Source organism: Lissotriton helveticus, chromosome 11 (genome assembly GCF_964261635.1).
Source record: "Lissotriton helveticus chromosome 11, aLisHel1.1, whole genome shotgun sequence".
Lineage (NCBI taxonomy): Eukaryota > Metazoa > Chordata > Amphibia > Caudata > Salamandridae > Lissotriton > Lissotriton helveticus.
The window spans coordinates 613,582,100-613,654,188 of NC_136072.1; positions in this window are offsets into that span (position 1 = coordinate 613,582,100).

Consider the following 72,089-nt stretch of genomic DNA (forward strand, 5'->3'; position numbering starts at 1 on the left):
TCTGACTGTGATATGTCTACCGTCTGCTTGATCTTTTTCTCTAGCTATTGCGGTTCGAACTGCATGAACAATTTTTTCTTTGTTGCTGAATTTCTGTTCAGCTTCTGTGTACAAGTGTGATTTGAATGCAATTGGTACCTTTTCTCCCTCATTAGAGGTCAGGTATGTGAATCCGCATCTCCCTGGGATGACTCGAATCACAAGATTGCGTGTGTTATCACGTGTTTCTAATTTTGTTTTAATTAGCATGTCTGTTTGTAAGGATCTCAACATTTCTGTGTGTATTTGAGTCCCATTGGATCTTTTAAAATCTGGTTTTATCAGATCATAAAGGGGTTTGACCCTTTCTGCGTAATTTGCAATGTATGTTCTTCCGAAATTTAGGAAGCCTAGAATTGACTGTAGGTTTTTTAGTGTTCTAGGTGCTTGGAGTACGGCACATTTTTCTAGAAAATTGTCAACCAGGCTTTTGCCTTCACTTGATAATTCATATCCTAAGAACAGGACTGTCAGATGGGCAATTCTGGATTTTTTAAAGTTGAATTTGTAACCCTCTGCTGCGAACCCAAGTATTATGGTGTTCACTCTTTTCAAGTGAGTATCCAAGTCATCATCTGTTAAATAAATGTCATCGACATAAGATAATGCTTCATCATCATATATTTGTAGTAATTCTGTTACTCTCGCTGAGAATACTCCCGGGCTGTTCTTGTACCCCTGGGCTAACCGACAGAATTGTTTTTGAGTGCCATTTATCGAGAATGCAGACAAATATCTGCTCTCTGGTGCTATGTTTTGACAAAAGAATCCATTAGAGATGTCTAATGTTGTTTTGTATTTTTTGCGCACTATGTTATTCATTAGTGCAGCACTATGTGAGTTTTGCACTGCAAAAGTTATGCAACATGAGTTAAGGTGTCGGTAATCCAAAACTAGACGGTATGAATTGTCTGGTTTGGAGACCGGAAACAAAGGGTTGTTCATTTGTGAGGTGCAAGTTTCAATCACCCCCTGGTATTCTAGCTGATCTAGGATTTCTTTTACCTGTTTTTTAGCTTCTTGCTTAATTGGGTACTGCCTTTGTGCAGTAGGTTGTGATTTTAACTGGATTTTGTGAGGAGGAGAGTCCTCATCCCATCCCACGTGATTTTTATATAAAGCAGGAGCTAGGGCTACTGCCCACTTTCTGGCAAGTGTGTATTTTTTATGAATTGGGATATGATTTGAGAAGGCAGGCATAATTACTTCTTCGCCATGAGGGCACTCCCTGACAAACTCTGGTGGCCAGTCTTTTTCAGCTAGAAGGATGTCATAGCCCTTGGAGAGATTATCCCAAAATAGTCCCCTTATTTTTCTAGTCTTATCCCCCTCTATACGCAATGTTATTTCGTATATTTTGTGAGGTTTGCTAACTCTGGTGTCCGCAGTTTCCACTTGAAGATATTCATTTGTGTCCACTGTCTCCAGATGATTCATAAGGACTTTGCGAGCTATGCTCACTTCTGCTGCGCTGTCTAGCATTGTCTGAGCCCATTCCCCGTTTTTCAGTTGTGTCCTCAGTATTCTCGGCATTGTTAACTACCTTGATACTGGCTACCTTCTTTTTTGGAAATTGTAATTTCTTTTTTAGATGAGCAGGTTCCTTGTCTTTGGACTTGGCGTGCTCTTCTCTTTGTTCTGATCGTCCTCTTCTTTCCGATTTCTGCGAGGAAGTCTGAAAAGATTGAGAGGGACGTGTATCAAAGTCTTGATATCTATCAGGCTTTTTTATATTATCCCTATTTCTAAGGTTATATCTTTTCCCAGAGGGGTCACTCTGAGGTGACCTGTGTCTTTGGTTCGGAGATTTCTCTCTTCGCCTAGGAGACCTTCCTCTGGGCTGGAATTTCTTTTCTTTAGGATTGGATTGTTTGTTTCCATCCCAGTTCTTTTTCTGTGAATTTGAATTATTATTAAAAAATATTTTTCAGGACTTTCAATCAGTTGTGGTTTTACTGGTATTCCACCTAAACTATCCCTACCTAGTTCCTCATAGGATTTTTCTATGATTCTGGCAATTTCAGCTGGTTGGTCTGCTATATCTGTTTCTTTTAACATCTGGCGGATCGCCACATTTGCTGCTTCACCCTTTATGTTGGCTAACAATATAGCCGAGACCTGCTTGAAGTCTTTTAGTAATTTCATACCAAGAGTTAAAGCGGGTTCTGGACCATATTCGTCTTGAATTTGTTTTAGCACATCTGGTATTACCGAAATGGATGGAACACCGTGCGTTTTTGTGTAGATGGAAGCAAAGACTGTACCCCAAGTGTCACAGTCCTCAATGTGTGGTGCGATTCCCATTGGAAGACAGATAGTCAGAATCCTGTGTTTTTCTAGCGGGGTGGTGTCAGGAAACACCGCCTCTATTTGGGTGATTTTCTGTGCTAGCCAGAATGGTATTTGTTCTCGTTTAACCGGTACTTTACCTAGGCAGGACTGGATGTTCTGTGGTGTAATTTTATTTGTGTTCCCCTGGTGAGGGGTCAGCTGTGGAATTTTAATCGCTGGCTGAATTGTTGAAGTCCGCATCACATACTGGACTAATTGTCTATGTATTTTTATTAATTGTTTTAGCTCTGTTAAAAGCTCTGCTGCAGACATCCCGTCGATGTCTGGATGTGGTGTGTATCCGGCTAGGACCGGCCACGTTGCTCCTGGTCTACCTAAAGGACCGAGCCTGGTGATGTGATTATTATGTTTTAGGGCGCCAGTAACCCCTTCGACGCTCATGACGAGCCCAGCTCGTCATGGAGTTTCCATTGGTTTCAATGGAAATTACATGGGAGTGTTCGGCATGCCTTAGCATCCAAGTGGTTAAATAAGAGCAAATGCTCTAGAAATTTAAGTGGTACTTCCACCTCCTCGAAAGGAGTGTACATTTCAGGAGGTTCCTCTATTTTGTAATAGTGGAAGTACTTTGTTACAGGATTTGCTGCTGGAAAATTTATCCATGAATAGTATACCTCTGTCTGCCGATATTCGTTTGCCTCAATTACGAATATGACTGTGCCACCTCTAGGTGTCAGTCCATTTTCTATAAGTTTTATGGTTATAGATTTCCTTTTGATGACCGGGATGAGTATTATATCCGGGTGAGCGTCTTGCATAGTAGCATCAGCTGCTGCGAGTTCAGTTGCTATTCTAACTGTCTCTCTTTCATCTTCACTGTCCATTTTACCGACAGGAAGGTTATTCTGTTTGTTTGCAGATCAGGTTTCTTATGGAAACAAAGATTAGATGCACAATATTTTGGAACGGTGTATCCTTCAACGTTGACTAAACCAAGAACCATACATAGGAGTTCCCTCCTGCGAGGTTTTGGAGGATATTACCTTTCACCCACTCCAGACGTCTTTGGAGTATAATGGGAAAAAGGGGTCTGAGTGAGAAAGCACGACTGAGTTACTCTAAATGTCTTACGTTAGTTTTATCGCCCTTTCCAAACACGTTGGGCGCCATGTAGTGTAGTTCCTATCATCCCAATAGGCTCTGCGCATTGGAATAATACCTTCAATAGTAAAGGCCTAGACCAGACGTTAACTAGGTCTACTACTGTCGATATTAGACTTAAAGTTTTGGGTTTGCCAGCTTAGCTCAGAGTTCACTAGAAACTTTCTCGAATGTTCAGGAAATAATTAACTCCCCTGATTAGACAAGAAGGGATTTAGTTTCTGACAACCATAGAACATGACAACTTTGCTCTCCCCTAATCAAGAGTATATCTCGAGAGTCGTGTGAACAAAAGGCAATTTATTTTACTCAGTCAGTACGTGCATTCTTAGTCTCATCAGATTGTAGAGAAAAGGAAGAGACGGGCGTGTTCAATAAAAAGGTGTTATTTATTGATCAGTCTCTTTTCTCATACAAGAGAAATGGATCGATATTATTGCAATACTTATAGTTAAGTAAAGTGCATACATTAAAAGCAATAGTATAAAATAATACTGTAAAAACATTGATATGGTTTCTAAGCCATAAGATGTTTTAAAATGATTAAAATATATTACATACACATATACATTTGACTAAACGTACTCAACTGGTGTTTCTAAATACGCCTACCCCGTGTACCTGACCTAAGTCTAATGCGTGGGCGGGAATAGAAAGTTACAGTTTAAGTTAAGTTTGTTTTTGCCAAGTGACTGACTAAAGAATTCTCTGTGAGGGGTTATTCAGTTCTGTACCTGGAAGTTAGGATGAATGAGGGATGGTATCTCTCTCTCTGGTCTCGATATTCCAGGCTGCCTGCGAGGGCTACCCGGAAGCGCCGGTGCTGGATTTCTCGGCAGGAGAAAGCAGCGCGTCTCGCTCTCAGCGCGTCAGGAAGGCGGGGCTGCGCCAGCGGGGTCTGCTCTGCTCTGGGCTTCGGCAAGTATGGCTGCTCCGTCTCGTCACCACCGCGTGTGTTTGCATAGGGCAATATCGGTAATATTTATACCTTTAAGGTGCCGAGATTGACGTAAGGATGGACATAGATACGTCAATAAGGATGTCATACGACTTGCTCGTTAGCACATTCTTTTGCTGAAGTTCTCGGTGAAATCAAAACAATGGCCGCAGGGTTTTGCCCAGGTTGTCATAGGTTTGATTTGTTATGAGAACTCCGTATGCCTTATCAGGGGCTGGAGGAATATCGCTTGTCTAATTAGATCGCAAGCGTTATGACCTAATCAGATAACACGTTCCTGTGCCGTAGTGTGACTGCTTCAGATAACGGTATCTGCATCATGGGGGTTTTCTGCCTCATGGGCTGACTGCTAGTTAACTTGTTGGTTTGTTAACCAGAATAGGGTCAGGAATAGGGGGATCGATTCAGAACCTATAGGAATACATCACACCCTAATTGATTAATTGATACGCCACCACAGTGTGTGTTTGAATGTTATCACCGGCTCCTGCCATTGGTTTGGCTGTCTTTAACTCTTAAGGGTAGTGAAATAAGCAGTACTACCTTCTTTAATATACACAAAATCTCTGAGATTGGCTTGGTGTGGCTTCACCTTTGAGAGCTACTTTCAGGGTTCTGGTGAGCTACCAGTAGCTCCTGATCTACTAATTGGAGACCCCTGGTATATATAGTGAGTGGGGAATTGTAATCCTGAAGCACAAATGTGAAGGTGGTTACACCACTACATGCATAATGCATAGCATTTTGAATCACTCCATTCCCTAAAGCCTGGCTCACTGCATGAGTACATGCTTACTGACTGAATGATTACATTAATATAAGTAAAGACACTGGGTGGATTATAAATTGGTTGACTTTTACTTTAGTGAATGAATTACTACACGGTACTGAAAGAGTCATTTTGAAATTGCAACAGTAGTCACACTGTGTTTGCTGGAGTATATAGATAGTGCCTGGGGAATTGTAGGCCTGAAGCACAAATGTGAAGGTGGTTACACCACTACATGCATAATGCATAGGAGTGTGAAGCATTGTATACCCTAAAGCCTGGCTTACTGCAAGAGTATATGTACTTATGTAACTGCAAACACATCAACCAACCAAAACATTCTCTCTCAATTTTGCCAAATGGACACTGACTCAGTGTGATTCTAGACAAATAACAGCATCCCTTGCAGTGTATAAAGAAAGATTCCAAATATTAGATAAATAAATATATTAAAACTAGGAGTAATGGAATTAAATAAATTAATAGTTGGATATAAATTAGAATACTTAAAGTTTAATAGAGAGTATCTCTGGCACGGGAAGCAGGGACAATAGGGGTTTAGGGTAATGAAGAATAATAAAGAAAGTTTTACAAAAAATGGGAAGTTACAAGAATAATAAGTTAAAAAAAGGGGAATGAATGTTAATACTCGTATTAAAAAAAGTAACCTATAGAAATGCTTTAATAAGAAAAACGAGTTTAAATAAAGCATTTTAAAAATTATACAAAAATTAAAAAGTATGGAAAGAGGCACGTTTACATAAACACGTGACGCACTAAAACAGTGGAAATGAGATCACCTGTCAACTGAAAAACGTGACTTAAAAGTGGGAGAAGCAATAAATTGATCCCATAGACTGTTAAGTAGCCAAAAAGTATATAAACCACACCCATCAATACAGAGAATCAATACGGGCGAACAAACTACGAGCAAGGTATTTATTCGGGGCTGCGGAAGCATCTTGAGAATATCTTTCATTTCCTCAGAGGAAACATATTGTTAATGCATATTTAAAAATACTTTGTGCCTATTTAAATGGAAGACGAGATTGTCGACATTACAAAACTTAGTGGCATATTTAAAAAGACAGTTAAAATTGTCATCTCTTTAACGCCTGCAAAGTACAACAAAAACACCAAAAATGGACTTCAAAATACTTTGTTATCTTACCGAAAGATTTTCTCAACATTGCTGTTTGCTATGCAAGAGTGAGAGCCACCGCCCGGGGCTACAAAACAAATGGTTGTGGGGGGCTCCAAGCCCCCCTGCAAAAAAAGAATTGTGGGGACCTCAATGACCCCCCTCAAGCCCCAGTGACCACCACCCCAGGTATTTGTGTATTGTGGGAAGCAGACTGCGTGGCCCTCAGCCTGGACCCCTCGAAGGCCCTGGAGACCGTCACGCCCCAGGGCCGACTCCTGCAGTGTCCTGGGGTGCCTACCCCGGGACAAAGCTGTTTGCTATGAGAGAGCGGGAGTCTCGCGGCTCCCGCCCTCCCATAGCAAACTTAGTTTGCATTTTGAAAGACAAAACAGTGAAATCTGTTCTCACTTTCAAAATCCTAACCAGATTGCTTTTCCACATGGAAGTTAGAATCTCCCAATGCGGAAAAGCAATGCCGGCTCCCAAAGGATGCGGTGAGCCGGCGGGACCGTGGGGACATTGTGGCTCCCCCCATGGTCCCCAACATTTTTTATAAGACCCGAGGGATAGGGTCCCCGGGAATATTAGAAATTACTGATAGGGGCTATTATTTTTTTATGGTAAAATTAAAAGTCACACACCCTGGTGTGCACGCGCTGGATGCATGACTCATAATCTGTAGGGTGCGCAACTCCAGTGCCTTTGGTGCACAACATCTACGCCTTTGGGAACCGGTAATGCTTTTCCACAAGGAGACCTACTACCACGCAGCTCGCCATGTGGAAGAGCAATCTGATTTACATTTTGAAAGAGAGAACATATTTCCGTGCTATGGGAGGGCAGGACAGACACCCCGGGACACTGCAGGAGCCGGCCCTCCCACAATACACAAAGCCCCAGGGAGTGGTGGTCCCCGTGGTTTTAAGGACCTTGGACCCCTCCCCCCACCATTTTTTTCTTCTTAGCCCCGTGGGATGACGATCCCCGAGGCTGGGAAGCCCCTCTGGACCCCCCATAAAATTTTATAATTTTGCCCCCGGTATTTATCCCCCCAGGGGCTAATTATTAAAAAAACTCTGTTCTATTTCACGGAACAGTCCGCGCACCCTACACGCACCTGCTGGGTTTTCCACACATATTTCACTGACTTCATCAGCCTCGCTCCTACTGAGGCACAAAATGGCTGCCAACAGTTCCTGGTTTCGAATGTTGACAACCACTTGACAGCCAACTAGCATTCAGCACGTGATCGGAAGGGTGCACTTATGGTACGATGACAATCCTCGCACACTCCGCGGATCCACAGCGCCCATAGATATATAAATGACTTTACCTGTAATTTTCTCAGGAACTACTGAACAGATTGACACCACATAAGCAAAAGGCACAAGTCTGAACGGAGGATTACCTCTTTGCCAAATTTGTCGTAATTCCGTTCAGCCGTTCGGGCTGTAGCTGTGGCTAAAGGTCCTATGGGAAATTATACGGGGAAAATACATTTTGGGACCCCCCCTTTTTTCTCGCAAAATTTCGCACAGATCCATCAATCGGTGCCAAAGATTTTGGGAATAGAATGTTGCCGATTTCCTATGCATTCTAGGTCCTAACTATAACTATATATATATATATATATATATATATATATATATATATTCACTGAAAAAACCATAGGTTTCAGGTCATATATAGTTAGGTATTAGCATTTAAAAAAACATTGAAATTCACTCTAAAAACTATAAGTTTTAGTGGTGTTATAGTTAGCTGGACATTTTACTCATACAAAACCATTGAAATTGCTCCTATATAGTTAGTTGGACTAACTATATTTCGCTCACCCGCAATCCACTGCTGATGATGTCACATATTACATCATTCATGACATGGTCAGTGACATCACTGATGACATCACTGATGACATCTCAAATGACATCACTGATGACATCATCCAGTGACTGTGTGTTTCTGTAAAGTTTAAATATGTTTTACATATTGAAGAATGAGTAGATGTATAAGTGTCTGGATGAAGGATTTAGTAGGTGCGTGACTGACTGTATGAGTGAGTGAGTGATTAAATGTGTCTTACTGAATGCATGGGTTAGTGACTAAACTGTCTGAATGTGTGCATCAGTATGTCTGCTGTTGTGTAAGATGCTGTATGTGTTGATCAGTAGCTATATGAGTGGCTATATGGGTCATTGATTGGTTGCCCAAGTATTTGTCTATGAGACTGTGTCTGTGTGTGGGTGACTGGGAGGTGTGGAAACAGCTGTATGGGCGGTTTACTGTGTGCATTGGTGTGTTGGTGAGTGAATGTATATCTCAGTGCTACATGTCCAAGTAAGTACATATGTAAAACACAGTGCATGTGAGAGTTGGTATATATATAAATGCCTATACATGAGAGCCAGTGATTATGCAAGTGGCTGTATGGATCAATGTGTACTTGTATCAGTGATTGTTTAAGAGAGTAAGTATGTGTTAGTATATGTTTGAATAAGTAAGGTGTTGTGTGTATAACTGTATAGATGAGGAAATGGGAGTGTGATTGATTCTTTGCATGACTGACTAGGTATGTGAGAAACTCCATGGATGAGTGAAAGTGTGTGAGTGTCTCTATAGGTGTATAAGTGCATATGATAGTATTGTATTGATGAGTGACTGTATGTATGAGTGATTGTATGGGTGAATGAGTGGATGTGTGTGTAGACCTAGGTTATATTAAGGTTATGTTAGAGTGTGAGGAGGTGCATCGTATTATCACATGAATGATACCATCAGTGATATGATCAGTGATGTCAAATGAGATGTCATCAGTGATGTCATCAGTGATGTCATTTGAGATGTCATCAGTGATGTCATCAGTGAAGTCACTGACCATCATCAGTGATGTCAAATGAGATGTCATCAGTGATGTCATCAGTGATGTCATTTGAGATGTCATCAGTGATGTCATCAGTGATGTCACTGACCATGTCATGAATGATGTAATATGTGACATCATCAGCAGTGGATTGCGGGTGCGTGAAATATAGTTAGTCCAACTAACTATATAGGAGCAATTTCAATGGTTTTGTATGAGTAAACTGTCCAGCTAACTATAACACCACTAAAACTTATAGTTTTTTGAGTGAATTTCAATGGTTTTTTAAATGCTAATACCTAACTATATATGACCTGAAACCTATGGTTTTTTCAGTGAATTTCCAAGGGTTTTTAAATGCTAATACCTAACTATATATGACCTGAAACCTATGTTTTTTTCAGTGAATTTGCAAGGTTTTTTAAATGCTAATTCCTAACTATATATGGCCTGAAACCTATGGTTTTTTCAGTGAATTTCAAAGGTTTTTTAAATGCTAATTCTATTAGCGGATACCGTTTAAATATATTAATATCCTAGTGGGACCACCTGAGCAGCCCTAGGGGGTCAGGGTGTTTCTACCCTGCCCCCTTTTTGTGTTCTACATGTTTGTTTTTCTGCTTTCTTGTGCCTAATTCCTAACTATATAAGGCCTGAAACCTATGTTTTTTTCAGTGAATTTGCAAGGTTTTTTAAATGCTAATTCCTATCTATATAAGGCCTGAAACCTATGGTTTTTTCATTGAATTTGCAAGGTTTTTTAAATGCTAATTCCTAACTATATAAGGCCTGAAACCTATGGTTTTTTCAGTGAAATTGCAAGGTTTTTTTAAATGCTAATTCCTAACTATATATGGCTTGAAACCTATGGTTTTTTCAGTGAATTTCAAAGGTTTTTTAAATGCTAATTCCTAACTATATAAGGCCTGAAACCTATGTTTTTTTCAGTGAATTTCAAGTTTTTTTTTAATGCTAATTCCTAACTATATAAGACCTGAAAGACCACCAGGAATCTCCAGTATGCACCAGGGGACTGCATTGCAGAGAGGTGTAATTAAGCCACGTCCCTTTTTACACCTCTCTGCAACGCAGCCCCCGTGCATGTTTGAAGAGGGGGAACTCATTTCCCCTGCATACTGGGGTCCCCTGGGGGCCAACTAGCCCACCTGGAACCTCCAGTATGCGCCAGGGGGCTGCATTGCAGAGGTGTAATGAGGCTATGCCCCTTGTTACACCTCTCTGCAACACAGCCGCCTGGCACGTTTGCAGAGGGGGAACTAATTCCCCTTGCATAATGGGGGTCCCTGGGGGCCAACTAGCCCACCAGGAGCCTCCAGTATGCGCCAGATGGCTGCATTGCATAGAGGTGTAATGAGGCCACACCCTTTTTTACACCTCTCTGCAACGCAGCCCCAGTGCATGTTTGAAGAGGGAGACCTAATTCCCCTTGCATACTGGGTGTCCCTGGCAGCCATCTTGTGCCTTGTTAGAACCAAGGCACAAGAAAGCAGTGACACAAAGGTGTGAAACTCGCAAAGGGGCCAGAGTAGAAACACCCTGACCCCCTAGGCCTGCTCAGGGGGTCCCACAAGGACCCCCAAGGCAAAAAAAATAATATATATTTTTTTTTAAGTCGCGGGGTACAAAAAAACAATAAAAAAATATAAAACAACATTAAGAATAAAAAACAGTTCTTTTCAGAACTACTTCCAATTTATATAAAAATGCTAAATTTTTAAAAAACTCTGTCTTTCTTTTTTTCTCCAGGGTACGCGTACCAGTACGTGTACCGATATGTGCACCGGGGCGCTCACCCCCTCAAAAAAATAAAAAAAAATAATGAGTGTGTGTGTGTGTGGTGTGTGTGTGTGTGGTGTGTGTGTGTGTGTGTGGGGTGTGTGTGTGGGGGGGTATGTGTGTGGGTTGTGTGTGTGTGGGATGTGTGGGTGTGTGTGGGGTGTGTGTGTGGGTGTGTGGGTGTGTGTGTGTGGGGGGGTGTGTGTGGGTGTGTGTGGGGGTGAGGAATGTGTGTGTGTGTGTGTGTGTGAGGTGTGTGTGTGTGTGTGTGGGGGGGGTGTCAGAGGTGTGTGTGTGTGGGGGGGTAAGGTGTGTGTGGGGGATGTGTGGGGTGTGTCTGTGAGGTGTGTGTGTGTGGGGGGTGAGGTGTGTGTGGGTGGGGGTGTGTGGGGTGTGTGGGCGTAGGTGGGGGTGTGGGAGTGTATGGTGTGTGTGTGGGTGTGGGTGTGTGGGGTGTTTGGGTGTGGGTGGAGGTGTGGGTGTATGAGGTATGGTGGGGGGTGTGTGTGTGGGGTGTGTGTGTGGGGGTATGTGTGTGGGGCACCCCCTCAAAAAAATAAAAAAATAATGAGTGTGTGTGTGTGGGGGTGTGTGTGTGTGGGGGGGTGGGTGTGGGGTGTGTGTGTGGGGGGGTGTGAGTGTGTCTGTGTGAGAGGAGTGTGTGTGTGTGTGTGTGTGTGTGAGGTGTGTGTGGTGTGTGTGTGTGAGGTGTGTGTGGTGTGTGTGTGTGAGGTGTGTGTCAGAGGTGTGTGTGTGTGGGGGAGGGGTGAGGTGTGTGTGGGGGATGTGTGGGGTGTGTCTGTGAGGTGTGTGTGTGTGGGGGGGGAGTGAGGTGTGTGTGGGTAGGGGTGTGTGGGGTGTGTGGGTGTAGGTGGGGGTGTGGGTGTGTAAGGTGTGTGTGTGGGTGTGGGTGTGTGGGGTGTTTGGGTGTGGGTGGAGGTGTGGGTGTGAGAGGTATGTGTGGGAGGGGTGGGTGTGGGGTGTGTGCATGTGGGGGTATGTGTGTGGGGTGTATGTGTGTATGAGTAAAATGTTCAGCTAACTTTAACTGGTGTAAAACCTATGGTTTTCTCAGTGAATTTCAAAGGTTTTTTAAATGCTAATTCCTAACTATATAAGGCCTGAAACCTATGGTTTTTTCAGTGAATTTGCAAGGTTTTTTAAATGCTAATTCCTAACTATATAAGGCCTGAAACCTATGTTTTTTTCAGTGAATTTCAAAGGTTTTTTAAATGCTAATTCCTAACTATATATGGCCTGAAACCTATGGTTTTTTCAGTGAATTTCAAAGGTTTTTTAAATGCTAATTCTATTAGCGGATAACGTTTAAATATATTAATATCCTAGTGGGACCACCTGAGCACCCTAAGGGGTCAGGGTGTTTCTACCCTGCCCCCTTTTTTGTGTTCTACACGTTTGTTTTTCTGCTTTTTTGTGCCTCAGTCTATTAAGACCCAAGATGGATGCCAACACTTCCTGGTTAGAAGTGTTGACAGCCAATGAGCATGCAGCTTTCTCGGAAAGGCATGCTGATTGGCTGTCACTGTCTGTCAACACTAGCACAAGATAGATGCCAACACCTCCTGGTTAGAAGTGTTGACAGCCAATGACCATGCAGCTTTCTCGGGAAGGCATGCTGATTGGCTGCCACTGTCTGTTAACACTCAAAACCAGGAAGTGTTGGGAGCCATCTTGTGCCTTGTTAGAACCAAGGCACAAGAAAGCAGTGAAACAAAGGTGTGAAACTCGCAAAGGGGCCAGAGTAGAATCACCCCGACCCCCTAGGCCTGCTCAGGGGGTCCCACAAAGACCCCAAAGGCACAAAAAAAAAAACAACATTTTTTTTTGTAAATGTCGGGGTGCGCGATTTTTTTTTTGCCTCGGGGGTCCGTGTGGGACCCCCTGAGCAGGTCTAGGGGGTCGGGGTGCTTCTACCCTGCCCCTTTTTTGAGTTCTATACGTTTGTTTTTCTGCTTTCCTGTGCCTCAGTCTACCGAGGCACAAGATGGCTGCCAACAGTTTCTGTTTTGGAGTGTTGACAGACATTGGCAGCCAATCAGAATGCAGCTCGCGCTCTAGAGGTAAGTGTACCGGTAAGCTCACCGGTAAGCTGCTATAGATATATAAAAATTTTTGAACCTAAATTACTCAAAATCCACTGGAGCACATATCTTGAGACATAGCAAAGGCACATCGGGCTACCAGTCCCTACAATTTTGCCAAGTTTGGTGAAAATCCATTCAGCCGTTCGAGCTAAAACTGCGACAGACCGCCCTATGGAAATTAACATGGGGAAAACACGTTTTGGGACCCCCCTTTTATCTCCGCCCCCGCTTGACGGATCCCCCCCAAACTTTCAGGGAAGGACCGGAGCGCCGCGAGGCAAAGTTGCTAAACAATTCAGGCCGATTCCTCAACCGGCGCCAAAGTTATTCCCAATAGAATGTTGCGATTTCCCTATGGAAATCAATCCTAACTATATATACCTACTGGCTATCGCCAGTAGGTAATATATCTTGCTCCTCCGTTCGCCATTAGCGGGGCACTTTGTGGTCGGGTGCAGTTGCGCGGTGGCGGTTCCGCGTTTAATATCTTGCTCAAGTTTCCCCTTGTAGAAAGGAAAAGAATAGCATTCATATCGTTAGTCAAAAATCGGTTTAGTAGCATGTGTAATCGCTGTCATTATATCGGGATACTAAACCGATTTTTGACTAACGATATGAATAGAAATGAAGTATTTACTGTTCAAAGATGGCGGCCATTTAATCCAGGGCCAACCAAGTCCGTTTTCTACCATTACCCTCATGTAACGTGGTTTTCTATATAAAAATGGCTGCCAGTAAAATGTTTTGGTAAAATACGACACTGACGAAGGATATACTCCAAAACACGTCTGTCTGAAATAAACAGCTGCTGAGCCAAAGAAACCTCGAGAGTGCTATTCTTTTCCTTTCTACTGGGGTTTTTCCACAGAGTCTGGCAACAAGATACAGCAAGTACCATAATGCATTGCCACAGCCTATTGGGGCGGGACTCTACATTTCCAATAAAACACGTGCATGAAATTAAGCAGACTCTTTCCCCGTTTGTGCAGCCAGTGATCAAGGGCGCATCGGCGCTCGAAACGCGTATGGCACTAGGAGAGGAGTGTGACAGGCTGTGAAGCTGCTGCCAGTGGCACATGTGCGGAAACCCCTTCGTGTGTGGCATTCCTTCCAGGGCAACCTTCTTTGAATACAATTTGTGGCCAGTCCAGCCACCGGAATGCCCCGCCGCTGCTTCAGGCTGATATCTGCTGCTTATGGACCTCGAGCAGTAAGGAGTACGAGGGGGGCCTGAGCCACTGGGGGATATTGGCAACTCAGCAGCGCTGTGCACTGTTTTCCACCCACTTGGGAAAGACATTTTTCAAACGGAGTACAGAGGCACCCACTGGGGTTTTTGCACGGAGTCTGGCAACAAGATACAGCAAGTACCATAATGCATTGCCACAGCCTATTGGGGCGGGACTCTACATTTCCAATAAAACACGTGCATGAAATTAAGCAGACTCTTTCCCCGTTTGTGCAGCCAGTGATCAAGGGCGCATCGGCGCTCAAAACGCGTATGGCACTAGGAGAGGAGTGTGACAGGCTGTGAAGCTGCTGCCAGTGGCACGTGTGCGGAAAACCCTTCGTGTGTGGCATTCCTTCCAGGGCAACCTTCTTTGAATACAATTTGTGGCCAGTCTAGCCACCGGAATACCCCGCCGCTGCTTCAGGCGGATCTCTGCTGCTTATGGACCTCGAGCAGTAAGGAGTATGAGGGGGGCCTGAGCCACTGGGGTATATTGGCAACTCAGCAGCGCTGTGAACTGTTTTCCACCCACTTGGGAAAGACATTTTACAAACGGAGTACAGAGGCACCCACTGGGGTTTTTGCACGGAGTCTGGCAACAAGATACAGCAAGTACCATAATGCATTGCCACCGCCTATTGGGGCAGAACTCTACATTTCCAATAAAACACGTGCTTGAAATTAAGCAGACTCTTTCCCCGTTTGTGCAGCCAGTGATCAAGGGCGCATCGGCGCTCGAAATGCTTATGGCACTAGGAGAGGAGTGTGACAGGCTGTGAAGCTGCTGCCAGTGGCACGTGTGCGGAAACCCCTTCGTGTGTGGCATTCCTTCCAGGGCAACCTTCTTTGAATACAATTTGTGGCCAGTCCAGCCACCGGAATGCCCCGCCGCTGCTTCAGGCGGATCTCTGCTGCTTATGGACCTCGAGCAGTAAGGAGTACGAGGGGGGCCTGAGCCACTGGGAAATATTGGCAACTCAGAAGCGCTGTGCACTTTTTTCCACCCACTTGGGAAAGACATTTTTCAAATGGAGTACAGAGGCACCCACTGGGGTTTTTGCACGGAGTCTGGCAACAAGATACAGCAAGTACCATAATGCATTGCCACAGCCTATTGGGGCGGGACTCTACATTTCCAATAAAACACGTGCATGAAATTAAGCAGACTCTTTCCCCGTTTGTGCAGCCAGTGATCAAGGGCGCATCGGCGCTCGAAACGCATATGGCACTAGGAGAGGAGTGTGACAGGCTGGGAAGCTGCTGCCAGTGGCACGTGTGCGGAAACCCCTTTGTGTGTGGCATTCCTTCCAGGGCAACCTTCTTTGAATACAATTTGTGGCCAGTCCAGCCACCGGAATGCCCCGCCGCTGCTTCAGGCGGATCTCTGCTGCTTATGGACCTCGAGCAGTAAGGAGTACGAGGGGGGCCTGAGCCACTGGGGGATATTGGCAACTCAGCAGCGCTGTGCACTGTTTTCCACCCACTTGGGAAAGACATTTTTCAAACGGAGTACAGAGGCACCCACTGGGGTTTTTGCACGGAGTCTGGCAACAAGATACAGCAAGTACCATAATGCATTGCCACAGCCTATTGGGGCGGGACTCTACATTTCCAATAAAACACGTGCATGAAATTAAGCAGACTCTTTCCCCGTTTGTGCAGCCAGTGATCAAGGGCGCATCGGCGCTCGAAGCGCGTATGGCACTAGGAGAGGAGTGTGACAGGCTGTGAAGCTGCTGCCAGTGGCACGTGTGCGGAAACCCCTTCGTGTGTGGCATTCCTTCCAGGGCAACCTTCTTTGAATATATATATATATATATATATATATATATATATATATATATATATATATATATATATATATATATATATATATATATATATATATCAACTCCCAAAGTGCCTTTAGCATTCGAGAGGCACACGACAGTCCTCTGCCCTCCGGGCTTTATCTCTCAGCACGCCTTTCCACACTACATTCTTTCAGAATGCCTGACGCGTTTCGGGGAACACCCCCTTCCTCATGGGCTGCAGGAAAAACACTTGTAGTTGCACCAATTTGTTAACTGGACTTTTATTTCATCAGGCCCCTCAGAAGGCGTGTGCTTAGTGCAACGTCAATCACAGGTTATCTGGGACTTGTGGTCCTTTCATTTGGTGCACATTAAATATCTCCTTGTAGTAAGGTCGAGAGTCTTTACTTTTATATTGCTCAATTTTCAATTACCTCCATTAGGCTGTATTGGCAGTTAGGCACGCTGTAATTCACGAAGAGTCCTGTGCTTGAATTCATCCCAACTTGTTTGGAAGCAAGCCTCGTTGTGCTGAAAGTCATCCTTTGCTAGCACACGATGGTGCTCTCTCCACGGCCAGGCCGCCGTGTAGTAAAATCAACTCCCAAAGTTGAAAGCAGGAAGGAGTATTGTGGTAATAGGACTTGCTGCAGTGTTGGGCGCTGAGGAAGGCAAGAAACGCCGAAATGCATTCGCCGCCATTGTAGGAGGAGAAATAAATGCGCTGTGTGACCTGTAATCCCCTTGGCCTCTGCATCCTTCTTTCGGGGGATGGTTGTGGAATATTATCTGTGCCTGCCAGAAGACACAGGACGGATGGCCCTGCTGCGCCAAGAGACACGGAGTTAAATCTGGCACCCGGCTGCTTGCAGCTTACAGACAATATCGAGGGATCGATAATCTTCGGTGTCCGCCAGCAAACACAGAAACAACGTTGGGAGGAGCGAGGTATTTCACCTCGTAGGGGTAATGAGTCCGCATTGACGACCCCGACCCGGCGGTTTGCCTGTGATGCGCTGGCTGCAGCGGTTATGAGGGGACCAGAGACCACAGACATTGACTTTCTCCCCCCTAAGCATTGAACCAGCCACCACCTACCTGTGCGCCAGCAAGGACCTACAGTCTATCTCACTTCCCCATACCATCCACCCGGTTGAGCCAACACAGTGCCTGCTGGGAGTTGGAGTCATGCATTTTACCAAGGACTCTGACAGGATGTGCCGACCGCATTAGGGGGAGGAGAACTAACAGCTGGCACCTATTTGAAAGCAGGAAGGAGTATTGTGGTAATAGGACTTGCTGCAGTGTTGGGCGCTGAGGAAGGCAAGAAACGCCGAAATGCATTCGCCGCCATTGTAGGAGGAGAAATAAATGCGCTGTGTGACCTGTAATCCCCTTGGCCTCTGCATCCTTCTTTCGGGGGATGGTTGTGGAATATTATCTGTGCCTGCCAGAAGACACAGGACGGATGGCCCTGCTGCGCCAAGAGACACAGAGTTAAATCTGGCACCCGGCTGCTTGCAGCTTACAGACAATATCGAGGGATCGATAATCTTCGGTGTCCGCCAGCAAACACAGAAACAACGTTGGGAGGAGCGAGGTATTTCACCTCGTAGGGGTAATGAGTCCGCATTGACGACCCCGACCCGGCGGTTTGCCTGTGATGCGCTGGCTGCAGCGGTTATGAGGGGACCAGAGACCACAGACATTGACTTTCTCCCCCCTAAGCATTGAACCAGCCACCACCTACCTGTGCGCCAGCAAGGACCTACAGTCTATCTCACTTCCCCATACCATCCACCCGGTTGAGCCAACACAGTGCCTGCTGGGAGTTGGAGTCATGCATTTTACCAAGGACTCTGACAGGATGTGCCGACCGCATTAGGGGGAGGAGAACTAACAGCTGGCACCTATTTGAAAGCAGGAAGGAGTATTGTGGTAATAGGACTTGCTGCAGTGTTGGGCGCTGAGGAAGGCAAGAAACGCCGAAATGCATTCGCCGCCATTGTAGGAGGAGAAATAAATGCGCTGTGTGACCTGTAATCCCCTTGGCCTCTGCATCCTTCTTTCGGGGGATGGTTGTGGAATATTATCTGTGCCTGCCAGAAGACACAGGACGGATGGCCCTGCTGCGCCAAGAGACACGGAGTTAAATCTGGCACCCGGCTGCTTGCAGCTTACAGACAATATCGAGGGATCGATAATCTTCGGTGTCCGCCAGCAAACACAGAAACAACGTTGGGAGGAGCGAGGTATTTCACCTCGTAGGGGTAATGAGTCCGCATTGACGACCCCGACCCGGCGGTTTGCCTGTGATGCGCTGGCTGCAGCGGTTATGAGGGGACCAGAGACCACAGACATTGACTTTCTCCCCCCTAAGCATTGAACCAGCCACCACCTACCTGTGCGCCAGCAAGGACCTACAGTCTATCTCACTTCCCCATACCATCCACCCGGTTGAGCCAACACAGTGCCTGCTGGGAGTTGGAGTCATGCATTTTACCAAGGACTCTGACAGGATGTGCCGACCGCATTAGGGGGAGGAGAACTAACAGCTGGCACCTATTTGAAAGCAGGAAGGAGTATTGTGGTAATAGGACTTGCTGCAGTGTTGGGCGCTGAGGAAGGCAAGAAACGCCGAAATGCATTCGCCGCCATTGTAGGAGGAGAAATAAATGCGCTGTGTGACCTGTAATCCCCTTGGCCTCTGCATCCTTCTTTCGGGGGATGGTTGTGGAATATATATATATATATATATATATATAAATAAATATATATGTCAATTCACACAGCAGGGTCCTTCCGGGATTCTCTCTCCCAAGTCAGGTGGCGCCTTAATTCCGACGGACCTCACAGAGCCGGAGAATTATGAAAATCCACAGTTTTGCTTCAAAGCAAGTAGGCGCACTCGGGAAGTTTTTCAGCAAAGGAAGTTTATTTCCAGTAACACGCTACGCGTTTCGACAATCCTATGACTTGATCACACGTGAAAACAATCTGGTAGTGCAGGCATATTTATACAACAAAGACATAAATGAGGTAATGAGACTAAACCATTGAATGTCATGTGACATATCCTATCACTTCCGCCGCCATCTTGGAATGGAGTGAAGTACCAATTAAACCTATGGTAAGTTTAGTATCCTTTCGGTAATTCTTAGATAAACGCCCTCACTGATGGCATTATCCTAGCAGTATACCACAATGTATAATCATTTTCTTCGGACTAGTGCCCATACATACATTGTACTGTGTCTTAATGAGCTGTGTCTCTAATAGAGGAATTTCTCAGGTGAGAGTCGGTCTAGTGCCCTTAAACACCTTCGTCCTGAATTGCTGATTCCTCATACCTCAAAAGGTGATCACAAATCATCATGTTCCATGCCTTTCCACCACAGAATACAGTGCAAAATTAATGTGAATAAGTGCATATCTACTTTCATACTGGTGATAGTGTCTTTCATCCAAATAACCGGAGGGTCAGAAGACCGTGCAATGAGCGTGACAAATGTGAATCTCTCTTCAGATTCTCCTACAAAAAAACAACAAATATACAATTAAAATCTCTTCAATAAAAATTCTTATACAACTTCTACAGTTTCTAAGTTGATTAACACAGGTTCAAAGAACAATGCTCATCCGATCTAAATTGGCTTATCCTGACTCTTGGCAATGGTAGTATTGGGCATGTATCCTACAGGAGAATCTAGCATACTCTGATTCTAGTCCATATGTAGATGAGTTGCAAGTTCCTCATCTAAGTTGTGCTCCCCAGGAAACTTAGTTTCGAGTTCCATAATCCAGCGTGATTAATTTTTTCTTAGGGTAAGCTCCCTATTACCACCCCTTCTTCCAATATTAACTTGCTCTACCAGAAAATATCTGAGAAGGGAGTCATTGGATTGGTGGTGTACTTGGAAATGTCTCGCAATGGGGTATCGGATATCTGCATGTTTAATGGCCCTAAGATGTTTCTGTATTCTTTTCTTGGCCATGCATGTGGTGCTGCCCACGTACCTAAGTTTGCAGGGGCACTCTAGGACATAAATGTCGAAAGTGGTGTTACATGTCAGGAACTATTTGATCATTTTAGGTTCCTCCCTGCCCGGTATGTTAACTTCTTTCACCATTACGCTTGCTTTACAAGCCTTACAATGGCCACAAGGGTAAAAACCCTTGAGGCCTTGTATATGCTGTTTCTTCTCCGTAATGTCCCCTTTTATCAGCATGTCTCTTAGATTTCTACCCCTTCTATAGGTGATTTGTGGTCTGTCTTTTAACTAGTGGCCAATTATGTTGTCAGCTTTGAGGATTTTCCAATTATCTGCCAGAATTTTCTGGACTTTTCCCGATTTATGGTTGAATGTAGTTATGACACGGGTCGTATTGTCAGTGCTGAATTCTGAGATTCTAGGTTTAAGGGTTTCAGCTCTATTCACGCCTGCCACTTTTTTGACTGCCTTACTCAAAACCCCCTCCGGGTATCCTCTTTCTTTGAATCTGGACAGCATGTTCTCTTGTTCAGTGGCAAACCCTGTTTCGCTGTTGCAGTTTCTCCTTGCCCTCAGAAGCTCTGCATATGGAATACTCCATTTTAAAGGGTAAGGATGAGCACTGAGGGCATGGAGAAGACTGTTACCAGCTGTATCTTTCCTATGCAATCTCGAAGTGAGACTGCCATCAATCACTTCGATTTCCGTGTCGAGGAATTCTACACACCTGGCACTGATGTTATGAGTCAGGTGTATATTGTAATTGTTTACATTCAATTTGTCAATGAAATTTATTGCTTCCTCTTCTGTTCCCTGCCATACGACAAACAGATCATCTATGTATCTGACCCATGTTGTAACCTTCCCAAAATCCTTCGAGAGGTTAGTGTCACATCCGATCTCCTCCTCCCATTTGCCTAAAAAAAGGTTCGCAAAACAGGGAGCAAATGCTGAACCCATGGCCGCGCCACGCACCTGTTTGTATATGTCCCCATCGAACATGAAGATATTGTTTCTAAGACAAATCTTCATCATTTCGATGAGCATGTGAGTATGGTCCAAGAAACATGTCTCTCTATGCCTTAGAAAATAGAGGCTTGCTTCCATGCCCTGTATATGATCAATGATCGTATACAGGGCATTAACATCCATCGTGATAAGTAGAGAGCCCTCTACCCATTGTAGATTATTTATTTTGTTGAGGAAATCTGTGGTATCCCTGATGTATGACGATAACCCACACACAAATTCCCCCAAAAAATGATCGATATATTGGGAAAGGTTTTCGTTAATACTACCAATGGATGAAATAATGGGCCTCCCTGGGGGGACCCTCGCATTTTTGTGCACCTTGGTAAAAGGTAAAAGATAGGTAGTTTAGGGTAATCCCTTTTCAAAAAACAAAATTCGTGCCAAGTAATTAAACCTTCATTTCGCCATTCATTAAGTTTTTCCCATGTTTCTTTGATGCTGTCATTATAGTTCAACATGGTGCATTTCTCATAAAAATTACTGGTATTGAGCTGTCTTAATGCTTCATTTATATACATCTCCCTTCCCCACAACAAAATATTTCCCACTTTGTCGGATGGTCTCAAAATGATCTCTTTATCATCCGCCAATGAGAGAATAAATGCTCTTTGGTCTTTTGTAAGGTTCATGTCTTTCCTGCTCCATCCTTTCTGAGTGTGTTTAAGTTTCGTGAGTTCTTTTGTCACCACCTCATGAAAAGTATCAATTGCGTCATGGGGCATGATGGGGCAAAATACCGATTTCGGTTTATATGAGGAACATGCTGCCCTGTCGGTTCTAACTTCATCATGGCTGGAATTATATTCGTTCTCCTGACTTTCCCAGACAATATCATCCACCGTAATCCATTCATTTGAATCTTCTAACGCTCCCACATTACCATCCCCACCGATCTGATTCACGGCATCTCTATTCTGTTTAAAGAAATGCCATTTGTTCAGTTTAAGTTTTCTGACAAACTTAAAAATGTCTACCCTGGTGTCTGCGTAGTCAAAAAGTTCTGTAGGGCAGAAGCTAAGGCCTAAGCACAGGGTTTGTTTTTCTTTGTAGGTGAGAGTTCTTGAAGATAAATTAATAATGGTTTTATTTACCGTTTGTTCTGTTCATCCATGATTAGTTCTTCTTCTTGTAACCACCTCTCTTGTTTCCCACGGGTTTTTTGGTTTTTTCTTCTCCACTGCTGGAGCTTGAGTCGTCTCTTGTGCGATCTCCCCAGCCTTTTCCTCTTCCCCTTGGTCTGCCTCATACTGGGGTTTTCTTGAATACCGGGGTCGTTTCCTGTACCTTCTTGCGCCTTGTTCTCAGGACCCGAAACTCCTCTAAAAAATTAGCCGGTCTTGAAACTACTCCCACTTCTGACGAAGTACTTGCGGTCTGTCGGGATGTGTCTGTATCTGAGTCTGAGGTTAAAGTTGGTAGCGTTGTTTCTCCTCTTGCTTCTCCTCTTGAAGTGGCGCTGCCGACATTCTGTTTTTGTATTCCAGCTTGGTTGTAGAGGTAATCATATTTGGGACTATAAGTTAGTATGCGTCCACTTTCGTAGTCTCCGCAGTCCCTATGTAGTTTGCGTTGTTTACGGTATTTGATATAATCTTCATGTTTTTTAAGCCTCCCCTTCAGTTCGTCCTTGAATTTATTTATTATATCTTGGTCTGGGCTCTTACTGAATTCATCATCCAATTCTTTAAGTTGTTTCATAATTTCCTCACGTTCTTCGCATGCGTATTGAATAAGGATGTTCAGCATGTTTCTACTGCTCGTAGCCGAGTTCAGTGCCCAGTCTTCTAGCATTTGCGGATTGGGTGACTCATGGGACGGGGTTATGTAGATTCTGAGTCCTCGTGGAACCATTTCCTTATCTACATAGTCCTGTAATGAGGTGGCTTCCCACCATCGAGAACTCTCTTGTTTCATCAATTTCTCATACTTTCTCAGCTGGGCAGTTAATGAGTGATTATCTGGTTTCTCAGCAGTTTTTAAGTTAGTATTCCCTTTCCCCGGTGCTCTAGCAAAGAGTGTTGCTGCCTCTCGTTTTCTATCTCCCTCTTCGTTCGTCTTGAGGGACCAATTATGTCAGAATCGCAAAGTCTCTGTGTTTAAATTTTCTTTTGCACTCGTAGTTTATACTGGAAATATAAACGGTACGTCCTACCGTTATATACTGTGTTCTTAATGTGCTGAAAGTTCCCCCACTTGTTAAGTGGTTCCTGATGCCACTCGATTCCCACCGGTGAGTGCAGGCAAAGTATTACAGACGATTTAAAACAAAGTTTGTTTATATTTGGAAGTGTCCTTTGTCTGTCTTTGCACCACCCACCCTCATACGAACACTTCAACCCCCGTATGCCGTCGGTTTCTAAAGGGAAATTGACACACTCCTGCGCCAGCCTCCCTCGTCTCCCGCAGCAATAAAAGGAAGAAGGCTCACCGTAAGGGTTAGGGTGGTCGTGCTCAAACCGGGGTAGATTCCTCACTCCGTCTGCCACTGTGCAGAATCGTATGCGGCGGCCGGCACTGAATCCGTCGTATTGCTGCGGGAGACGAGGGAGGCTGGCGCAGGAGTGTGTCAATTGCCCTTTAGAAACCGACGGCATACGGGGGTTGAAGTGTTCGTATGAGGGCGGGTGGTGCAAAGACAGACAAAGGACACTTCCAAATATAAACAAATTTTGTTTTAAATCGTCTGTAATACTTTGCCTGCACTCACCGGTGGGAATCGAGCGGCATCAGGTACCACTTAACAAGTGGGGGAACTTTCAGCACATTAAGAACACAGTATATAACGGTAGGACGTACCGTTTATATTTCCAGTATAAACTACGAGTGCAAAAGAAAATTTAAACACAGAGACTTTGCGATTCTGACATAATTGGTCCCTCAAGATGAACGAAGAGGGAGAAAGAAAACGAGAGGCAGCAACACTCTTTGCTAGAGCACCGGGGAAAGGGAATACTAACTTAAAAACTGCTGAGAAACCAGATAATCACTCATTAACTGCCCAGCTGAGAAAGTATGAGAAATTGATGAAACAAGAGAGTTCTCGATGGTGGGAAGCCACCTCATTACAGGACTATGTAGATAAGGAAATGGTTCCACGAGGACTCAGAATCTACATAACCCCGTCCCATGAGTCACCCAATACGCAAATGCTGGAAGACTGGGCACTGAACTCGGCTACGAGCAGTAGAAACATGCTGAACATCCTTATTAAATACGCATGGGAAGAACGTGAGGAAATTACGAAACAACTTAAAGAATTGGATGATGAATTCAGTAAGAGCCCAGACCAAGATATAATAAATAAATTCAAGGACGAACTGAAGGGGCGGCTTAAAAAACATGAAGATGATATCAAATCCCGTAAACAACGCAAACTACATAGGGACTGCGGAGACTACGAAAGTGGACGCATACTAACTTATAGTCCCAAATATGATTGCCTCTACAACCAAGCTGGAATACAAAAACAGAATGTCGGCAGCGCCACTTCAAGAGGAGAAGCAAGAGGAGAAACAACGCTACCAACTATAACCTCAGACTCAGATACAGACACATCCCGACAGACCACAAGTACTTCGTCTGAAGTGGGAGTAGTTTCAAGACCGGCTAATTTTTTAGAGGAGTTTCGGGTCCTGAGAACAAGGTGCAAGAAGGTACAGGAAACGACCCCGGTATTCCAGAAAACCCCAGTACGAGGCAGACCAAGGGGAAGAGGAAAGGGCAGGGGAGATCGCACAAGAGACGACTCAAGCTCCAGCAGAGGAGAAGAAAAAAAACCAAAAAACCCGTGGGAAACAAGAGAGGTGGTTACAAGAAGAAGAACTAATCATGGATGAACAAACGGTAAATAAAACCATTATTAATTTATCTTCAAGAACTCTCACCTACAAAGAAAAACAAACCCTGTGCTTAGGACTTTGCTTCTGCCCTACCGAACTTTTTGACTACGCAGACACCAGGGTAGACATTTTTAAGTTTGTCAGAAAACTTAAACTGAACAAATGACATTTCTTTAGACAGAATAGAGATGACGTGAATCAGATCGGTGGGGATGGTAATGTGGGAGCATTAGAATATTCAAATGAATGGATTACGGTGGATGATATTGTCTGGGAAAGTCAGGAGAACGAATATAATTCCAGCCATGAGGAAGTTAGAACCGACAGGGCAGCATGTTCCTCATTTAAACCGAAATCGGTATTTTGCCCCATCATGCCCCATGACGCAATTGATACTTTTCATGAGGTGGTGACAAAAGAACTCACGAAACTTAAACACACTCAGAAAGGATGGAGCAGGAAAGACATGAACCTTACAAAAGACCAAAGAGCATTTATTCTCTCATTGGCGGATGATAAAGACATAATTTTGAGACCATCCGACAAAGGGGGAAATATTGTGTTGTGGGGAAGGGAGATGTATATAAATGAAGCATTAAGACAGCTCAATACCAGTAATTTTTATGAGAAATGCACCATGTTAAACTATAATGACAGCATCATAGAAACATGGGAAAAACTTAATGAATGGCGAAATGAAGGTTTAATTACTTGGCACAAACTTTGTTTTTTGAAAAGGGATTACCCTAAACTACCTATCTTTTACCTTTTACCCAAGGTGCACAAAGATGCGAGGGTCCCCCCAGGGAGGCCCATTATTTCATCCATTGGTAGTATTAACGAAAACCTTTCCCAATATATCGATCATTTTTGGGGGGAATTTGTGTGTGGGTTACCGTCATACATCAGGGATACCACAGATTTCCTCAACAAAATAAATAATCTACAATGGGTAGAGGGCTCTCTACTTATCACCATGGATGTTAATGCCCTGTATACGATCATTGATAATATACAGGGCATGGAAGCAAGCCTCTATTTTCTCAGGCATAGAGAGACATGTTTCTTGGACCATACTCACATGCTCATCGAAATGATGAAGATTTGTCTTAGGAACAATATCTTCATGTTCGATGGGGACATATACAAACAGGTGCGTGGCGCGGCCATGGGTTCAGCATTTGCTCCCAGTTTTGCGAACCTTTTTTAGGCAAATGGGAGGAGGAGATCAGATGTGACACTAACCTCTCGAAGGATTTTGGGAAGGTTACAACATGGGTCAGATGCATAGACAATCTGTTTGTCGTATGGCAGGGAACAGAAGAGGAAGCAATAAAGTTCATTGACAAATTGAATGTAAACAATTACAATATACACCTGACACATAACATCCGTGCCAGGTGTGTAGAATTCCTCGACACAGAAATCGAAGTGATTGATGGCAGTCTCACTTCGAGATTGCATAGGAAAGATACAGCTGGTAACAGTCTTCTCCATGCCCTCAGTGCTCATCCTTACCCTTTAAAATGGAGTATTCCATATGGAGAGCTACTGAGGGCAAGGAGAAACTGCAGCAGCGAAACAGGGTTTGCCACTGAACAAGAGAACATGCTGTCCAGATTCAAAGAAAGAGGATACCCGGAGGGGGTTTTGAGTAAGGCAGTCAAAAAAGTGGCAGGCGTGAATAGAGCTGAAACCCTTAAACCTAGAATCTCAGAATCCAGCACTGACAATACGACCCGTGTCATAACTACATTCAACCATAAATCGAAAAAAGTCCAGAAAATTCTGGCAGATAATTGGAAAATCCTCAAAGCTGACAACATAATTGGCCCCCAGTTAAAAGACAGACCACAAATCACCTATAGAAGGGGTAGAAATCTAAGAGACATGCTGATAAAAGGGGACATTACGGAGAAGAAACAGCATATACAAGGCCTCAAGGGTTTTTAATGGTGAAAGAAGTTAACATACCGGGCAGGGAGGAACCTAAAATGATCAAACAGTTCCTGACATGTAACACCACTTTCGTCATTTATGTCCTGGAGTGCCCCTGCAAACTTAGGTACGTGGGCAGCACCACATGCATGGCCAAGAAAAGAATACAGGAACATCTTAGGGCCATTAAACATGCAGATATCCGATACCCCATTGCGAGACATTTCCAAGTACACCACCAATCCAATGACTCCCTTCTCAGATATTTTCTGGTAGAGCAAGTTAATATTGGAAGAAGGGGTGGTAATAGGGAGCTTACCCTAAGAAAAAAAGAATCACGCTGGATTATGGAAATCGAAACTAAGTTTCCTGGGGGGCACAACTTAGATGAGGAACTTGCAACTCATCTACATATAGACTAGAATCAGAGTATGCTAGATTCTCCTGTAGGATACATGCCCAATACTACCATTGCCAAGAGTCAGGATAAGCCAATTTAGATCGGATGAGCATTGTTCTTTGAACCTGTGTTAATCAACTTAGAAACTGTAGAAGTTGTATTAGAATTTTTATTGAAGAGATTTTATTTGTATATTTGCTGTTTTTTTGTAGGAGAATCTGAAGAGAGATTCACCTTTGTCACGCTCATTGCACGGTCTTATGACCCTCCGGTTATTTGGATGAAAGACACTATCACCATTATGAAAGTAGATATGCACTTATTCACATTAATTGTGCACTGTATTCTGTGGTGGAAAGGCATGGAACATGATGATTTGTGATCACCTTTTGAGGTATGAGGAATCAGCAATTCAGGACGAAGGTGTTTAAGGGCACTAGACCGACTCTCACCTGAGAAATTCCTCTATTAGAGACACAGCTCATTAAGACACAGTACAATGTATGTATGGGCACTAGTCCGAAGAAAATGATTATACATTGTGGTATACTGCTAGGATAATGCCATCAGTTAGGGCGTTTATCTAAGAATTACCGAAAGGATACTAAACTTACCATAGGTTTAAATGGTACTTCACTCCGTTCCAAGATGGCGGCGGAAGTGATAGGATATGTCACATGACATTCGATGGTTTAGTCTCATTACCTCATTTATGTTTACTTTGTTGTATAAACATGCCTGCACTACCAGATTGTTTTCACGTGTGATCAAGACATAGGATTGTCGAAACGCGTAGCGTGTTACTGGAAATAAACTTCCTTTGCTGAAAACTTCCCGAGTGCGCCTACTTGCTTTGAAGCAAAACTGTGGATTTTCATATATTTATATGTATGTATATATATATATATATATATATATATATATATATATATATATATTACCTACTGGCTGTTTCCAATAGGTAGTTATAGTTAAAACCTAGTTTCCATAGGAAATCCGCAACATTCTATTTGGGATAACTTTGGCGCCGGTGGACGAATCTTCGCGAATTTCTCCAAGAAAATGGCCTGCTCCGCTCCTTCCCTGAAAGATTGGGGGTGATTCGTGAAGCGGTGGCAGAGAAAAAAGGGGGGTCCCAAAACGTGTTTTCCCTATGCAATTTTCCATAGGACCTTTGGGCAGGGCTACAGCCCGAATGGCTGAACGGAATTACAGCAAATTTGGCAAAAAGGTAGAGTTCGGTTCGCAGATGACCCTTTTTGTTGAATGGTGTAAATCCGTTCATTAGTTCCTGAGAAAATCATAAATAAAATCATAAGTGTATCTAGAGGAGCTTACTGTAAGCTTACAGTAAGCTTACTGTCCTCTGTACCTTCCCGAGCATGAGCTGAATGCTAATTGGCTGTCAACTGTCTGTCAACACTCCAAACCAGAAAGTGTTGGCAGCCATCATGTGCCTCGGTAGACTGAGGCACAAGAAAGCAGAAAACCAAACGTGTAGAACGCAAAAAGGGGGCAGGGTAGAAACACCCTGACCCCTTAGGCCTGCTCAGGGGGTCCCAGAAGGACCCCCAAGGCCCCCCCACATTTTCTGGGGACAAAAATCGCGGGGTACGAGTACCGTACGAGTACGGTAAGCTTATTGTAAGCTTACTGTACTCTGTACCTTCCCGAGCACAAGCTGAATGCTAATTGGCTGTCAACTGTCTGTCAACACTCCAAACCAGAAAGTGTTGGCAGACATCTTGTGCCTCGGTAGACTGAGGCACAAGAAAGCAGAAAAACAAACGTGTAGAACGCAAAAAGGGGGCAGGGTAGAAACACCCTGACCCCCTAGGCCTGCTCAGGGGGTCTCACAAGGACCCCCAAGGCCCCCCCCCAATAATTTTTTTGACAAAAACCGCGGGGTACGAGTACCGTACGAGTACCGTATGCGTACCTTTCCGAGTACGAGCTGTATGCTCATTGGCTGTGAACACTCCAAACCAGGAAGTGTTGGCAGCCATCTTGTGCTTGGTAGACCGAGGCACAAGAAAGGAGGAAAACAAACGTGTAGAACGCAAAAAGGGGACAGGGTAGATACAGCTTGACCCCATAGGCCTGCTCAGGTGGTCTCACAAGGACCCCCAAGGCCCCAATTTTTTTTTTTAAACCCTGGTCTGCTTTTTTTAAATTACCCCCCAGGGGGACCAAATCACGGGGGCATAGTGAAAAAGAAGTGTGGAGGGGGCCCCAATCCCCCCCACACTGCCCCGGGGATCACCCCCCCGGGGCAAACCAATGCAGCCCCCCGGCACATACTGTAGGTTCCAGGTGGGCTAGTTGGCCCCCATGGACCCACAGTATGCAAGGGGAATTGGTTCCCCCTCTGCAAACACACCAGGGGGCTGCGTTGCAGAGAGGTGTAAAAAGGAGGGTGGCCTCATTACGCCTCTCTGCAATGCAGCCCCCTGGCGCATACTGAAGGTTCCTAGTGGGCTAGTTGTCCCCCATGGACCCCCAGTATGCAAGGGGAATTAGTTCCCCCTCTGCAAACGTGCCCGGGGGCTAAATTGCAGAGAGGTGTAAAAAGGGACGTGACCTCATTACACCTCTCTGCAATGCAGCCCCCTTGCGCATACTGGAGATTCCTGGTGGGCTAGTTGGCCCCCAGGGACCCCCAGTATGCAAGGGGAATTAGTCCCCCCTCTGCAAACGTGCCCCGGGGCTGCGTTGCAGAGAGGTGTAAAAAGGGGCATGGCCTCATTACACGTCTCTGAAACGCAGCCGCCTGGCGCATACTGGAGGTTCCCGGTGGGCTAGTTCGCCCCCAGGGACCCCCAGTATGCAAGGGGACGTAATCCCCCAACTTAGAACACACTACAGGGCGTATTAGCACATTGGTGAAGGTAAGGGGCGGGACTTGAGGTGATGTGAGTGCAAACATGCCCTGAGGCGCGTTTTAAGTTGCGGAATAATTCCTGTTCAATCCAGCGAGCCCCTAGGGGCATCTAGTCCAACAGGTATCTCCAGTAAGCACCACGGAGCTGTGTTGCAGAGTGTTGTAAAAAGCGGGCGTGCCCTTTGAATGACTCTGCAACACAGCTGCCTGGCGCATACTGGAGGCACCTGGTGGGCTAGTTGGCTCACAGGGGACCTCAGGATTGAAAAGGAATTAATTCCCCAACCTAGCTCACTACTATTCCTGAAAAGTAAATTTAACGGTACTTACCAGTAACTTGAATTTCCTTCAACAGGATATCATTGCCTGCTATATAAAATATATATAAATTAAAAAAATATTAAATTAAAAAAATATTACAATTTCAATATTTTTAAAAAGATGTTTTCAATTTATATTATAAATGTGTAATGTAATTTAAAAAATAAAATATCTAAAAATAAATAGTTTAAAATAATGTAGTAAATCAGTGTAAAAAAATATAACAATTAATACATTTAAAAATTATCATTTACAAAACCTTTGAAATTCACTGAAAAAACCATAGGTTTCAGCAACGTTATAGTTCAAAATTAGCATTTAAAAAGCCTTAGAAATTCACTGAAAAAACCATAGGTTTCAGCCATGTTATAGTTAAAAATTAGCTTTTAAAAAAACCTTAGAAATTCACTGAAAAACCATAGGTTTCGCACACGTTATAGTTAGGAATTAGCATTTAAAAAACCTTAGAAATTCACTGAAAAAAACATAGGTTTCACACATGTTATAGTTAGCTGGACATTTCACTCATACAAAACCATGTATCATTTGAGATGTCATCAGTGATGTCATGAGTGATGTCACTGACCATGTCATGATTGATGTAATATGTGACGTCATCAGCAGTGCATTGCGCGCGCGAGAGTTATAGTTAGCTGAATTAACTATAACGGGGGAATTTCAATGGTTTTGTATGAGTGAAATGTCCAGCTAAATATAACATGTGTGAAACCTATGTTTTTTTCAGTGAATATATATATATATATATATATTCACTGGAAAAACCATAGGTTTCACACCAGTTATAGTTAGCTGGAAAGTTTACTCGCATAAAACCATTGAAATTCCCACGTTATAGTTAATTGGACTCACTATAACTTGCGCGTGCAATGCACTGCTGATGACGTCACATATTACATCACTCATGACATGGTCAGTGACATCACTTATGACATCACTGATGACACCATCCAGTGAATGTGTATCTTTCTGAAAAATAAATATGTTTTATATATGTATATGTAAAAGTTGATGGAAGAATAAATGTTTAAATAAGTGTCTAAAGGGATTTTCTTTTTAAAATTGATTGGTTAACTGGCTTATTAAGTGTATCTTAGTGAATACATATATTAGTGAGTAATGTTTAAATATTTAAATATATGTATTAGTGTTTCACTTTGTGTATAAGTGGCTGCATGGGTTGGTGAGTAGCTACATGTGTATGTATATGGGTTATTAGATGTTTTTTTAGTATCAGTATGAGTGTCTGTATGGTTTGGTGGGGGTATTACTTAGCACATAGATGCATGAGTGACTGACTGTCTGTTTGTATGTGTTTTAAAGACAGCATATGTGCAGGACTGTATGGGTGAATAAGTGTGTATATGTGTATGTTAGTGAGTGAATGACTGTCTCACTAGTGTCTTTATCAGTAACTACATATGTTTTAATCTAGTATATGTGAATATTGATGTATATAAGTGAGTATATGTGAGAGTAAGAGATTGTAAGAGTTCCTGTTTAAATAAGTATATGTTTCTATAAGTGATTGTTTAAGAGAGTAAATATGTGTAAGCTTCCTTAGAAGTAAGGCGGTAGTGTGTGTACAGCTGTATATGCAAATAAATGGATGTTCAATAGTTTATTTGCATGTGTGAGTATGTGTGTGAGTAACTTTTGGATGACTGTCGGTGTGTAATAGGATGTATAGGTGTATCACTACTGATGAGTGAGTATATGTATGAGTGACTATATAGAACTGTTGGTGAATGAGTGGATGTGTATATAGATGGTGGAATTACTGAATTGGTTGTTGTAACTGGTATGGGTATCTCCATTTTTTTGAAAATTTTTGTTTCTATTTTTGAATATGTGTTTCAAGGGTTACATTACAGTGAAAGGAGGTCTGTCACTCTACCACAAGGATGGTGTCATGAGTGATGTCATGAGTGATGTCACCGACCATGTCATGAGTGATGTAATATGTGACGTCATCAGCAGTGCATTGCACGCGCAAGTTATAGTGAGTCCAACTAACTATAACGTGGGAATTTCAATTGTTTTATGCGAGTAAAATTTCCAGCTAATTATAACTGGTGTGAAACCTATGGTTTTTTCAGTGAATTTCATAGGTTTTTTAAATGCTAATTCCTAACTATAACTGGTGTGAAACCTATGGTTTTTTAAGTGAATTTCATAGGTTTTTTAAAAGCTAATTCCTAACTATATATAGGTCCTCAAACCTATGTGTTTTTAGTGAATTTCAAAAGTTTTTTAATAGCAAATCTCTATAGCTATGAAATATAATATTTTTTATAATGAATTTTATATTGTATATTTTTGTAATACTATTTTTTTCATGTATATTTTTCCTTTTTTTTTTTTTTTATTTGCCCTGGAGCGCTCCCGGAGCGCGTACCGGTGAGCGCACCGGTAACCGCAGTCTTGCGGTGCGCCCCGGTGCGCGTACCGATGAGCGTCCCGTTAGCGGTATTGCCGCGAACGAAAACAACATTGTGACGTATCGCGTAGCCGTGACGCCGTGCGACATAAGACACGTATCGCGTAGCCGCGAGATGCGTCTTATGACGCACGGCGTAAGCGCACCCCGAAGCGCCCGAGCAAATACGATCGCGCTACGTAAGCGCCCCCGGGCGCGCCGTGACGCGCTTACGCTACGAGCCCCCGGGCGCGCCCCGGTAGCGTAAGCGTGTCGGGTCATGTGACCTGAAAATAACACTTTTCATTGGTTCAGAACAGTTTTGTTTTCCAAATGATGAAAGCCCGGGTCATGTGACCTGAAAATAACACTTTTCATTGGTTCAGAACAGTTTTGTTTTCCAAATGATGAAAGCCCCCACCTTTTTTCCTCATTCTCACTTTGTTCTTTGAGTGAGGAAGACCTGTTTCCATTCATTCAGAAATGGCTACAGTAGCAGCAGCAGCAGGAGCATCTGCACCACCACCACCACCACCACCACCACAAGGACCACCACAACACCACATTGGTGGTGAAGAAGCAGAGGAGGAGGAGGAGGAGGAGGAGGAGGAGGAGAGGAGGACTTTCCTGCCTGAAGACAATCCCCCTTATAAACCGAGAGAGCACATTGTATGGGAGTTTTTTAAATTCCCAAGGGGCGAAAAGAAAGTCAATGCGGCGAAAGTGACATGTCTGATATGTGGCATTGTACTTTCCAGGGGGAACCCTGCGAAAAAGTACTCTTTTGGTAATAATACCATGATTCGCCACATCCAAAGGAAGCATCCCAACAACTATTCTGCGGCAGAGGTGAGAGAACTAATCAGAAACCCTCCCCAATCTTCTGCAAGCACCTCCACAGGCAAACAACACACTCCATCGGGTCCAGAGGCAAGGGAGATGGTCCCAAACATCCAAACCCAGTTTGGAGATTTTAAAATTGCTTGCGTATTTTGTGGGACTACAATTTCTTATCGTGAACAAAGCATTACATTGATTAACCATGCTGGAGACAACCACAAGTGCCCAAAGAAACCTTAATTTTTTCCTGTTTTTTTTTTGCTCCAGTTGAGCCGTTTACAATTCCCTGTTTTTTGTTTGTCCCCATAAAAATATAAAATTGTTCATAAAAGCCAAAAAAAGTAAAAAAATGTTTTAAAAAACAATAAAAAAAATATAAAACAACAAAAAGAATAAAAAAACAGTTCTTTTTAGAACTACCTCCAATTTATAAAAAAATGCTACATTTTTGAAAAACTCTGTCATTCTTTTTTCGCCAGGGTACGCGTACCGGTACGCGCACCGGGGCGCGCACCCAAAAAAAAAGGGAAAAAAAAGAAAGAAGGAGTGAGCATGAGGGAAGGACACAGAGAGAGTGATGTTAAGAGAAAGAGAGCTAGAGGGAGCAACACAGAGGGACTGTGTATTAGATAGTAAGACAGAGAGAAGGTGTAATACGGTGTAAGTGAGAAAAGGAAAATGAATAAGGGAGCGAAAGAAGGGAAGAGAGAGGAAGAAGACTAAAGCAGAGGTACTGTGAGAATGTGAGTGGGTGTTGAAAGTAAAGGGAAGGACAGTAAAGGATGGGGAATGAGGGGTAGTGACGGAACCGGAGTAAAGGAACAGCGGTGAGGGAGGGTGAGAAAAGAGCAGTGAGTGTAAGTAAAGAGGGGTGAAAGAGGGTGGATAAAAGTGAATAAGGGTAAGACATGGGGAGAGACAGAGAGAAAGGACAGAGAGAGTAAAGGAAGGAGTGACTGAAAGGGACTGAGTGAAGCAGCAAAGAAAGGTAAGTGAGGGAGTGTGGGTGAGTTATAGGGAGTGAGCATGACGAAAGAGTAGTGACAGAGTGAGGGGACAGAGACAGTGACGGTAAGAGAGACAGAGTGAGGGAACGGGAGTGAGGAACTGTGAGGACAGACGGACTGAGAGAAGGAGTGAGAGGAGTGAAGTAAGTGAGTAAGGGAAAGGGAATGAGTGATGGAGCGAAGGAAGGTAAGGGAAGTAAAGCAGGGGGACTGAAAGAAGTTGAATGTAGTAGGAGAGTAAGGGAAAGAGGAGTAAACATGGAGGATAAGAATAAGTGAGGGAAGCAGAGTAAGGAAACAGGAGTGAGGTAGGGTGAGAGAATAGTAGTGAGCTTAAAGCAAAGGGTGATGAAAAACTACATTTTTTTTGTCACACTTACCATATAATTAATGTAAATTTAATTACATGTTTTTACTACACTTTGTATCTGTGAAAGAGAGAAGAAAAAATAAGTTATGATTAGTAAAATATATATTTTAAAATAGAAGAGACAGGTCAAGAGGTTAAAAATCATAAAAGTGCACTAAGAAATAAAGTAAGAGTGAACAACACAGAAAGAGAAATAAAATAATGTAGAAGGACAAAAAGAGGGAAAAAGAAATAGAAGGAGAGCAAATTACTAAGAGTAAGGCAGATACATTCAGTGACAGAGAGGAAGAGAAGAAGAGAGAAATGAACTGAAGGTAAGAAAGATACTAAAAGAATGTGAGTTAGCAAAACTAAATCAGGAAAGAGGAGTAAGTAAAAAGGGAATGACTGAGACGGAAAGGAGTCTGATTGAGGATACAATATACAAGAATGAGGAATGGAAGATAACTGAGAGTGAGTGAAGGGGTCACAGAGTGAAGGGATGAAGGGAGAGAGGATAATATAGAAGGATTGAGATACATTCAGTGACAGAGAGGAAGAGAAGAAGAGAGAAATGAACTGAAGGTAAGAAAGATACTAAAAGAATGTGAGTTAGCAAAACTAAATCAGGAAAGAGGAGTAAGTAAAAAGGGAATGACTGAGACGGAAAGGAGTCTGATTGAGGATACAATATACAAGAATGAGGAATGGAAGATAACTGAGAGTGAGTGAAGGGGTCACAGAGTGAAGGGATGAAGGGAGAGAGGATAATATAGAAGGATTGAGGGAAAAGGAGTGAGGAAGTTACTACACAGAGGGACTAAGGGAAGGACTGAGTGAAGTGGAGTACCATGAGTGAGGAAAGGAAAATGAGTAAGGGAGCAAAAGAAGGAAAGATAGGGGAAGAGGACTAAAGCAGTGGTACTGAGAGAATGTGATTCAGTCATGAAAGTAAAGAGAAGGACACTGAAAGATAGGAAATGAGGGGTAGTAATGGAACCGGACAAATGGGGTGAAGAACGATGAGAGAGGAGCAGTGAAGTTGTTGTAAGAGAAATGATAGAAGGTAGATAAACACAAGTGAGCAGAACACAAGGAGAGTGAGGGACTGAGGACATAGAGGTAGTGAACGGAAAATAGACAGAAGAGGTCAAAAGAAAGGAGCAAAGAAAGATAAGTGAGGGAGAGTGGGTGAATTATATTGACAGAGTGCGATAAAAGAGGCGAGTGAGTAAAGAGGAATTACTAAAAGAGCAAAGGAGGAAAAGACGGAAAAGGGAAGTATAGCAGAGAGACTGAAAGCTGAAAAGGGGTGCAAGGGAGAGAGTGGATGTAGACAGTTGAAATGGGAATGAGGGGTGGTGAAAGAAGTGGAGTAAAGGAACGGGGGTGAAACAGAGTGAGAGAAAGACAGTGTGAGTGAGTAAAGAGAGCTGAAAGAGGGTGGAAAAAGGGAAGTGAGTGTGAGACAATGGGAATACAATTTAAATTACACAATACAAACTATAGAATAACTTGTACAACATGTTAGATAGTTTATTTTTGCTGTTGTCAGAATATATTGAATTTCACTAAAAATAGTGAGTTCAAACTACTCATTATATGACAGCGGGAAAAAAAAACACAATCTAAAAGATTGTGTTTAAAAAAAACATATAAACTTACAAATCACATATGTACACTAATCTCTGATTCACTTACTTTTCTTTTAAGCCAAATAGTACATCATGAAGGTCCTTTTCGTTGGAAAATACTCTGCTGTTCTCTAAAACTTCCATTTTATCGACTTTCTATAAGAAAAGAACATGTGAAATGATTTTTCAATGTTTTCATTTCCTTCTTGTGTTCAGTCATGACTCTTTGCTTATTCCTTCACTTTTCCATAAGGCCAAATAGTGTCAGATGTATTAGTATGTTTTAAATTACTGAAAACAAACTCTTAAATTACCGTTTTCCCAACGTTCTGAAAGAAAAGCTCATACAACATTTTCGCAATGTTTAAATATTCATATTTCCATCTCTGGCTCACTCATATTCAACATTTCCTATAATACTGATATCACTTACTATGAGATCCACTTACAGAACCTATATGACAACTAGAATTTTTATATTATCTTGAACACTTTTACTCACAATATAATTTTAAACAGCAGACTAACTTTTATTAACTGCTCCCGTCTTCATAGGCCAATTACCTTTGCTTAAATGTTGGTTGTAAAAACACTAGGTATGAATTTTTTAAGTCAAAAGGCAATCGTTGTTTGAAAGTCAAATGAGTATCATTACAGTTAGTCCAACCTTTTCGACATTTTAAATAAATTGTATAATGCCCTGATGTTGTTGAAGGACCGTCATGATAAATAATAGCTACAGTTGCAAAAGTTCTTCCGGAAATTGATAACTGAGAAGCCACGAAATTTTTAATAGAAGTTGTCAATTTAGTTCCATCAGGTCTACATCGTTGGAACATTAAAATGACATACTGTCCATAATTTTGTATAAATAATGTGGACAGCATTGCAGACTTACATTGGGTACACGCCATATTGTGATCAGCTGCTTTAACTAGATTATTAAAAGACACTGATTTGCAGTCTGGTAAAGTCAAATATATAAATCTTTCGGTGTCTATTGTAGTACTATTTGATACACTACAGTTGTCACAGTCATTCTGCTATTGATAAGAAAGGCTAAAAAGATTTTTTATATCTACACCTTCATCTTCCAATACATCAAACATATACATAAAAAATTCCTGACAATCTTGCTGAATATTCTGTGAAAATTGTTTTTGACCAGAACATATGTCTAAAAGATTTCGAATTTCTGAAACACTTTCTATTTTTGCTCTATCACTGCTACATTTCTCAAACACAGAATTCAATAAACAACAGAATCTTTGATCCCGATTTTCAACAATCTGTTCTTGTAAAGTTTGAAGAAAAAAAACAACATTAACCACTACATTAGCATAGCAGTTGACACCAGAACTGTTTTCAAACTGAAATCCAACAACATCTTCAACAGAATCCTTTTTCTTTCTGCTTACAATTAGTTTAATCTACTTTTTGTCTTTTTGCTACTACCTCACTGCAATTATTCTCATTTCTTCTTTTTCGGCCTACCACACGTTTTTCAAACAGAGGATATTGAGGCAAATGTGGAGCATACTCCCTTCTTAACCTATTGTATTCTTTAACACAATCTAGATCTGCACAAATCTTTGTTTCATCACACTCAATCAAGTACAATCCTGATAAAGTTCTGACTCGTGATAATGCCACATATGCCATACCCTCTTTAAACACAGAACTTCCAATGTTCACCAAAGCACTATCTAAACTTAAACCTTGAGATTTATGAATTGTCACCGCATATGCCAAACAAACAGGAAACTGTTTTCGGCGAACATATAAGTCTTTTACAAGCAAAAATCTAGCAGAACAACGACTGATTTGTTGTACTTCCTCAATGCCATCAAATTTAATTTTTAAAAATTCAATTCCATCTCAAATTCTGTAATTCAGAAATTCAACAACATGACTCCATTTACCAGACCTCTGTCAACCTTTAAATTCCTTCTCAAAATACAAATCCTCTATCTTGCAAATGTTGATACCAAGCTTTATCAAAAAACATGACACAAACCAACAAGAAAGAATCTCAATCTGCTTCCTAATCTGAGGTAACACAGGTGACATCATTGTGAAAGGTTCAAACATATTTATTTAATCATGCAGACACTATTTATTTCTTCTCAAAAATATAAAAACGTTTCATTTTCGCCCAAATCGTTTTTTAAATAACATTTTAGAAACAGAGCGCAGGTCCTATGTACAAGCATTCAATTTCACTACTGAAACCTCACTATTTCACAAACTACAAATCCTCTATCTTGCAAATGTTCATACCAAGCATTATCAAAAAACAAAGACACAAACCAACAAGAAAGAAGCTCAATGTGATTCCTAATCTGAGATAACACAGGTGACTTCATTGTGAAAGGTTCAAATATATTTCTTTAATCATGTAGACACTATTTATTCCTTCTCAAAAATGTAAACGCCATTCATTTTCCCCAAAATCGTTTTTCACATCACATTTAAGAAACACAGCACAGGTCCTATGTACAAGCATTCCATGTCACTACTGAAACTTCACAATTTTACAAAATACAATTCCTCTATGCAGCAAAAACTTTTTACCAAGCATTATCAAAAAACATGACACAAAGCAACATTAAAAAAACACATTTTGCTTCCAAATCTTCTCCATAGAGTATACAAGTCTTTATCTATATTAAATGAATCATTACTCACCTTTACAAATGCTTTGGGAGATTGAGAACAGTGTCAGACACACACACAAATATTTCTTTAGCAGAGCAAAAGGTATGCACTCCAGGCACTGCAACCATGAATGGCACAGAAAACCTCTAATTCTACACACATATCCCTCATGTTAACCAATTAAAACTCTTCCCTCTCTATTTTCAAACCAACACCCTTCCCCCCCTCAGCCCTTTCTACCTGTTACCATAGCAACTCCCTCCTCAATGAACTCTCAGGTTTAAAAGTTTTGTGATGTATTCCTATAGGTTCTGAATCGATCCCCCTATTCCTGACCCTATTCTGGTTAACAAACCAACAAGTTAACTAGCAGTCAGCCCATGAGGCAGCAAACCCCCATGATGCAGATACCGTTATCTGACGAAGCCACACTACGGCACAGGAACGTGTTATCTGATTAGGTCATAACGCTTGCGATCTAATTAGACAAGCGATATTCCTCCAGCCCCTGATAAGGCATACGGAGTTCTCAAAACAAATCAAACCTATGACAACCTGGGAAAAACCCTGCGGCCATTGTTTTGATTTCATCGAGAACTTCAGCAAAAGAATGTGCTAACGACCAAGTCGTATGACATCCTTATTGACGTATCTATGTCCATCATTACGTCAATCTCGGCACCTTAAAGGTATAAATATTACCGATATTGCCCTATGCAAACACACGCGGTGGTGACGAGACGGAGCAGCCATACTTGCCGAAGCCCAGAGCAGAGCAGACCCCGCTGGCGCAGCCCCGCCTTCCTGACGCGCTGAGAACGAGACGCGCTGCTTTCTCCTGCCGAGAGATCCAGCACCGGCGCTTCCGGGTAGCCCTCGCAGGCAGCCTGGAATATCGAGACCAGAGAGAGAGATACCATCCCTCATTCATCCTAACTTCCAGGTACAGAACTGAATAACCCCTCACAGAGAATTCTTTAGTCAGTCACTTGGCAAAACAAACTTAACTTAAACTGTAACTTTCTATTCCCGCCCACGTATTAGACTTAGGTCAGGTACACGGGGTAGGCGTAGCTAGAAACACCAGTTGAGTACGATTAGTCAAATGTATATATGTATGTATCTATTTTATCCATTTTAAACCTTCATATGGCTTAGAAACCATATCAATGTTTTTACAGTATTATTTTATACTTCTGCTTTTAATGTATGCACTTTACTTAACTATAAGTATTGCAATAATATCGATCCATTTCTCTTGTATGAGAAAAGAGACTGATCAATAAATAACACCTTTTATTGAACACGCCCGTCTCTTCCTTTTCTCTACAATCTGATGAGACTAAGAATGCACGTACTGACTGAGTAAAATAAATTGCCTTTTGTTCACACGACTCTCGAGATATACTCTTGATTAGGGGAGAGCAAAGTTGTCATGTTCTATGGTTGTCAGAAACTAAATCCCTTCTTGTCTAATCAGGGAAGTTAATTCCTTCCTGAACATTCGAGAAAGTTTCTAGTGAACTCTGAGCTAAGCTGGCAAACCCAAAACTTTAAGTCTAATATCGACAGTAGTAGACCTAGTTAACGTCTGGTCTCGGCCTATACTATTGAAGGTATTATTCCAATGCGCAGAGCCTATTGGGATGATAGGAACTACACTACATGGCGCCCAACGCGCTTGGAAAGGGCGATAAAACTAACGTAAGACATTTAGAGTAACTCAGTCGTGCTTTCTCACTCAGACCCCTTTTTTCCCATAATACTCCAAAGACGTCTGGAGTGGGTGAAAGGTAATATCCTCCAAAACCTCACAGGAGGAAACTCCTATGTATGGTTCTTGGTTTAGTCAACGTTGAAGGATACACTGTTCCAAAATATTGTGCATCTAATCTTTGTTTCCATAAGAAACCTGATCTGCAACCAAAAGAAATAACCTTCCTGTCGGTAAAATGGTAGACAGTGAAGATGAAAGAGAGGCAGTTAGATTAGCAGCTGAAATAGCAGCAGCTGATACTGCACTGCAAGATGCAGACCAGGATATAATACTCATCCCGGTCATCAAAAGGAAATCTATAACCTTAAAGCTTATAGAAAACGGACTGACACCTAGAGGTGGTACAGTCATATTCGTAATTGAGGCACACGAATATTGGCAGACAGAGGTATACTATTCATGGATAAATTTTCCAGCAGCAAATGCTGTGACAAAGTACTTCCACTATTACAAAATAGAGGAACCTCCTGAAATGTACACTCCTTTCGAGGAGGTGGAAGTACCACTCAAATTTCAAGAGCATCTGCTCTTATTTGATGGCGCCCTAAAACATAACAATCACATCACCAGGCTCGGTCCTTTAGGTAGACCAGGAGCAACGTGGCCGGTCCTAGCCGGATACACACCACATCCAGACATCGACGGGATGTCTGCAGCAGAGCTTTTAACACAGCTAAAACAATTAATAAAAGTACATAGACAATTAGTCCAGTATGTGATGCGGACTTCAACAATTCAGCCAGCAATTAAAATTCCACAGCTGACCCCTCACCAGGGGAACACAAACAAAATTACACCACAGAACATACAATCCTGCCTAGGTAAAGTACCGGCTAAACGGGAACAAATACCATTCTGGTTGGCACAAAAAATCACTCAAATAGAGGCGGTGTTTCCAGACACCACCCCGTTAGAAAAACACAGGATTCTGACTATCTGTCTTCCAATGGGAATCGCACCACACGTGGAGGACTGTGACACTTGGGGTACAGTCTTTGCTTCCATTTACACAAAAACGCACGGTGTTCCATCCATCTCGGTAATACCAGATGTGCTAAAACAAATTCAAGACGAATATGGTCCGGAACCCGCTTTAACTCTTGGTATGAAATTACTAAAAGACTTCAAGCAGGTCTCGGCTATATTATTAGCCAACATCAAGGGAGAAGCAGCAAACGTGGCGATCCGCCAGAGGTTAAAGGAGACAGATATAGCAGACCAACCAGCTGAAATTGCCAGAATCATAGAAAAGTCCTATGAGGAACTAGGCAGAGATAGTTTAGGTGGAATACCAGTAAAACCACAACTGATTGAAAGTCCTGAAAAAATATTTTTTAATAATAATTCAACATCACAGAAAAAGAGCTGGGATGGAAACAAACAATCCAATCCTAAAGAAAAGAAATTCCAGTCCAGAGGAAGGTCTCCTAGGCGAAGAGAAAAATCTTTGAACCAAAGACACAGGTCACCCCAAAGTGACCCCTCTGGGAAAGGATACAACCTTAGAAATAGGGATAATATAAAGAAGCCTGATAGATATCAAGACATTGATACACGTCCCTCTCAATCTTTTCAGACTTCCTCGCAGAAATCGGAAAGAAGAGGACGATCAGAACAAAGAGAAGAGCACGCCAAGTCCAAAGACAAGGAACCTGCTCATCTAAAAAAGAAATTACAATTTCCAAAAAAGAAGGTAGCCAGTATTAAAATAGTTAACAATGCCGAGAATACTGAGGACACAACTGAAAAACGGAGAATGGGCTCAGACAATGCTAGACAGTGCAGCAGAAGTGAGCATAGCTCGCAAAGTCCTGATGAATCATCTGGAGACAGTGGACACGAATGAATATCTTCAAGTGGAAACTGCAGACACCAGAGTTAGCAAACCTCACAAAATATATGAAATAACATTACGTATAGAGGGGGATAAGACTAGAAAAATAAGGGGACTATTTTGGGATAATCTCTCCAAGGGCTATGACATCCTTCTAGCTGAAAAAGACTGGCCACCAGAGTTTGTCAGGGATTGCCCTCATGGCGAAGAAATAATTATGCCTGCCTTCTCAAATCATATCCCAATTCATAAAAAATACACACTTGCTAGAAAGTGGGCAGTAGCTCAAGCTCCTGCTTTATATAAAAATCACGTAGGATGGGATGAGGACTCTCCTCCTCACAAAATCCAGTTAAAATCACAACCTACTGCACAAAGACAGTACCCAATTAAGCAAGAAGCTAAAAAACAGGTAAAAGAAATACTAGATCAGCTAGAATACCAGGGGGTGATTGAAACTTGCACCTCACAAATGAACAACCCTTTGTTTCCGGTCTCCAAACCAGACAATTCATATCGTCTAGTTTTGGATTACCGACACCTTAACTCATGTTGCAAAACTTTTGCAGTACAAAACTCGCATAGTGCTGAACTAATGAATAACATAGTGCGCAAAAAATACAAAACAACATTAGACATCTCTAATGGATTCTTTTGTCAAAACATAGCACCAGAGAGCAGATATTTGTCTGCGTTCTCAATAAATGGCACTCAAAAACAATTCTGTCGGTTAGCCCAGGGGTACAAGAACAGCCCGGGAGTATTCTCAGCGAGAGTAACAGAATTACTACAAATATATGATGATGAAGCATTATCTTATGTCGACGACATATACTTAACAGATGATGACTTGGATACTCACTTGAAGAGAGTGAACACCATAATACTTGGGTTCGCAGCAGAAGGTTACAAATTCAACTTTAAAAAATCCAGAATTGCCCATCTGAAAGTCCTGTTCTTAGGATATGAATTATCAAGTGAAGGCAAAAGCCTGGCTGACAATTTCCTAGAGAAATGTGCCGTACTCCAAGCACCTAGAACACTAAAAAACCTACAGTCAATTCTAGGCTTCCTAAATTTCGGAAGAACTTACATTGCAAATTACGCAGAAAGGGTGAAACCCCTTTATGCTCTGATAAAACCAGATTTTAAAAGAACAAATTGGACTCAAACACACACAGAAATTTTGAGATCCTTACAAACAGACATGTTAATTAAAACAAAATTAGAAACACGTGATAACACACGCAATCTTGTGATTCGAGTCATCCCAGGGAGATGCGGATTCACATACCTGACCTCTAATGAGGGAGAAAAGGTACCAATTACATTCAAATCACACTTGTACACAGAAGCTGAAAAGAAGTTCAGTATTAAAGAAAACATTGTTCATGCAGTTCAAACCGCAATAGCTAGAGAAAAAGACAAAGCTGACGGTAGACATATCATAGTCAGAACAGCAGAACCAGCCTTTGAGGCATTAACAACACCATGTAATTTACCAACAACAACATTGAATCCGGAATGGATACAATGGGGGAATTCAATTACAACGGACAAAGTATACTACTACTTTGATCCAGAACTAGAAGAGTTACAAAATCTAGAATATGTAAGAACATTCCCTCTGCCAATCGACATTCTGCCTTTACGACATTACGCCTGTGTAATCTATACAGACGGACATGCTCAACCCCCCGTTTGGGGAGAACAAGCATACAACCCCACATGTGGGATTACAAAAGAAGTGTGGCGCGGAGGTAAACTAAGACCTCTATTAACAAAAACACACTCAGTAGAAACGAATTCAGAACAACAGACTGAAATAATAGCATTGAAAATGGCGCTAGATAATGCGGATCGCGAATTCCCGACACTTATAGTGTCTGATTCATATTACTGCGTCAAATCATACAACAAGGATTTGCAGACATGGATTCAAAACGGTTACAAAGATGACACAGATGCAACAATAAAGCAGAAACTGCTTTGGGAACAAATAGCTCTTTTACAAAAAGAACTACCAAAGACTCACGTGACACACTCACTGAGTCATCAACGTGATGGCGTTCACGTTGCAGGGAATTCATTGCCTAAAGCAGCCACAGCGGCAGCCACTAAATCGGCTCCCGTAGTTCAAAAAAAGCGTACATTAAAATACATTGACGGTGAAACAGTGCTGGCGGTGAAAACGTCATCAAAAGGCGACTGCTCAGCGCTACCGATCAACTATCCACTCAATTATACATACATAATCGATGCAAACTCCGTCCCTTTTGCTCGAATCCCTGGAGTGGGGGATAGAGTGATTCCAAACATGGACAGGAGAAACTTGTTAATCGCAGACGCACATATGGGCGAGGGTCTCAGACTCCTCAAACTAAAAGATTCTCTGGAAGAATTACAATCAAGGTACTGGTGGCCAGGCATGAGCCTGCATCACACCGTGTATGTAAAAAACTGCCCCAACTGCAACAGGAATCGCAGAGGTGAGAGGAACGGTGTAATACCGTGTCGTTTCACTCCAAAAGAAATCACCAGTAAAAAGCAAGGCTTGCGATTAACATATACAGGCTAGTTTCCACTTATAATGTCGATCACCAGCACTCGGCTGACGTCTGGACTGTTATACAGAGATTTGCGAGTCTAAATGGCATATACGCTAAGAGCATGCTACGTCTGACCATTGTTATCACTCTAGCCCTCCAGCCTGAGGGGAAACATGGCCAAATGAGCATAGCACAGCGGGAATCTTCTCACTTCCTTCCTGAGGGATACGGGATGGTGTAAAGAAAAAACCAAGGCATAAAGCAATCTATAACGGAAAGGATATTAGGTTCGGGAGCTGGGTGGGTCAAACATCCAATAAGTGTCCAACGTAGTCTAAATAACTTGCCAAGAAATTCTCTGAAGGGATTCAGTCCGTACGAATTATTATTTGGAACTAGGATGTTGATCTCTGACCTTGATAGTCAGACTTCAGTGGTGAAAGAAAAAAAGCTTTCATATCAAAGACCGTTTGGCTATTTTGCAGGACTTAAACAAAACAAGAAAAGACCTGAGCAACATAAAGTTGAAACAGCAGCCAACAACCACTGAAGAACCACCACCTGTCCCAGCAAGACCTGTCTGGATTCCAAAAGTCGGGGATCTAGTCAGAGAAAAGATCGCGGTAAAGAAGGAATTTGGGCCTTCTTACAGAAAAGCAGTTCCTGTCTTGTCTGTCAACGGGACAAGATCAGTTGTACTACCGCCGCTTGCTGGTAAAAAGGAGAACCGAGTTGTATCCATCGACCTAGTAAAACCACAATCATGTGGCCGATAACAAATAGTAGGCCAAGTGGACTCCAAATAAGTAGCAGAACACCAAGGTTTGCTACAAATACAGAGGTCCTAACTAAGAGGCTAATCACATTCGAAACGCCTACAGAAGAACAACAAGGACTATGCAGCAATGCAATGGAACTTAGACCTCTGAAAACCCAAATAAAAACTTTTAGCAGAGACACACCAATCTACAATGAAGTACCAAGTGAAAATACAAGAAACAGTAATCCTGAAACAATTGGAACAATTGACAGAACTGCATCCGGCTACTTCATAAACTTCGATGATTCCTCTGAAGCCTTCAGTGAATCAAAGACACAGCCATCAACAAAAACCTTTAAAGATAAAGCTAAGGAACTTTTGAAACAACTGAAAGAAACATATCTGATTTCTCCATGGATTGAATTTTGGGTGGGTTTTGGTGCATTTATCCTCATACTTTGGCTCATCATGATACTAACTTTGGGACGCTTCATTGAGGGAAAATATGCTAAAATGGACACAGCAAGTCAGAAAATCAACTTGATCCTCAAACCACACACATCTTCACACGTAGAGAAAAGAGAACTTTCTTCAGTCAACTTCACAGCCAATCCTATACCGGGTGGGGTAGCATGGGACAACACTGACTACGAAATCTATGGTCCGGTTGAAATCCTGAAATATCCACACCAAATTAAGATCTCATTGAGTGACTTTGTAAAACCAAACTCATTTGCTGATGATTGGGACTTTGAAAGTATTAATAACATGATGTCTGACTTAGTAATGTCTGCTAAATTTACCAAACATGATTATTTGCAGGGTTCTACAAATTATGATAGTATGTATTGCTACAACCACTATGGTAACCATTTTTTACATAAATCTGCACAACCTAGAAATGTTTTAAATTATAATCAATGGGAACATTGTGCAACCCCTCCAAAAGGAAGCTCAAGAACCGTTTACGACAAATATTCATATTTTTCAGGTTTTAACATAAGTAATGCTGAAACATTTTATTTCAAATTGTCAAACAAGACAGGGACCAAGACCATGATAACAAACACAAAATTGATATATTCAGACTCATTCTTTGAAAAAATGAATACTTTTGGTTTTGATTATTGGGACAAAAATGTTGAATTGAAAAGTGTTTGGGGTACAAAAGATTGGCAAGTACAAGGTATAGAATCTTTGTTTAGAGCCTGCATGATCCCAGAACAAATTATATTTTTAAATGACACTGTTCAAAAAACTACCTGTCTTGGCTTAGCCAAAATCAAAGACTTAAATAAACCGTCTATTCCAAAACCAACAATGAACAGCAATAGCTCTACAGATGAGGAGATAGAAGTAAACTATGTATTAAACCAAAACAGAACACATCCTGATTGGAAACAGTGGTTGATCTGGCCCACAGATACTAATAACTGTCAAAACAGATTCCTGAACAAAACACAGGGGTTCAAAATGACCAGGCCAGACCCTAGATATCCTCAAAGACAACACCCAGGGATAATAACCACCTACAGTGGGGGCAAATTATGCCTTCAATGGCTACAAACCTCCACACTGGCAGAAATTAAGCAACACCTAACTTTACTTACTGATGGTGCTGACTTGCGTGATTTCATTATGGGACCACGCAAACAGCGTCAAAAGCGTTTCATAGCAGCCTCTGTATATGCAGCATATAACGAGGCCTGGAAGGTTACTCAAATTGAAACAGCAGGGAGAATACGGGAAATTGACCGTATTAATTTGGAAAAATCACTTTCTGTAGTGGACAATGGGTTAATGACTCTGTCCTCCAGAATTTTTTCTTTGGACAGCATTGTGTCTTCAGCAATCGACATATTATCGCAAGACTTACTGTTGTTACAACACGGTCAGTCACAATTGCGTTCTATTGTACAGCTTGGCTGGACGTTACAAAATCTGCGTTCAGGCTATGTGCCTTGGCGTTTAATCAACACAACGTCACTATTCCAAATCTTTAACCTTACTGATAGACAAATCAGTATGGCACAAAAGGGTGCTGATTATACAATCCTGAGCATTGAGAAACTTGAGAGATTACCAGTGACAATGTCAGAACGACCTGTCAGTGAATGGATAATACACGGGATAATTAATATTCCAATTTCAACCTTCAGGTTTCAATGCTGCCAAAAATATATACAGGCTGGCATGTACGAGAAATTGGGAAAGGGGTACATTAAAACAACATGGAACCTGCCCTATTCACATGCATGTGTCGGTAATAAAGGACAAAAAGTGTTTCTTAGTGGCAATAATTGTGCGATGTCACTAAGCGGCACACTTCTGTGTAACGGAATTAGTTTGCACGGAGCCTGTGAAGGGAACTCAAATAACCTTTCATGTCACCAACTAGGCGCACCTGCAACAGAGATAGAACCATTCTTTCAAAGACTCTATAATGGGAGTTACATTCTAATTGTAGATCGCAGATGTTTTAGTCTTATGCCCGGGACTCCTTATCTCGTAACTACGACTGCGAAGGTCAAGTGCTGTGGACACTCATTGTTCCCCAGCTCCTTTCCAGACAGGGAGGCAAGGGCATGGCCCAACTTGAAAATTACTTCTATTCGAATAGATACTTTAAGCAGAATGAAAACAGTGCTTCTTCAGACGCCTACCAGGCTCACGTCATCAAAAGAAACGTATGATCTACAAGTCGCAAGGACGACTGCAGAGATACATTCTTTGTTATCAACTAATTCCCCCATACATTTCGCAGAAATCCTGAACGAAATCTTAAATATTTCTGATACCAATGGGGTCTCAAAGGTATTTAAGACAGTATTTTCGATGGCATTAACACCATTCAAAGCCATACTGGGTATTTTTCCAGATTTCGTCCATTCGATTTTTGGCGGACTTCCCCTCATTTTAGGACTGATTGCAGGAATCCTATTCCTAGTCCTTATTTTTCGTTATGGCAAACCATGTCACAGACAAAACACCTGCGACAAGGGAAGAAACAATCCTAGCCATTGGATACCGGGACCGGATATCAAAAATCCTGGGACTATCCCGGCTTAGAGACCTGAACATGACTTGGTTTCTATCATTTCGACCAATGTGGCAACGATGTTTTTTACCTGTATTAAGGTGCCTGCTATGCGGAGAAGAATGCGTGTTAGACACCTGTCTGACGCTACAATCGGATGCGCCAATGGATGCAGAAACATTGTTGAGTCCAACAAAGGCTCATGCTTTGTGCTGCCCTCAACGGCTACCAATCCTGATGACGGCATTCGTGGAAGCTTCACCACTACGATTGAGGGGTAGTGAAGTTCAAGATGAAAGCAGCATCGATCAGGTACGACCTTCTGTCAGCAATCCAAATCAGAACGTCAATGGAGACGATCATGCGCACGAATGCATGGTTACACCTTTTTCCGAGTTAGTGGAACTTTCCCAGGAAGCTGTTGACAGCTTTTTCGAAAGCCTAAATTATATGATGTTCTCACCAGAGCAGAAATAGAGACTTTTGAGCAAGCTCGCACACGGCGTTCCCGACACCCTGAATTTGGCCTTCAACTTTAATAACAGAATACCATGAACAATTTTCCCTCAAGTTCATGGACAGCAATTTTTTTCAGCAGCCCCAATACATTTTTGCATATTTTTTCGGGACACTTGTCTTCTGCTTAAAGTAAGAAACTATTCCTAAAGAACTAAGATTTCAATTTTTAGATAGCTTATAGATATTAGCTGCCCGCTGGTATGTTCATAAATATTTTATTCTGTGATGGAATGGCCTCGAACCTTTTTTCTGTATTAAGAGCCATTTCATGTGTAAATTCTCATATACCAAATAGCAATAATGTATGAAAATGCGTGATTACTTTAGCATTATTCTACAGCTTGAGTGCATATATTACTTATGACTGCATTTTTTCCGTATATTTGAAAAATTTCAAAATGCATTTATGTATTTTGGGGTGGTAAGGTATACACAATACTCTATAGTATGTTGTACTATGTTTACTATGCATAGATTAGTAAATATGTCCATAGTTAGCGTGGAGTGGGTGTGATGTATTCCTATAGGTTCTGAATCGATCCCCCTATTCCTGACCCTATTCTGGTTAACAAACCAACAAGTTAACTAGCAGTCAGCCCATGAGGCAGCAAACCCCCATGATGCAGATACCGTTATCTGACGAAGCCACACTACGGCACAGGAACGTGTTATCTGATTAGGTCATAACGCTTGCGATCTAATTAGACAAGCGATATTCCTCCAGCCCCTGATAAGGCATACGGAGTTCTCAAAACAAATCAAACCTATGACAACCTGGGAAAAACCCTGCGGCCATTGTTTTGATTTCATCGAGAACTTCAGCAAAAGAATGTGCTAACGACCAAGTCATATGACATCCTTATTGACGTATCTATGTCCATCCTTACGTCAATCTCGGCACCTTAAAGGTATAAATATTACCGATATTGCCCTATGCAAACACACGCGGTGGTGACGAGACGGAGCAGCCATACTTGCCGAAGCCCAGAGCAGAGCAGACCCCGCTGGCGCAGCCCCGCCTTCCTGACGCGCTGAGAACGAGACGCGCTGCTTTCTCCTGCCGAGAGATCCAGCACCGGCACTTCCGGGTAGCCCTCGCAGGCAGCCTGGAATATCGAGACCAGAGAGAGAGATACCATCCCTCATTCATCCTAACTTCCAGGTACAGAACTGAATAACCCCTCACAGAGAATTCTTTAGTCAGTCACTTGGCAAAACAAACTTAACTTAAACTGTAACTTTCTATTCCCGCCCACGTATTAGACTTAGGTCAGGTACACGGGGTAGGCGTAGCTAGAAACACCAGTTGAGTACGATTAGTCAAATGTATATATGTATGTATCTATTTTATCCATTTTAAAACTTCATATGGCTTAGAAACCATATCAATGTTTTTACAGTATTATTTTATACTTCTGCTTTTAATGTATGCACTTTACTTAACTATAAGTATTGCAATAATATCGATCCATTTCTCTTGTATGAGAAAAGAGACTGATCAATAAATAACACCTTTTATTGAACACGCCCGTCTCTTCCTTTTCTCTACAATCTGATGAGACTAAGAATGCACGTACTGACTGAGTAAAATAAATTGCCTTTTGTTCACACGACTCTCGAGATATACTCTTGATTAGGGGAGAGCAAAGTTGTCATGTTCTATGGTTGTCAGAAACTAAATCCCTTCTTGTCTAATCAGGGAAGTTAATTCCTTCCTGAACATTCGAGAAAGTTTCTAGTGAACTCTGAGCTAAGCTGGCAAACCCAAAACTTTAAGTCTAATATCGACAGTAGTAGACCTAGTTAACGTCTGGTCTAGGCCTATACTATTGAAGGTATTATTCCAATGCGCAGAGCCTATTGGGATGATAGGAACTACACTACAGTTTATTCTACAATGTTGCAAATGAACTCAGCAAGGATGTTTGACCTCTCAATACACCAGCTTATCCGGTGCAATCTTTCTTTAAATGACTTTTTCTTAACCATTCAAATGACTTCTTTCACAGAACAGAACCATGCACCCTAACTTTCAGTTTTCAACTATCTGAATCCACCAATCATTGCTTGTGATTCAAGAGCACTGAAACTCCACCGTTTTTTTTGTTGCAAACTCCTACTGTTCCAACTGCCATTTTCTTCCTACACTTCGTCTGACTGCACCAGAACCTCCTCTCACCATGTATTCTGTCTGGATTATTGGACATAGCTACAACCACTGGGCTCAAAGGTATGGAGTTATCAGAAATTTTCACAACCTTGATTTACCAAATGTAGACATCAAGTGGATTGGCCAGAGAGGATTGAGATGTCATCAATTGATACCATTGGTGAAAACCTTTCACCATCTGCCAAACCCTGACCTCATAATTTTGCACTGTGGTGGAAATGACCTAGGCACTTTGACTGGGGTAGGTCTGGAAATGCTTTTAAAGGACACCTTTGGGCAATTGATGACACTTTTTCCACAAACTGCCTTGGTATATTCCAATATATGCCAAAGACAGAAATGGAAGTGGTCCAACCAATTTTGTCCACAATTTCAGAAAGCACGGAAACATGTGAATAAATCTGTTTCTGCTTACATGAGAGACTATGGAATCGGTTCAATATACAACAATAACTTGTGTTACAACATGCAAGATATCTACAGAGGAGATGGTGTGCACTTCTCAGATGAGGGGAATAGAATATTCTTCCTGAATTTAAGACTGTGCATTGGAACCTACTTGTAGGTACCTAAATCAGCCACAGAACCCAAAAGCTCTTTTCAGGGCTACCCTACCTCTGATCACTCAAAATGATTACTTTACTCTAACTTTTTTCACTCTTTTTCACCAAAGTACGCTCCCCGGTGCGCTCCCTGGTGCGCGTACCGGGCGCTCCCCCCCGCGAAAAAAAAAAATGTGTGGCCTATATGGGCCTCCTAAGCCCCCCTCAGAAAACCTAGGGGGTCAGGGGTTGTCTACCGTGCCCCCTTTTACCCATTCCCAATGTTGTTTGTCCTCCATCTTGGGTCTCAATTCTTCCGAAACACAAGATGGAGGACTCCCGTAGCGCTGCCGGTGCGCGTACCGGGGCGCGCACCGGTAAGCACTCCCAAAAAATTTCAAAAGTTCATTTACATAAAAACCACAGGAGAGACTTTCACCAAATATAGAATAGGCCCTACTACATACCAGTCCCTACCATTTTCCCAAATTTGGTAGAATTCCATTGAGCCATTTGGGCTGTAGCCCTGTCTAAATATCCTGAGGTAAATTACATGACAAAAACACATGTAAAATGTTACTTTCATTTTCTACTTTTATTTCCTGACATTTGATTGGTTATGTACATGAATATAAATGAAAAATGAGAGGGAAACACGGCCATTTTGACTACAACTACCTGAGGTACATTTTTAAAGGATATTCTCATAAAACTTCAACAGCTTTCTGTAAGGTAAGTTGTTAATTTGTAAGGGGCACTTTAAGTTAATTTGTAAAAACATTTTCTGATAGTTATTTACTGGCCCTCTGTTATAGTTATAGATTGAGATAGGCTTCTCTGTTATAGTTATGGATTGAGTTAAGCTTCTCTGATATAATTATGAATTTACTTAGGCTTCATCACATGCACTTTTTTAGGGCTCGGCTGAACGCGCGGAAGCGCGTCTCCGCCGAGAACTTATTGTGGCCGTGTCTCCTTTCTAGAAGACATTCCTGGCCGCGCGCATCGCCTTGGAGGCGATTCGAAACGAGCACGCGCACGCGAACGCGCTCGCTGCATTCTTTCAGACACACACACAAGCGCCCATGCACGCACGCACATACAGGCCCCCCCACGCTGCATTCTCTCACACACACACAAGAGCCCATGCACGCACGCACGCACGCACATACAGGCCCCCCCACACTGCATTCTCTCACACACACACAAGCGCACATACACACGTGCACGCACAAGCGCACCACCCCTCCCGCCTACAACACTGCTTGTTACTATAGCGATCGCACAACGCTGCCCAAAAACAAACTGAGGAAACCAGTGGGACTCGATGCAGACATCGGCAAAAGTTAGCGTATTCAATGGCGAAAGCGGCCGAGGGCAGAGCGGGGCTCCATGGCACGCAACAGCATACCGTTATGTTGCAGAGGATGGAGTAAGTAGCGCAGCCCCTTTCTGCCCCCTCAAGCAGGCAGCGGCACCCTCACCTACCCTCACTCCCGTACTGCTTGCCATTGTTCGCTCCCATCCTGAACTCGTAAAGGACACGTAGGGTACATGTTGCTCCTAGCCCGGCTGCCCCACTCGCCTTCAATGCAATATCCAAGAGGCTTTCCTGAAACATCCAAAGAGATTTCCTCCGGCACCCGAGATCCCTATAGCTCCTCTGCCTTTGGAGGGGCACTTTCTGTTTCTCTTCGACATTACCGTAATACTCGAAGTGGGGCGCCTCTCGCAATTCTGCTCCGTACCGAAGGAATGCAGCTAACAGGCACTAGCACAGAAAACGTCCAAGATTTTGAGATAAAACATGTTGTGGTGCGGACCAGAACCTCTTTGATATAAGCTACTGTTTCTTGTAGAATATGGAGCTTTAGACTAACTGCTTGACTGCCTATTGTTGGCGTATGTTTATCTTGTCAATAGCATGTCCAAACTACAATATTTCACACTAGGGAGACATAAAATAATTTGCGCTTAACTTTAGTACATGTAACACCCTAATCTCGAGCCATTCCAACAAGTCCCTGCCCTCCACCCCACACCACCATGGCCTCCTATCAACTGGATACAGCATACACCATTATATCGAGATTCCAATTTCCTTAACCAGCTGCCAGACAGACGCAGCTGTTGCCCTACCTCCGTATCCGTTAATAATAATGACATTTCCCTGCAAGGCCTTAGGAAACAGCGAGCATATCCACAAATTCATGTGCTCTGAACCCTTACTGGAAAAATATTTTCTATCCATATCCAGAGGGCAAAATGAGTCTGACCAGTATCTAGCAAAAGCAGTGTAATCCATTCCTGTGGTTGACCGTGTGTGTGACTGTACGTGTGATTGTGTATGCTTCACTGTCTGCCTCATTGTGTACCTGTCTGTGGCAGTGCCTTCTATCTGTGTGTCCCCGTTTGTTTATGTGTGTGTGTTTGTGTATATTCACCACCGAGGATGTTATCCAGAGTCTTTCCTCTCAGCCTGGCGCTCACTGTTTCCTTCTCCTATTCGTCGGTCCCGTCTCCACAGTACTCTCTCTGGTTGATGCAGCCCTTTAACGTGTAGCGCTTTAGAGTCCCTTGAGGCGCTGTACAAAGACCGCGTGAATTTATTTGTGCGATTTTATATAGCGCAAACTTTACCCGAAGGTGTCAAGATAAGATACACCGAGTTTTCCTGCTTTCAGTTTGCTGCGCTGCTTTGTGCAAGTGCCCGAAGCATCTGCGACCGCTATATGTCATGCCATACACCTAGCGACCTCTAATAGGATGCAGGACATTACCTCCTCATTACACCCCCCCCCCAAGTAATCACTTAATGAGGCCGCCGTGCCTCCAAAAGACCGCGTGAACTTATTTATGCAATTTTATATAGCGCGGACTTTACCCGAAGGTGTCAGAGCGCTTCACAAAAGGACCAATAGTGATACACGAGGAACAAAATACAAAAACAAACGAATGATATGTGTTGCGGGCAGTTCAGTGCATTCTCCCACATACCATACACCTGGGGCTAAGGACAGCTCATTGCCTAAAAGTTTTTCGACATTCACGTGTTAAATTAATCATGTCATGTACAATGCTAATAGCTCTAACTTTTGCAATGCCGAGACCGTTGCATTGTAAATGCTTGTTATATTTCTACTTCCTGCCTGATACCATACACTGCCCAAAGATAACTTCACTGTTAAAAACTTAGAAGTACCTCTCTGAAATTAAACCCAACAGTGCCCTAACTCTACTGATATAGTTATTTTTTATGCAATTTACAGCAAGAAAATGGAAGGTAAACAAGAATCCATCAATATTTCTTTCGAAATTACCGATGAGGAGATTCTTCAAGAAGATTTTGTTGACGAGCATTTTATGGATGAGTCTCTGGACCAACAATTTATTGACTGTTTACAAAATATTGAATCATGCAATTTTGAGGAGATTCCAGATCATCTGATGCTAGAAGTTTTATTAAACTATGAAAATTCTAAGCAATACATTTTTATTTAATAATTAAAAATTGTTTGAGACATTATTCATTTTTATATGTAATTCATGAAGTAGTACCAAAATGATTATAATATAAAGTGAGACTTACAGTATACTGTGCAATTTGAAAACATCATAAGGGAGCAGGGTAGACTACACATGATCCCCTAGGCCTTCTCAGGGAGTGCTTAAAGGATCTGTTTCTGCTTTCCTGACAGACTATGGTATGGATTCCATATACCACAATAACTTATGTAACAACATGCAAGATATCTATAGAGGAGACGGTGTACATTGAATTTAAGACTCTGCATTGGTACCTACATGTTGGTACTTAAATCACCCATACAACACAACAACTCTATTCAGAGCTACCCTACCTCTAAGCACTTTAAATGATTATTTTACTGTTTCACTGGGTTTTCCCCATGGTACGCTCCCCGGTACGCTCCCCGGTGCGCTCCCCAGGGCGCGTACCGGGCACTTCCCCCGCGGGGCCCTTTTATAGCCCCCACATCAAACCTAGGGGGTCACGGGGGGGTCTACCCTGCCCCCTTTTGGTCATTTCCCCCTTTGTTTTTGCCACCTCTTGTGTCTCGATCCTACCGAGACACAAGATGGCGGCCGCTCCGGACTGTTTGGAATGTTGACAGACACCCGAGAGCCAATCAGCTTTCCGCTCGCATACTCGCGTAGCTCGCCGGGTGCGCTCCACGGTGCGCGTATCGGGGCGCGCTTATAGATATATATATTTTTTTTAACCTGAATTACTCAAAATCCTCTGGAACACATATCTTGAGACATAGCAAAGGCACATCGGGCTACCAGTCCCTACAATTTTGCCAAGTTTGGTGGGAATCCTTTCAGCCGTTCGGGCTAAAAGTGAGTCCAACTGCCCTATGGAAATTAACATGGAGAAAACACGTTTTGGGACCCCCTTTTATCTCGGCCCCCGCTTGACGAATCCCCCCAAACTTTCAGGGAGGGAGCAGAGCGGAGCGGGCCATCTAATTTGAGAAATTCGTGAAAATTCGTCCACCGGCGCCAAAGTTATTTCCAATAGAATGTTGCGTATTTCCTATGGAAACTAGGTCCCAACTATAACTACCTATTGGCGACCGCCAGTAGATAATATATATATACACACAGACACACATACACCCCAAAAACATGATATTTTGCAATATATATATAGTGGGTGTTTTTTTTCAAATTTAGCCTGATTCACATTCAATGTAGGGAGGTATACGTGTAAATAATGTCATGATTCATTTATGCTTAGACATGTACATGGTTTATTTCCATTTGAAAGCCACCTTTATTCATTTGCTTGGAATGCTATGCTTTTTTTTTTTTTTTTTTTAATCCTCATATTGCGAAAATTCTATGTATATGGAAAATTTGGTTTCTACCTCTGACAGTATTTTTGTACCGTCACTGCCCATTTCCCTCATGTCATGAGAGTTTTCCCTTTCCATGTTTAATCAGAGGAGACCCCTTGCCATTACATATTCACAAGTCTGTAATCAGAGGGAGAGGGAGCTAGCCACCTTGGCTACTCTATGAGTATCATACTCATATTCCAGACTGTGCTTTCGCTTTAATCATTGGATAGTGTGTTCTAACCTTCTTTATGGATTTAGGTGTTTCTCCATAATTTCCCAATAATGAAACCTCTTACTGCAATTACCCCGTCTGTCTAAATTATTTATCTTTATAGCGGAGTTCATCCATTCCCCGTGTGATGGGGATGTTGGCCCAATCCACTTGATACATATTTCCCTCCTTGCTATCACCATTAACACAAAAAGTAGCTTTGTTTCCATTACTGTTAATTTTACTTGTTCCGTTGTGTTACCAATCCCAAAAAGAATAAGAGTCTCACTTACTTTTAGATGTTTTCGGAATATCAAACTTAACGTCTTACCAACTTCTTCCCAGAATGTTCTCAGGGATGGGCAGCTCCAGAACATATGAATATCATCTGCCCTTTCTTCCCCGCACTTAGGGCATTTTTTAATTCCTGCATTCTTAAATTTTAAAAGTTTTTTCGGAGTCCAGTAGGCTCTGTGCAAGGTATACAAGTGGTTTCTTTTCAGTCTCACAGATTTTAGTGTTGACCAACATTTCTCTATTGAGTCATCCCATAGGCTTGCTAGTTCTTCTGTATCTAGATCTTTCCCCCACGTTTGTTCCGCTATTTGGTAACTTTCCTCTTCTTCCATTATTAAAGTCCAGTACCATTTTGCTACCTCCTTGTTTATGGGTAAGATTTTTGTCATTTCTTTTTCCAAGGTTTTACTATCTTTATCCTGTGATGGTATTGTTTTTGCCCAACTATTCAGTTGATAAAACTTACATTTTGACATTGTTCCATTAGTGATTTTATTCATTTCTTCCCAGGATATCAATGTTGACCCATTTAGTAGTTGGCCCCAATAGTTAATATTGTTTTGTTTTAAAGGGGTGGCCATGACATCTTCCAGACAGTTCGGGGTTCCGGGAGAGTTCCATATCGGAGCCATTGCACTATAGTAGGGAATTTTTAAAATCGTTCTCAATTGTGTCCAAAGTTTTGCTGCTTCCTTAAGAACCTTTAGTTTAACTTTTTTAAAGTATTTTGGATGTCCAAATTTGAAGAGATAGTGGTCCTCTGCTTCTGTAGTCGCTCGCAAGTATTCCGGATAGTATTGGTGTATTCTTAGAAGGTTCCTTATATTTTTAAATTGGAAAGCTCTACAGTATTCTGTCAAATCCGGACTTGCGATACCTCCTTTCTCTTTCTTTCTCCTTAGCTTCCTCCATGATATTCTGGTTCCCTTGGAGGCCCATATAAAGCTTGCAATCTCTCCCTGTAGTTTTTTCAGTTCAGCTTTTTTGAATTGCAATGGAATATTATTAAACAGAAAGGTACATTTTGGAAGTATATTCATTTTTATGATGTTGGACTACCCTATAAAACTCAAAGGCAGGCTAGACCATACTTTAAGTAGTTTTCTTACATCTCGGGCTACTCTGTTTAGATAGTTTTGTGGTATTTTATCTATATTTTGATTTATCAAGATGCCCAAGTATCTTATCTCTTTTTTTATGTTTGGACTATGAAAATGGGTATTCCATGTCATTATTTCTGTTTTCGTATGATTTACTGAGTATCCTGAAACTTGACCGAATTGAGAAATGATTTTTTCTATAGCTGGTTTGGATCTCTCATATTCCTCTGTGAATAGCATCAAGTCATCTGCGTAGAGTGATAGTTTTTTCTCCCATCTCTGATATTTAACGGGAATTATATCTTTACAGTTTCTGAATTTGTTTGCTAGGGGTTCTATATATAAGTTAAAAATCAGCGGAGAGAGAGGGCACCCTTGTCTCGTGCCTCTACCAATTTTTATATTATTCGTAAGGTTGCCATTAACCAAGACTCTTGATCTAGGGTTTTTATAAATTTCTCCTATTGCATAAAGGAAGGATTCCCCTAGATTATTTTTAATCATTATTTTGTTTAAGAAAGCCCAGTTCACTCTATCGAATGCCTTAGCAGCATCAACAGTTAATATTGTGAGAGGAATATTTTTTGATGTGGCTATATCTATTGTACTTATGAGTTCATGTGTCAGTTCATGCAATTGTCTTCCTTTTGTGAAACCTTTTTGATCTGAGTGTATAAGTTGGGGTATAAGCTTTCCTAGTCTTGTTGACAAAATTTTAGTAAATATTTTATAATCTGCATTAAGCAGAGATATCGGCCGATATGATTCACATTTTTTTGGATCCTTTCCTGACTTTAAAATGATTGTTATTGTTGCATCATTCCAGGTATCTGGCAACCTTCCTTTTTGTTTAAGTATCAAATTTACTAATTCTGTTATTTGTGGGACTAGTGTGTCTGTTAGAACCTGGTATAATTCACTCGGTAGTGCATCAGGGCCTGCGGCTTTCCCTTTTTTCAATGTTTTTATTATATTTTTGACCTCAGTAGGAGTGATTTCCTTGTTAAGCTCATTTTTCTCCTCCTCAGATAGTTTTAACATTGGCATGTCTTTTAGGTATTCTTCTATCTGTTCCTCAGATGGATTTATATCTTCAGCATATAACTCCGAGAAGAAGGACTCGAATTCTTTTCTGATTTCATCTTCTTCTGTAGTCAGACTTGATTGGTCTTGATTTCCTATGATTTTTATTTTGTTTCTTACTAAGTCGGTCTTTAACTTCCACGCGAGCCATTTCCCACATCCTTCTCCGAATTCATGTTTTGCCATCTTGCTTGCTTCCCATTTAGTTTTTATCCTTTCTTCAAGAATATCACTTAAACAATCTTTCTGTTTTTGCCTATCTTTTTGCAGATCTTCTTTCATAACCGGATCCCTTTCTGTTAGTATTTGAGTATCTAGGACATCTATACCTTTTTCGATATCTAGTAATTCTTGTTTTAATTTCTTTGATCTATATGTTCCTAGACTGAGTAGCTTACCCCTAATTACTGCCTTATACGTATCCCATACTATTTGTTTAGATGTTCCTATTTTGTTATTTTCAAAAAAGGCTTCTGTTTCTTCCCTGAGCGCTTGTACTATTACTTGATCTGAAAACATGGCTCTTTCCACCGTGAATCTTTTGTGTGTATGAGTTGTCTTGATTTGTAATGTTAGCTGTACAGCTGAGTGGTCCGATAGATGGCTGGAATATGAGTTAAGCTTGTTACATTTGTCAGTAAACTTCTATCAACTAGGAAGAAGTCTATTCTAGACCTATGTCCCAATCTCTTATTATGCAATGTGAAAGGTTGGCCCTTATCCCCTTTTTCCCTCCATATGTCGATTAATTCTAAATCTCTCTTGTATATGCCAATCCACTCCCTCATTTTAGGTAGATTAGGTGAATTGGAATTTCTTCCTGGTGGAGACCTGTCAATTTTAGGATCTAAGATAAGATTGAAGTCTCCTCCTAAAATTACTGGAGTGTTAGCTGTTAGTAATTGTGTATACAGATTCTGTAAGGGTTCTGGGTCATCAAGATTGGGGCCATAGTATCCTGCTATTGTGTATGCCATGTTCCCTAGTTTTACTTTTGCTAGTGCCCATCTCCCTTTCCTGTCAACTTCTGAGGATTCTATACTTGCCTTTAAGGATTTCTTTAGAATAATTATTACGCCTTTAATGTTGCATCTTTGGTTCGTGCTGATATAAGCATCCGCCCATCCTATGTTTTTCATTATCTGATCCCATTCCTCTTTCAATAGGTGTGTTTCCTGAAGAATAATAATTTCGCTTTCAGATGTTTTAAGATATTCCAAGATTTTATTCCTTCTGCTTTTAGTTCTCATACCATTAACATTCCAACATAGAATTTTTATGGTTCTACCGGTGTCTCCCATTCTCCTTTATAGTTTTTCCTGGCAAGTTTCGGTAACGTAGTACTTGTTTGTTGCTCCGCTTTTTTTTTCATTTTCCATTTTTCTTTTCAATATAGAGGATTTATTTTTTTGGTTTTTTTCCCCCATTTTGCTCCCCACCCATTTTTTGTCTTGTGCTTTTTTTACGCTTTTCTGTTTCAATGTTTTGTTCTTACCCTCCCTGGGGAAGCCTCCTTCTTCTTCCTTCCTTGGGGATTTCATCTTATCCCCTTTTCGCTCCTCTTCTTTGGACCTGGAGTATGTATTACGGGATCCAGCGCTTTCGCTCGCTTTATCATTTATTATTCTACCTTTGTATACATTTGGAGTCCTTTTTTCAAATCGTGGAGTTTTCCCTTTGAACAGTGTCCTTCATTAAGCAGAGCAGATTTTTCACCTCTTCAGGATCTCTAATGTTCCTCATTTTGTTGCGCCACATAATTCTTAAAGAGGGTGGGAATTTCATCTGTACTGTAGCTCCTAGAGCTTGTAACTCCGGCATGAATTTCCCCAGTTCCCATTGTCTGTCTTGAGACGCTTTGGACATATCAGATCTAATTCTGAAAAACCATGAGTCTTTACTGAAATTTCCCTTTTTCAGGGCTTCACCCAAGATTCTTTCTTTTAATGTATATGTTTTGAAGTTTATAAGAATTTTCCTGGGTGTTTTCCTGTCTTTGGGCTTTCCGTAGGGATCTCTATGGACTCTTTGTATGTCTTCTCCTAGTGTCTCAGCTTCACACCACGGGAAATGTTCCACTAGTAGCTCCACAATGAATTTTTTAATATCACTATCCTCTTTATTTTCAGGAACATTCAAAATTCTTATATTATTTTTCCTTGCCTGATTTTCAAGAGATTCAATTTTTTCGCTTATAAATTTTCCCTCTTGTCTCAGCGTGTATATTTCTTTTCTGTTACTTTCCACCCTACTGTTCAATTTTCCCACTTCTCCTTCTATTGCAGTGACTCTCTCCCCTAGTGCGTTTAATTTACAATCCAGCTTTTCACAAACCTCTTGAATCTTGTCTTGTTTCGCCTCAGATATGGCGAATTTGTCTCTCATCTCGATCCATATTTTCTCAAGAAAATCGTTGGTTTGACTTATGGGACTTTTGGGACCCGTCGGTCCTTCCTTCTCATTTACTTGTTGCTCTCCCACATTTTCTTTCTCTTTGTTTTTTTCTGTAGCTTCATTATTACTGGTTTGGGTTTTTCCTGCTGTATCTGTTTCTTCTATTTCTTCTGTTTCTTGTGTTGTAGATGTGGTAACTTTGACTATTGCTGCGCCTCCTTCGGCCATTTCTTGATGATCAAGATGAGGTCTAATTTTTTCAATTATTTTGCTTTCTGACCCAGCTTTAGTTACTGATTTTAAAAGGAGATTTGGATTTTTAATTTGTGGGATGTTGAGAGACTCCTTTTGTGAGAGGTGATTTTCTTTTTTTTTTGGGCTTACTTCGAATTTTTCAGGTAATAGTACAGGTCGTTTTATATCATCTTTTGTTTTCTGTACCTGGACTTTAAAAAAAGTTCTTAAAGAGGGTGTGATCTTTATTTTCTGACTTATGTCAACTTTGTTTTCAGGTAGTTTTAAGAGTTTTTTTGAGGGTTGTAGAGATGGTTTTTTTGCCTTCCTTCTCTTTACTTCTCTGGGGGTAATATTTTTAGGGTATTGCTCTTGTTTGAGGAAATTCCTGTTCCTAAGGCTGTAGTTTGAGACCACAGCTACTGCACTTTTTTTTTCCTCTATACCTTTCAAACTGTCTATTTTTTTTGAGCCTACACACTTTTCATAAGTGTCTGTCTCATTATCTGTGTCTTTTTCGCTTCTCAACCCGGTTATATTAAAATTACCCTCCTCCTCCTGTGCTTTCTTATTCATGTGAGGTTCCTCTTTTATTAGGCAGTCTATATTTGTGTTGATGTTTAATACCGCTGTTTTCACTGTGCTCGCTTCTCTTTTCACTCCTTCTTTGCTCACATTTTCACTCTGAGCTCCTATGTCGCTGTTAGCCCACACCTCCCGAGAGACTCTGCCCTGAACCACGTTCTGCTCACCTTCCCTGCTGTTTCTGCCGCTGCCACTGATTCCTCGGAACAGGAAGCCAAGCCTCCCAAACACCTTCCTGTGAACCGCTTTCGCTTTCCCAGCCTCTGCCCAGATACCGAGGAGGTTCACGTTGCAGGTCGACGCGTCTCTCGTCACTTTCACCGGCAAGTCAGCATTCTCACCGGGCTCCGTTCTCAACCTCAAATTTTCAAAATTCAGGTAACCGACCATCCCTTTACCTTTTAACTTTTTAACTTTTTAACTATTTCTTTTACTTGCTCGAGGGTCAGTAACGGATTCCTTTTCTTGTGTCCTTTTCTTGTGTCCGGTCACTTCTGCTTCATGTCCGCTTCATGTCTCACGATAAGAATTGCTTTTAGAGCGAATTAAAGTTTCTGTTAGGCGCCGTCATTATTTCTGCGCTGATACCACCGTACCTCGCATTTTGCCCTCCAGGTCTTTCATGAGGAGCTCTCCGACCGGGCGTCTCACTCGGCCGCCATCTTCCCCCGTCTGCCTGGAATGCTATGCTTACGTTTATAATTCTGAAGACTATTTGACACTCCCTACTTTTTTCCAGTCCAAAAGGGCATAAGCGTATGCGATGCCTCCATTATGCATGGGTAGTGTTCAGAAAACAGTAAAATAAAAGTAAATGCAATCTGAAGACTCTTACATGTTTATTACTCCCATCTAACTACACAACTAGACACAAGTAAACAGGTTAATATTTAGTAGAAAGCAAGCATTGTTTTTTTTAAAGAAATGATCTGCTATTGCAGATGTTTAACTACAGAAGCAAAGCATATAAAAGTAACCATGTGGTACAACAGAAAAATCATCTGACTTTTTTTTATGGAGAACGCAATGTTCTTTCTGTCACAGACTACTCCAGATTATTCCTGCCATCTTAAAAATCAAAGTTCTCATTTGGAGGGTAAAATTAGCACTTTCGCTAAAAGGCTGACATTTTACATCTGAGGCCCTTCAAAAAACCCATCCAGTGTGGCGTATTTGAAAAGAAAGTGAAGACTTGACAAGCAAGTTAATTAAAAAAGCCACTGTTACAGCTTAGAAATCTTGAGGTGTGCCACAGCTGTGTCAACATTTTGGCAAACTACAGTTGACTGTGGTGAAAGCCTAATTCCAAATGCTGAATTAAATCCACTCATTGAGAAATGGAATACACAGTAAGAAGTATGCATCATATGAATGCGCTCTTAGATATTAGAATAAAAAACTACAGTTAAACCCAATGGGTCTAGCTTTTCTGGAAGTTTGGAGGTTGAATGTGTGAAATCTATTATTCTGGGAAAAATTTGGGACATGATAAGTTTTTATAAGCACACAAAATACATTTGAAGCACCAGAGAAAAGCAACATACAAATTTCGACAGCTTTTAAATACGTCTTGTGCGCTTGTTCTTTTTTTGTTTTTAACCTTGCAGTAGAGTTTCATATAGGTACCATGTATAGGATTGTGAGGCTATTTGAAAGGCATGTATAGGGAAGGGAGAAGTTAACGGCATAAATAAAGCTGGTTATTTTCCTGTGAGCCCCTGTGGCCTGAGGAAAGAATTGAGGGGCATATTCACAAGGAGTTATTGCCGCGTTAGCAGCACTTTTCTGCCGCTTATGCAGAAATATTTTTATTGCAGGATTACCAAGCTGTTGCGACAGCTTTCTGGCAATAGCAGCCGCATCCAGCATCGCCAATGATGTTAGCAATTACTATCACAAATGATTTGCAATGTAGGTGTTCATGCGCAAAAACACACACTAACCCCACTTCGCTTTATTCACAACGCTCGCTTGGACCTGCGATGCAATAAAAAAAACTGTAGCTAAGGCCCGTTAGCGGCTGGGACTTAAGACCAGAAAAAAGGAGGTCTTAAAAATGGTGATAAAGAGTAGTATGTAACGAAAACTAGCCCATAGCCTCATCTGAAGATCCACTGATGCCATGGAGGTACTACTCATGCAGCTCGGAGCACCAAGAAGGCCACAACAACCACCGCCACTACCACATCCCCCAGGACCACTACCGAGGCAGCACCGAATAAGACAGCGGGTCCATCGCCGACACCTCAGCCTCAAAGACCTAACGCCAGAGGATGTCACATTGCCCACTACAGACTCAAAAGGACATCCATCTGCCGCATCCTGACCCACATAACCCACAGGCTGACGACACCAACACAGCGGATAACCAACATCCCTCCGCAAACAAAGCTGCTGGCTGTGCTGCACATGTTGGCCTCTGGTACCTTCCAACCAACCACTGCCAGAGTTGGAGGAGTATCACAGCCAGCCCTATCCAAGTTTCTCCCAACTATCTTGGATGCCAATATAATCCTGATACCCCAGTACCTACGCTTCCCCAACACTGCACAGGAACAACTTGAGACTAAGAAAGGCTTTTAAGCCATAGCTGGCTTCCCGCAGGTGTTCGGGGCAATCGACTACACACATATCCTACTTGTGCCACCTGCAGACACTGCACACATATATCGCAACAGAAAGCACACACATTCCATCAATATGCAGGCAATAGTGGACCACCAGGAATTGTTCACCAATGTTGCGGCCAAGTTCCCAGGGAGTGTGCCTGATTCCTACATCTTCCGCCAGTCCATCATCAACCAGCGCTTTCAAGATGGCACATAAGGAAAGGCACTGCGTGTTGGTAAGAACTAACTGAACACACCACACACCTCAGCTCCACAATCATGGAACTCACAAATGTGAGAATGCACATGTTCCAAACTCACATACAAAATGTCAATCAACATGCCCCCCTACCAGACACCACAACACAAGTAACTGTGGTAACTGGGGTTGGCGATGTAGACAAACCATCCCCAAAGGCCTAGCCCCTCCGCCACAAATTTGCAAATGTGGGGAGAGGTGGGAACCAAGTATGTGCGATGGAGGTACTCGACCTATGAAGAAAGTATGTACACAAGGCCCAGTGTGATGGTGGTGTGCTGGACAGTCTTGAGTTTGCAGAGCACAGACATGTCCATGTGGGCATATTTTGCATTTCCGTTGTTCAGCCTGAAGGCAATGACTGTGTTGGTGACTGTCTTACCTGATGGGGGGATCTATGTGAAGGACGTATGGAGGATGCAGATGCTGTTGAAGTAGCTGCAGGCCACTGCATAGACCTGTTTGTTCATGGAGAAGGAGGACTTGAGCACGGTGCCTAGGTACCTATCTAGGTAACATATCTACTAATCAAATGACTTCCTATTTATACTATACTAATTTTCAACACTAATCCTTTATGGGTTCCGGAGTGGCGTGCTACTCACCAAAAAAGCGCTTCAAAACCCATCAGGGGTAACAAGTGCTATATGAATGCAAATCTTTCTTCCCCTTTTATCCATCCGCCATCCTTCCCACTCCAAGTAACAGACTAATATCCACCACTGAAATTACCTCATATTTCACCATATTAATTCACCACTAATCCTTTATAGGCTCCCTGAATAGCATGCGTCAACAAGCGAGCGATAAATAAATACAAACCATTGTTCTACTCTATCCTTCTGCTATCATTCCAAATCCAAATAACTGACTAACCTATCCACCACTTACAATGTACTTGCATGTTTCACTATACTAATTCAACACTAATCTTCTGTGGGTCTCGGAGTAGCGTGCTACCCGCCGAAAAAGCACTTCGACGCCTCGTCAGGGGTAGTAAGCGCTATATGAATGCAATTACAATACAATACAATACAATACATACACACAGCCCGAAACTAATTGGAAAAGTGACATGAACAGCCTCATAATTATTTTTTTTGCTTTTTAAGGCAAAATCGGTAATGTCGCTCATCTTGCCTGGGAATGCCGAGCTTGCCAGGGAAGACTTGGGAGAGGAGGCTGTCTGCCTCGTTTAAAAAAATTACCATTTTATTTGGATTTGAATTGGGTTCGCCCCAGATACAAGGGGCCTGATTAATGGCTCGCTGCCTCGTGAATATAAACTCACACACGATCACCCTGAGGGGTGAAATGCCTGGTGTTCTAACAAGTGAATGCTGATAAAGGCGGGGAGAGGGAAATTGCATTAGCTTGTGGACTGTGCTATTGTAGCCACTGTCCCAGTCTTGAAGGAGGCACAGAAAGCGGTCTAGAATATAAGCCATGGGCCGGGCTTTAAGTGGGATGAAAAACACTGGAGGGTCGCTCAAAGGGGCTTGCCCAATGTTTTGAAGGCCATGGTTTAAAAACAGGTAAGCTAAAACTCTGTGCTTAGCATAATACGCCGTCTGACTTATTTTTCTGTTTGTCATTGGATCCAGATATATGATACAAAGAGTAACATACCTACAACAAGTCAGGACTATTGGTTTTGTCAATGTTTTTTAGTTGCATAAGATAAATAATCAGCAACTATGGCTTGTATATAATATTGAAAAAGCTTCCACTTAAAGCCCTGGTGACACCACGACAATGTTGCTGCTCCCGAGTTTAAAAAAGAGAAGGGAAATCCAGAGAGGAATTACTCTCTTTAAAGGATTTCCCTCCCCTACAACGCTCACCTACATGACATAATGCGGTAACGTCTCCACTAGTAACAAGCATTGGCATAGCCAATGGCTCTCGTTTTTGGGACCTTATAAGTGTTTGGTTGTGCAGCAAAGTATCCTTGGTGCAACGTCAACTGTTGCATGGCTGAACACTTATAAGGTACAAGGTTTAGCCATGGGGCAGCTTATGTTGTTGCGCCAGGGATATTGTGCTGCAGAACTGAGTGCTTATGGGGTCCCAAAGGCGATACCTGTTTGCTGTGCCAATGCTTGTTTCATTTACACTTATTACAGGGAGAGGAATTGGCCTAACGGCTAGGGCAGTCGACCTAGAATCTGGGGACTGGTTTCGAGTCTCAGCAAAGACGCTGAACATACTGTGATTCTGGGCAAATCACTTAATCTCCCCGTGCCTAACAAAAATGAATGTGTCCTCATGTAATGCAATTGGTGCTCTGTAAAGCGCTCTGATACCCGATTCGGGTGAAGTACGCGCTATATGAAACTCTGTAAAATAAAATAAAATAAAAATACCTAAAGTTGTCTGGGGGCTGCCATAGGCGGTGGCTCAACACGTGTTGCCACATGCTGATGGGATAGCCACAAGGATGAGGACTAATGTCTCCTCTTTGTAGAGCACCCCCTAGCTGTTGATCATCCATGTCGCAACTAGGCCTGGGAGGTAAATTCTGTTCTGCTCGTGGAAATTGCGGAATTCGGGTAATTTCGCGTTCCACGGAGTACGCGGAATTGCCAAAAATTCCAAGATCCGCTTCTTCGCAGAATTTTTTACTTGTTCACGCTTTCAAAATGCGTGTTCGCAAGATATTTCTGCCCAAGCACACAAACAGCATTCGCGAACTGGAAAAAAGCATTGCGAACGAGCTGAACAAGCAATTCCATGTGTTCGCGAATTCTGCATGCTCGCAGAGATTTTTTACCGTGTGGCGGAGCTTTGCATAGCGCGACCACGCAAATTCCGCCCACCCCTAGTTGCAACTTGCTGCAATACTCCCTGGAAGCCCAGTCTGGTGTGGGTGGGCACCTTGGTGAGGGAGAGTATGAACTTGGTGCCCTTGTAGGTGGTGATGTCTAATGGTTATCTTCATGTAGCTCCAGTTCTTCTCCAGGCATCTGTAGATGCATATGTCATCTTGGATGTTGTTGGTGACGGAGGTAATATTCATTGCATGCTGTATGTTGGAGCAGCATATTAGGGCAAGAGTGTACCACCTCCTTTGTGACTCAGCTCCAGAAACTTTGTGTGGGGTCTGCTGTGGGTTTGGGTGTCATTGGGTTTCTCGACGAAGTGTATGCTGTGCTGGTCACTCCGTGGGCGTTGAGTGGTGTTAATGTAGTGGACGCAGTTTCCACATGCAAAAATGGGGTCAAAGGGGTGCCCTGCCTTGTGGCTCAGTGTGGTGAAGAGTTGACTCAGTTTGATGTCAGCAATCATCTGCCAGAGTGTAATGGATTTTGAGTTGTTGTGGTATGTGAGCTGGAGGCTCCGCTCAGGAAAGAGTACGTAGTCCATGGAGTAGATGGCATGGTGTGTGATGATGTTGATGGTGTCGGCAAAGCGTTCCCGCCATCTGTGGGCCTCTCAGATAAGGGTGCCGCTGAATGTTGCATTGTGGCAGGTCTGGATTGGAAAGTGCAGGTGTTGGGTGGTGGGGAAGGTCTGGCGGCAGCAGCAGCAGCAGCAGCAGAACTGAACGTGAGCCATGTCTGGTGTGGCCCATTGGCATTTAAAAGTTCTTCCGGCATTGACTACGAGGAGGGCGGATGAGTAGTAGCGCTAGACATTAGGAGAGCCAGGGTCTCTGCTGGTGTTGGTGTTAGGCTTGCGGACATGCGCAGACAGTCTAGACAGTGGTGCGCTGTTGGAGTGCTAGTGATGAAAGAGCGCAGCACACAATTAAATAAGCTAGGGGGAGTGACGAGCAGCTGTGAGGCAATGTCATTTGCATTGATCGTGGTCATTTGTCAGAAGCTACACATGGCAAGCATGAATTCCAAAGTAGCACAAATCACACACCACAAAACTAGTAACACTGCCAACACAACATGCATAGCTACTAATGGACACATCTCTCCATTACATGTCACCGGTGATCATGGATATGCACTCACCGCATGGATGATGACACCCCTTCCAAGCCACTAACACCCAGGCCCAGAGGCAGTATAATTTGGCCCTTGGACGCACCAGGGCTATTGTGGAGCACACATTTGGCATGCTAAAGTCACGTTTCCGGTGCCTTGACATCACAGGTGGCAGACTGTTGTACAGCCCAGAAATAGTGTGCAAGATAATATTAGCATGTTGTGTATTGCACGATATATGTGTACGCACCAATGCCCCATGGATTCCAAGTGCCAGATGCACCAGACGATGCTCAAGGTGATGAGGAAGATCAGGCAAGAGGAGCACACCCCACAGCTTCTACAGCAGGAACTGCCAGAAGGAACCGAATCTTAAACAATTTCTTCACCTAAGCACAGCACATCGTGACTGTCCTTAGCAATCATATATCTATTAAAAATTACCCCAAGCACAGTATGTGCAAAGGAAAAACACCACACACATACCCCGTGTGCATGTTTCTCCTCTGCATAAGTACATCACTCTGAGTGTAACTTTAATATAAAATGGTAATAATATCACAATTGAAATTTGATGGTGGGTAGGTCTCCTCAGTACAAAGAGTCGCTTTTTAGGGTGTCATTTGTGCAAAACTAGATTTTGTAGGGTATAAATTCTACTTTTTGCGTGTCATATTGGCCAAAATATGTAATTTAGCGTGTCATTTGTGGTTAAATATGAATTTTAGGGTGTCATTTGTGGTAAATTATGAATTTTAGGCTGTTATTTGGGGCGAATTATGGATTTTAGGGTATCATTTGGGGTAACATATGAATTTGAGGGTGTTATTTGGGGCAAATGATGAATTTTAGGGTGTCATTTAGGGTAAAATATGAATTTTAGGGTGTCATTTGGGGCAGATTATGAATTTTAGGGTATCATTTGGGGCACATTGTTGAAGTTCAGGGTGTCATTTGGGGTTAAAACAAGCTCTTCATGGTGTTTTGGGGGTCTGTAATGAAATTCCATGTAAGACTGTTCATTTATGTAAGAACCTGTGCATAGCGTGCAAAATCTGCCCGCATAAACGTCAACGCAATGTTTTTTTCATACTTTCGATGGAAAATCCATCGCTAAACATATTGAACAATACGCAATATTACCCCTAAGCCTATTTGCTTGCAGATTTTCAACTCTTAGTCAAAAAACGGACCACAAACACACAGGAAGTGGTGTTTGCATGCTTCCTGTTTACAGGAGGAGTGCTGTGCACTTTCAATATCTCTTTTGAGCATAGTGCTGGTGATTGTGGAGAGTATTGGATGTGTTTGGTGATGTGCGCTGCAGATTGGTGATTTAGAGAGTGTTGTTGTGCCCTGTGTCATGTTTCCTGTCGATAGTGTCTCTGTGAAGTGTGGTGTACTTGTTTTTACATATTCTTTTGTCTCTTGTCCTCAATATTGTTGGGTATCTGTCTTGGGGTAGTTAACTTTCTTTGTATTTTTTGGGGATATTTTATTGGGTTTCTTTCCTTTTGGCTTTAGGTTTAGGTGTGTGCAGGGAGATGGTGGCTGAGGGCAGGGAGGGTAGGATTTCAGAGGGGGCATTGGGTGGCTTCCTATGACTTGTCTAGTTTTACCTGCCCTTGATGGTGGAGAGGGGACCCAGATCCTCTCTGGATATGGCTTCAGTGTGCGGGAGGTCAGGTGGGAGCGTGTGCAGGCACAGATGCTGCATGTATTTGGCATTGATCGGACTGTGTGCCAATGGAAGCACTGCTGGCAGGATTTCCTGGGCCGTGAGGGTGACGTGCTGGACCACCTGAGAGTCATCGATGGCCTACAGTGTGGTAAGTTCTACCTCTAAATT